The sequence below is a fragment of the Ammodytes marinus genome (assembly GCF_949987685.1).
Source record: "Ammodytes marinus genome assembly, chromosome: 21".
NCBI lineage: Eukaryota > Metazoa > Chordata > Actinopteri > Uranoscopiformes > Ammodytidae > Ammodytes > Ammodytes marinus.
Window position 1 is genome coordinate 21,643,524 of NC_137225.1, and position 72,089 is coordinate 21,715,612.

The window sequence follows — 72,089 nt, forward strand, 5'->3', positions numbered from 1 at the left end:
TGACAACAGGCTCCACCTATCCATTGGTGTTAGTGTGAAGTCAACCCCTCAAATCACGCATGTGGTAAAAGTGTCAGGTAAATAGCAACTGTTTGAAGCTATTGTCACTCCAGTTACAGTAGACCACCACGACAAGCACAGCCTGGAGATAGACAATAGTGGAAGAGAGCCACACATCAGTAACGTATACTGTAGCTATACAGCAACATGGTGTGTTCCGTAAAATGGTTTCAAAATGCTTCGTAATTGGCACTCAAAAAGGCAAGCAGTTTTTGAAGGTGTGAAGATAAAATGCTTGTCCACTTCAAGAGATGCTTAGAGATATTAATAAAATATATTTGTGTGAAACATTCATTTAATCCTGCAGCCAGTGTTGACAGGTACGGTTAATAGCTAGTTTTAAAGGGACACTATAGGAATCATGAAATAATCTGTTTTATAAGAGAAAGTTTATCAAACGATTAGTTAAAATGCCAGCCTTAAAACTTTGAAAGTTTTTCAGACTCCCGTACTTGGATGCAGCAGGCCTATTTTGAAGTGTTGTCAATGCTACAATAAGTAAATGATTCGTCGACAACCACCGTCAACTCAACAGCACATAACGCCACAATAACTCAATTCGGGAATACATTGCTGTTACATTTTTGGAGATGTACTCCTTCGAACAAGAACAAATCACCTTGTAATTTTCCTACATAACCAAGACTGAGATTAACCACCTACACACACAACTGATCCACTCGAGCACAACTTGTGAACATGTACAACCCATAAACACAGTTACATGTCTTCCTATTTCAGCAAACCCACATTTACTTTCATCAAAAGGGAACTATAGCACACACTACATTGTGCAATTGAATTTTATGCCCAGTGTATTTTTCTAACTGATTGCAGATTATGTCGTATTGTGTCTAGGATTTACAGAGAACATGCTCATTGTATTGTCTGCATTGTGGAGCACAGTCTGCCGTATTGTTCCTGTCAAGCCTGTGACTACTGACTACTTATTTTTTTTCTTTTTTCTATTTTCTGCATTATGTTGTGCTGCTGTCATCATGTGTCCATAATCTTCATAGAATGGAGGAGGAAAAAACAACAACAATACAAATAACATACAGTCTCATTCTCTCTCTCTCTCTCTCTCTCTCTCTCTCTCTCTCTCTCTCTCTCTCTCTGCCTGCTTCATGTCCTGCGTATTGTTTGAAAATACAGTGTGGAAAACTGAAGATGCCACCAAAACATGCACATATATATTCATATGCAACTGCAGAGAGGAAACAGGGGATGAAAAAGGAGTAGGAAGCACCTTTTTGTTTGTTATAAAACCAAAAGCAGTGTGCCGTACACAGAGCTCAGATCATTCTGTTTTTCACTTGAGCGGAACCGAAATAATGTGGTTATATGAGGTTGGAATAATGAGTTCATGTTTATGAATAAATTGTGCGGTATATTTGTGTATTTTAGTCAGATTTTGCAGATCCTGCTTCCAAAACAAGGTATTATGAAAAAAGTGCTGCCTATATGTTGACATTGATGACACCTCAAAGGGATAATGTTTCATGAGTGAGACATGTTTTTTTTGTTTTGGTGACATCTTTAAATTCAAGCTTTTAGTTGCTGTTTTGTTCATGTATCACACTTGTCACTCAAAACTCTCTTGTTATTTGCCATTATTCTCTGTTGTTGAATTTTTTTTGTGTCATGTGCTTCAATAGAGGTAGCAATCGCTACTCCTTCTCACATGTCGTATTGCTTTCATTTTTTTTTTGGCATTTATTAAAAGATATCTTCTGATGTTTGTGTATGTGAGAAAAATGCACAATTTTTTCGTGTGCCAGAATAATTGTTCCCCACCAAAAGCCTACCAGATGGGAAACGGGTAATGCTTTCATCAAACGAGTATAGAGGTTTGAATCGCTATTGTGTTGTATCCATTGGCAGTTAGGAGATCGGGAATGTTAATTTATAAAAAAATAAACTGTCATGGACGCTATTATATATCGCTGTGTGTCTTTTCAAAAGATATACATTGTGTTGGTTGTTGGACAGAGAAGCAGGCTGCATCATCAGTTGCTTGTCTGTTGCAGTTTTTTTTCTTTCTTTTTTTTCATGAAACCGAAGAGGGAATGCTTGGCCTATCATTCTGTTCTGCTGTCACACACTCTCTATCCCTTCTCCAAGGACTGCAAGCACACACACACACACACACACACACACACACACACACACACACACACACACACACACACACACACACACACACACACACAGACACAGACACATACACACACACACACACACACACACACACACACACACACACACACACACACACACACACACACACACACACACACACAAAGACACATACACATTGACATACACAGACACAGACACAGACACACACACACACACACACACACACACACACACACACACACACACACACACACACACTCACAAACAAAGATACATACACATTGACATACACAGACACGCACACACACACACACACACACACACACACACACACACACACACACACACACACACACACACACACACACACACACACACACACACACACACACACACACACACACACACACACACACACACACACACACACACACACACACACACACACACAGAAAGAAAGAAAGAAAGAAAGAGTGAGACGTGGAACCACAACGCCCCTCCATACGCAGACACAAAGAGCCAACAGAGGATAGACATCACATCAGCACTGAGGTGTTAAATCGTCCTTCAGAAGTCTTCCTCCAGGGAGTCAGCAGTTGTGCATTTATCGAACCGCTATCTGATTACTAAAGGGCTCTGTCCGTGGTTATAAATGAAGCCACAACATGTGTGTGGTGTTGGTAATACACATGGGCCCTGGGAGTAGAAAGCCATTATGGGCTCTTGTGTGGATCCGTTTAGGGACCATAGAGGAGTGGTCAGAGTGCGGGCTGCCACTTGCCAGTCAGTTCATTACTGTTGTTATTGTAGTCGGAAGGATGTGATACCTGTGTGTGAGACGAGTTGACTGGAAGCCACAGCAAAGTACAAGCTGCGGGTTGAAGTGGCTCTCAAGCACAGCCTAGGAGTAAAGGGCTGTTAACAGAGCTATGTTTGTGTTTAGAGTTAGGCCCTCTTAGCTCATTTTAAGGGAAATATTAATGATACGGCATTCATTCAATTATAGTTCAGACAATGGTATGCTTCCAGGGTTTTTTGCATGAATACATATTTTCCTTTTTTGGTGTGGAAAAACTTGACTGGCCTGAACACTTGACCATGAAGTGTATACAATTCCAAGGTTCTACATAAATAACAGGGAATCAAACAAATCCATTTAATTTTCTAGATTGGTCTGCTTTTTTGGATGTTGGAGTTGGATTGTGCTTGCTAAAATGTCTTATATGTCTTTCTCTAAGGGAAAAGGCAAACCAAAAGTTCAATACTTTATCAAGATTTAAACAAAAAATGTCATGTGATAGTAATACAAGCACAACAGAGGAGTCCATCAGTCTTAATGCCATTTAAACTAGAAGTATATGTCAGTGCACAGATTACACCCGATTTACTTTACACACCTGTCACCTGAAACGGTATAGTGGCCCTGGTTTTTGTCCCATTCCATGTACTAAAACCCATTATAAGTCCTTCCAGATAGACAATGCGTGGACTAATGAAATACTGTGGCTGCTGTTGATCGATCTCTGAGATTTGCTTACCAATCTATGCTGGGCCAAGCCCCGTCGTGACCCCTTACACCGGCACTGAGCTCCACAATGCGCCATTATCAATCTGATTAATTAAAGCCTTCCGCGATTCATCATTTGGAACACTGGCCTGTAATTGTTGTTTTGCGGAGAGATGGAAATAAGTGAGCCGGACAAAAGACGAATGTTTGCTTATTACAAGCTGTTGTTGAGAGCATAGGAGAAATCAATGCTTGAGGGGGGAATGCTTTTCTTCTGTTCTTGTCAGGGCATTTAAACACAGCCCACTTTAATACAACACTGTGGAATGAGCCCCCCCCCCCCCCCCGACTACACACACACACGGCTATGCGGCAATAAAAGCAACGCTGCTGGAGCACAATGGGTAACCCAAACAAAACTAATTACAGTGACAAGTGAGGCGGGCGCCATGGTCTGTCAACAGAGCAGGGGGGGAGGACGTTACATCTCCCAAAGGCAGCATCCTTTGGGACGGCTAGTGACGGATACTCTAATTTTCTTTTCTCTGTTGAAGAGCTCGGAGGTGGCCAGAAGGGAACTAGGCGCGGCACGGACAAATTGTCTGCGACGTCTTGATTGAACAAATCACGGACATTGCGCGAGTCAGCTAAAATTGGATCCAGTTGACAGATACAGTCACCTGCAAACCGCGGCCAGTCGACTGATGTCAGGCCATGGACTCACATGTGTAATTAATGGACAGCGCTGCTAATGACTCTTTAGCAGACACACACACACACACACACACACACACACACACACACACACACACACACACACACACACACACACACAGATAAAGAAAAGCACTGAGGGAGAGGGAGTGTGGTGGTCTAATAAGTCTGATTTTGAAAAGCAGCTGTGCCGTGAATCGTAAAGAAATCGAGATGCCTCCTGAGTATTCCATGCAGAGATGTTCCCTCATCCACCCCCCCCCTCCCTAAATTAAATGCAGGAATAGCTGAAGTGATTAATTATTTGGGTAATTGTGCGTGAAACCAACATTCTCGCCTTGTGTTACACTTACAATTGCAGATGTCCTTAAAGTATTAACTGTAGACGCTCTGAGCTAAGGGCGCCCCTGTGTCTCACAATCATGATGTATCAAATATATGTGCTATGATATAGGCAAATGTAGCAACAGGTTGAAAAAATGTGAACCTTACTTAAAAACAAAATACATTTGCGTGTGAGAGTGTAATTTTCAAGTCCTCTGCCTACAGAGCAGTAAGGCTGTTGGGGATCGACTTTTCCTACCTTCTGAAATATTGACTGGTAAATTTTGGGGGAAGCAACATTTCTCTCAAACAGATATATTGCGTTTTTTTTTTATGGGAGAAGTCCTCAATTATTTAGTCACCCAGTGGCAGAAAGTTTAGAGAGTCTGAAGTGATGGAAATTTAATATCTTCATCGTGTCCATCAAGCCTTGAGGGAAGTACTTCAAAACGTGGACACACACACACACACACACACACACACACACGCACACACGCACGCACACGCACACACACACACACACACACACACACACACACACACGCACACACACGCACACACACACACACACACACACACACACACACACACACACACACACACACACACACACACACACACACACACACACACACACACGCACACACGCGCACACACACACACACACTCTTGTCTCACCGTGAACAGAACAATTTAATTTGAAAATGTGCAGAAGGATTATTCCCATTATCCTGCTCCCAGACACTCATTTTTTAAATGACAGACATATGCAAGTGGCTGTAATTATAGTGGGAGAACAGAGAGGTTTTTCTTCCATCCTTTGATTGTTCCGGTGCTGCTTTTTAGATAGTGCTATTGGTCACTGCATTGGAGTTTAATCAACCGTCCATTCATTTTCATATTACCACCTCAGAATAACCCAAAGAGGATTCTGACTACAGGTTGATCACTGGTGTTATTAACAGTTTTTACACCAAACCGTGAACCAACAGTGACAGTGTAAATGTGTCACAAGTGTGGTGGTTCAAGATTTAAAAAGGTGCTACGAGGAACTTTTGAAGTATTTCTGAAACAGTCTCATTTCTCCTCTGATGATCTTAAATGACATGTAACATCAAACGAGACCATCAGTGCAAAGAATGCTATTTTGATACAGTTTTTCTTAATGCCTTTGTCATGGGGTACGCTCACCCAGGAACAACAGCTGGCATTGTTAAAATACTGCTTTTGTCCAAATGGGGGTTAACACAGGAATGAACAAAAACTGAAAGTTCCTCGGGGCACCTATATGCTAATGGATGTTTATTGAGACCTGGTTTTACTTTTAGACCAATACCTAATGTTCACTGTTTGATTTAAATTCCATTTCTTTACATCTGACTTCATTTTAAATGTGTTGCTTGCCTGCACTCTTACCACATGAGCAAAGTGAGAAGCAGTGAGAATGATCGGCAGTTTAGGAAATTACTATCTTCGTGAAATATTAAATGTTCCTCCGGAGGGTTTTCATGTCTCCCGTAAAAAAAATAAAAAATAAAAAATCTTGAAATGTTGAAAGGCATGTGAGCAGTCTGGGAATCTTTCCTCTAAGTAATAAAAGAGAATAAAACTTAAAGTGGAAACAATTACTAAGTGGCGCCACAGTTGGCGTCGGCATGGCAACAACAAAGCACAGCTTTCATGTGCTCCACACAGGAATTATGAGCACAGCTGGGGGGTACAGCTTGATCAAACTGACACTGAGAGGAACTACGCATTAAAAGGGAATATTCTGTCATGGGTCTGTGGGAAAAAACGTTAGCTCTGTAAGCTGTGGTTTAAAAAACTCAGATCTAAGCTTTTCTGATTAAAGGTGCAGTCAGTGTTTCTGTAGAATGCTTGTTGTCAAAATCACTTATTGTCGAAAAATCTGTGAATATCTTCTCATGATCACAACCTGTCCAAACATAAAAATCCAGTGTTTATACAAAGCATAAGCGTAAATCGGTATATACACAAAAGGGGGCCAATCGTAGCTAACAACATGCCATTTGCAGGGCCTAGGTTGTGTGTTAATACTGTATTTTTTTTTCAGTGCACATAGCAGTCTTCACCTTTGAATGTCCCCAGATGAAAAACAAAACAGCTTTTAAAATATATTGTCATAACTGACTTCTGAACTGACTCAAACTATGAAAATGCTGCCAAGGTCTCCAAAAAGCATTTCGCTTAAAAGTTCACATCTGTTGAGTGATCATAATCAAGGGCAGGCCAACATATCTCTTCAGCTGCTACAGTGCTTTTTTGACTTGTATTATATATTCCAGGGTGCATCACATTCTCAAGGTGATGCACCAGAAATAAATGGGACAGAAACACCATTGGGATTCAAAGAATGCAGCCGCAGGAGTTTGCAGCGAGTGAGGCCTGAACTTGACACTCGGTAAAAGTTGTTCTAAAAATCGGATCTTCGGTGGACTCTATTTGACACCTCATCTGTTTAAAATGGAGAAAACAAAAACTACTTTTGCAGGCTGCACATATGAGTATTCCTTTGCTATCTCTTTCTTTCAAGTTAAAGGTGGAGTCAGTGATTCTGGAGAATGTGCGCTAATACACAGCCTAGGCTCTGTAAACAGGCATGTTGCTAGCTACGGTGGCCCACCTTTGTTTACATACCAGTTTACAGAGCCTAGGCTGTATATTAACATTAGATTATTTTATGGACAGGTAGCGGATCGTGAGGAGATATTAACTACTTTCGTTTTTTCAAAAAGTGATTTGACAACAAGCATTTCTAAAGAAGGCATGAACATTGTGCTGTGTATGTGTAATGGGTAAATGACGTGATCATTTAGCTGAAGCTCGTGGAAACCTTAACTGCAATAATGGGACTTCTGGTATAATGCTGACAATGCCTGGGTGTCCGTCTCACCTCTCAGCATTGCTGTCAAACCCATAATCAAGGTAACAAACACCCCATAGCCAAAGCTGTTATCTCTCCATGGTCTCATTATCTCCTACCAGCTCTAGCGTGGAATATATGCCTCTGGGGGGGGGGGGTATTTTTTATTTATTCTTTATGCAGTTAGATAACTTATTATCAAGTGAAATCAATGCAACCTATACCCGCTTAGCATGAGTAAAAACATATGTATCTATGGGTGACACTGTGTGTGTGAGCTGCTTTAGTTTCTGAGTTATTGCATGTGTCTAATTTAAAGCTATAGTGCGTAAATTCTGTTGCCCCCATAAGGGATTCTGATTAATTACAAAAACACTGTCGGTGCATCTACATGAGGTAATGCTTTAGGTGATCTCGCATGGATTCTACACCTCCTGCTTGTACGTCCAGCTTTTTTCTTAGTAGTACAATCAACAACTGAAACATTTCACAGATGCTTCTTGAGCTCCTGCACTAGTGTTTGGGGGGGGGGGGGGGGGGGGGGGCTGGTTTGTGATCGCTGCCATTCAGTGAAATACAAAGATAGTGTTTTGTGGAGCTGATAGGCTTAATCAACTTCCTTTCAACTCATTTGGCGATGGCTTGAATGTAACCGACATTCATTTATATGAAAAGGTTGCGCACTATAGCTTTAAGGTAACGCAAGTGTACAATTAATCATTTTATGTAAAAGCACTATAGTGGTAATGGATACAGCCACTTGGAATGAGATTCTTTGCAGAAGCCACAGGCGAGGATCAGGTAATCAAGGCACGTTCATTTGTCTGGTGTGCAGTGCAGGAGTGTACTGTGGGGGCTGAGGAGAGCAGAGGATGCATCTTTTACTGTAGCACTGTGTTAGCCCTGCTGCTGATAGCGCACAGGCATAGTGACCTAGACAATAATTGATCCCTCCAAGCAAAGTATTGATTCAGTGATCGATTGGCGAGAAAATGTGTAGACTACTGGGACCCTATTTACACACCTATGCGTCTTAAGTGGACAGCCATCCAACAGCAAGAAAATGTAGATGGACCCAAAAAGCATCTAAGGACGGATATAAATCTGATACGATAAGTATTCTAGCAATAAAAACTGGTGTGTTTTTTTTATGCATAGGCCTACATGAAAATAATCATTCTCCTTCCATGTGTAACAGCAGTAAGCGATCCGTGGACATTGATATAAATTAGTCACAACAGGGTCTTTACCCCTGTGATTATGGCGGGCTGAAATGACACCCGAAAGGCATTAGCCATTCCTCCCTGTCTCATAAAAAGCAACAGGATGAAAATGGCCACAGCAATTTTAACACCCATGCAGTCATACAGAATCCTTAATGTGTTAGTGTAGCGTTCATCTGATCCCTGAACAGATCTTAATTGGTAATAATCATATAGCATATCGACAGTGTTTGCCCTGTTGCTATGCTACCAGACAATAATTGATCCCTCCCAGCAAGCATTGGATTGGTAATTGTTTGGACGTAAAAGGGCCCATTTAGATTGTATCTGTCTTGAGTGGGTAGCTTATACAATAGCAACAAAAATAGGTTGGAATCATAGCCCATACATAATAACCTTTGCTCCTCCCAAGCGTAACTATGGCAATAAGCAATCAGCAGACATTGATATAAATTAGCCTCAACGGGGTCCTTACCGGGCCAGTGATTACCGAGGCTGAAATTACACAGAACTGGCAATAACATTAGCCCTTTCTCCCTGTCTTGTGATGAAAATGGTCATAGCAATTTTTAACACACACACAATCTTACAGAATGCTAAATGTGTTGGTGCATTTATCTGATCACGATAATATCAGCAACATTTTGTCTGGCTTATAGTCCATCTTGCAAAGTCATTCATGCACATTTATGCAAATGCACACTTGTGTCATATTGTCAGCTACCAGGCTAAATCATGAAGTCATATTGTAGTGACCCTGCAGGAGTAATGGGAAAACATAATGGAGAGTTCATGGAAGGAGGGAATTACGCCTACTTTGTGATTAGGGGAGGGGACAGGAATACGAATTGGAGGAAAGAATACGGTCAGTTTTGGAAAAGCCCTGTGAAGATACACTGCTACACCCCATAGCTAGCTAGCTATAGCTACTGTCCGGGTATAGGCCTTTGTTGTTTTGGGCCCTCTGTACTGTACCTGTGTATCCTTTTAAACAAGGGAAATGAAACTAGGTTATCCGGTTTGACGTCAGCCATGGTTTTGGCCCCCAAGCGCCACAATATTGAATCCCACCTGGGTCGTATCTGATATGAGACACTATTATTTCAGCGTATATAGATTATAGATAGACCTAATGTGTGTAAATGTTATAAGCTAAATGCTGTTGAAAGAGTGCCTTCATGCAAACAATATCCTCATGACACTAGAGACACCTCTATACTTTGCCCACAATTCAGCTTTCAGATCCTTCCAAAAAACACAGCTGTCACATCCGTCAGTGTCAGTGTCCTCCATCAGGCAGATTCAGTTGTCAAAAATCCCGCCAATTTGAATGTGGTTTAGACATAACTGCGTCGCATTGATTGATAATTGCTTTGATTGACATGCAGGGAGACACTAATTGGAGCTTCTGGAGTTATCAGAGGAATTAGGAGGTTTGTCTTTGTCCCTTCTGATCCGTCAGACTTGGGTCATTGTGATGTGTGGTCGGGTTGATTGACAGGCGGCCGGGTGAATGCAGCCTGTCAGTTTGAGTGGAGGGTGTGAAGATGTGGGGACACTCACACATACAGTCGATTGCATGGTTCCTCAAAAGTAAAAAAAAAGGCATCCTACAAATAATATAATACAAGTAATATAAATGTAACAAAATAAGGATAATTAATTTTTTTTGTATAATTTACTTTTTACTATATAGGACACAATCCCAAACTCCTAGTCCTGAAGTCAGTACTTATTTTAGAGTAAGTAACTTTTATTGTCAAGCAATTGTACACTAGAGTAAGACATACTCCATATATTGCACATATTCCATTTCAAACCAAGTTTGTTGAAAAAAAAGTGGCAAAAAAATTATACACCTTGAAAATCAATTAGTATGACCACAAACAGCACACTCTCAGGTTTTTGCTGAACCCTCAAAGACAAAGACAAATACACACACACACACACACACACACACACACACACACACACACACACACACACACACACACACACACACACCATCCACAACCACTCAGCTGCAGCCTAGGCCACAACCTTTCCAAAGCCACCGCTGCACAATTCATTTGATCCATGGTTCCACCAGTTAAAAGGCCGAGCACTAACCTTTCCCAATGACAGGACCGTGGGGGGAATCATGACATAGACGGAAGATCATCTCCCTTGCTACAGCTCCGGGTTAAAGACACAAAAACAACGCTAGAACAATTCTCACTCTATCTCTCTCCGGCCGACAGAGCAGTCTTATTTCTCTTTTCCAAAGGGAGTGAGAAAATGTCCAGATCGCGGAGATAACCGAGGTGTTGTTTTGACTATGATATTAAGCTTGTTTCAGAAAAATTATTTCACTAAGATATTCAGATCACTCATTCGGGCTCATTCAAAGAAGATATGCTCACTTAGGAGATGGTTAAAGCATGCAAAAGATAATTGAAAACAATTGAAATGGTCTCCACCCAAGGGTAGATCTTCCCATATAATTTTAATTAAAATAAGAGAACCTTTTTTTTATTGCTGTGGGACCTATAGTGTAATAATTCCTGTCAGAATAAATCAAAAGGAGGATTGTAGCGTCTACATCTTATCAGAGCAGTTTTTTCTCATTTTCTCCCTGAAACAACTGTATTCATTTAGTAAAGTTCAGCTCACATCACAGAACAGCTGATAAGAGGATTAGCATATGTCTCAGTCAGTGTGTTTCCATGGGACAGCTAGATAGGATTAAGACATAGACTGATGTTGCCACTCAAACGGACCCCGTCACTTGTCTGAGGATACATGGCCTTTCAGAGAATCGAATAAATGGCCGGAGCATGGCTGACCCCGCTAAGTGGTTACAGAGCCACTTCCGTTTCCTTTCCGGCAACAACACTACTATTTATTACGTCGTCTCCTTCCACTTTCCTTGTGAAATCCCCGGCGGGAATTCTCGAGCATGTGCAGAACGCAAACTCCGATATTCCATAATGTGATCCTGTATACATGCAGGTAAATGCAGACTATGAATGAGTTAAAAACTTAACAACTTTATGAAAATAACATTCTTTGCACTGACAGTCTTGTTTGCTATTACATGTCATTTATGATCACCAGAGGAAAAAATTTGACTGTTTCAGAAATATTTAAAAGTTCCTCGTAGCACATTTAATCTGATGAAAATTTGGATTTTTCTTATAGATGGCAATGTTGATAACAGGTCAATACTTAAAGGCACACAGATAACACCATACAAAATTTGATAGAAAATATATGTTTTATCCCCCATAAATCTTGCTTATAATGTTTGGACTTGTCTGGGACTGACAATGCCACAGTAACAAAACAGTAGAAGATGGAGTGCTATAAAATATTTGAGATAAATTGATATTCTAGACTGCGAAGGTCATGGTCCCTGGGGATTAAATGCACACCACATTGTGTGTTTGTTGATTGATTCTTGGTCGTGGCTATTTTTCTTTTCTGCGGACACTGCCTTTTCTGTGCATTAATAACACACACACACACACACACACACACACACACACACACACACACACACACACACACACACACACACACACACACACACACACACACACACACACACACACACACACACACACACACACAGAGCTAAAGGAAATGGTAGTTTGAACAGTGTTGAAGAGGAATAAATGGTTTTCAGATGCAGTTGTTTTCTGGACTGCCCATGTAGCTGCGGGAACAAGTATATATGACAAAGTTAATGTTGAATTAGTTGAGTATGTATATTGAAATCAGTCTGTCTGTCCATCTATCTATCTATCTATCTATCTATCTATCTATCTATCTATCTATCTATCTATCTATCTATCTATCTATCTATCTATCTATCTATCTATCTATCTATCTATCTATCTATCTGTCTATCTATCTATCTGTCTATCTATCTATCTATCTATCTATCTATCTATCTATCTATCTATCTATCTATCTATCTATCTATCTATCTATCTATCTATCTATCTATCTATCTATCTATCTATCTATCTATCTATCTATCTATCTATCTATCTATCCTTTTAACTTTGGATTGAGAACTTTGGATTTTTAATATTTACGTTATATTTTGCCTTTGGCGCAGACAGATTAACGTGATTAATGAAGGTGCACACTTAAATAAGTCACGGAGATAATTCCCATGAACTGCTTTATTAATTTCCACGTGAACTCTGGTATTCAAGATGAGAGAGTTAGCACATCCCTGTTCACTTATCCAGCATGTAAAATTACAGTTTGGAGCTGGAGAGAAAACACTGAATCCTGATGAATAAAATAAATATATAATAATAAAAAAAAAACAAATGCTATCCACCATGTTTGCTCCACCTTAGCGAATCAGTCATGCATTTTCCAATTACAGCTCTACAGTCACCAACCCATACACAATCACTGGAGCGGACACAAACAAGAAGATTAGGAATAAATGATATGACACACAATGACATCTCTAACCAGACCATGACAAAACTTACCAACACAGCCTATTTATTCAGTAGTAAGGGGGTAAAAGGATTTTAGAAATGGTTGTGAGTAAGAGGCGACAAAAAGAGTTGCGGGGGACGGTAGAAGTTTTTGTGATTGATTGCATGTGATGTAGAGCAATTAGACGAAATTAACAATTTGCATTTTAATAACATTATTATCATCACTTAAATGAATTCATTAGTCTTGATTAGTTTGGTATCAGTATGACAAGTGCAGCTCAATAGAGCGTGATCACGCTAATAGAAGGCTGAGGGGTGCAACAGATAGAAGCAGCGATAGGAGGTGTATTGATGGGGGGGGGGCCATGTATTTACCGGGAGATGTATTTTTATCAGTAAAGCATTGTGTAAAGATTGTAAAAAATCTAATCGTATTAAACACAATACAAAACACAATATAGTGTTTGACATAATATGTTTCAGTTTTCAAACCTGAAACGTGGCGGTTGATTTGGAATTTTTTATAAGAAATGGGCCATTCAGATGCCTAATCACGCACATTTTTATCCACTCATACAATGCCCACTCCCACGCTTCCATGGTGATGTGTCCATCTCTGCACACTCTTATAATACTTTTACTTCTAATATATACTTTTTACTTCTAATTCTAGACCTTGTAATGTCAATGAAACTGAAGTGTTTTGGTCCATGTGTCTTGCCTTCCATAGCAGACATACTGTAGTACTTCAGTTCTCCTTCAACACATAGGTCATGTGATACTAACACAACTATCTCCATGACATCATCCGCTCAATAAGGAAGTGTGATTGACAGCTTTTGCAACACCAAATAAGTGGACCCATACTGGCTGCAAAACAAAAAACAACTTTCTTTGTTGAATAAATGCTCAATTGTTGGCCCATGAGAGAGAGCGCCTCTCCTCTATAATATCAGATATTTATTCTCTCTCAAAATCTCATTCCCAGCGCAGCGTCTGGCTTCAGTTTTTCAATACTGTCAAACTGTTCCTATGCAGCAGCCTTGACTAGTGACGGATGGCTTTAAGAACTGTCAGGTGAAGACAGTTTAACTTATTTCCCGTGGATATCGGCCCGTTTTGAGACCTTTATGAAAAACAAAAATAAATGGCAACCGGCGTGGATGTGACAGTGTTGAGATGAATGTTATTGCAGCCGTAGAACAATATTGAAAACGAACAAAATAAAAGACGTATGTTCAAGATTTGTTGTTCTAAGACAAAACTGTTCTTTTTTTTTGGGACTCCCTATAGACAACCCACACATTTTAACCTTCCCCACTGCAATGTGTACACCATCTGTTGAGGAAGTAAGCCAGGAAGTAAGCAAGGAAGATGTGGCTTCAGATAAACTCAAGTAATTCATATACATTAATTTTGGTTACATTGTAATAACTCAGAGTACCTCATAGGGCCAAGAGAAGTTACGCACTATAACTTTAATTCTTATCCTGCATTCCTCAACTTGGTCTCCGTCTTCAACCCTAACATCTAACACTGTTTTGTCACCTAGCCACTGCTTTGACAGCTTCACTCAAGCTGAGAACAAACATTTATATTGTAAAGCTTTGAGCGTTGTCTGGGTGTATCCCCAGTGCCCGGGCTTAGGTAATTAATTAAGTTGAAGCGGAAAGGCTACTCTAATTCGCTTGACTGATTATCATCAATTAATTAATGGTTACAGAATGAGATAAGACAACAGTTGCCTCTGTACGGTGGCAATAACCCAATGATTACTCAGCCAAATCCCAGAAAAGGTGAAAGCAACTGTTCCTACTCCTGGGAGGTGCAGCATGGTGTACAAGTGTGGGTCTGTTGTAGGTGCTTGATTAAATAATCTGATAAATAACAGTCACATGTATTGTCGATTTTCATGAGCTAAAATTATAATGACTCTGTATACTCTGGATTTGTATTATGTCACGAACATGTCTGTATTTGTATATGTGTCTATATGTATATGAAATACTGTATGTTTTCCTTACATATGAATGTTAAGTTATCTCAACAAAAGATATTGAGTTTGTCAAAATGTAGGCATTTTCCTACTAAACGAATGACTAATAAAAGCAAAAATGCCAAAAGAAATATAAAAAAAAAATGGTTTTGCCCCAAATCTTAAAAATCCAGTGAAAATAGTTGCCTTGAACATTTGAGTTTTCCTCACTTTTTTATTTTTTACAGTGTAACTCCAGCTCATCAGCTCCCATCTCATAAATGATTTGTATTCATTGCCGGTGTGCAGCTGGTTTGATGCTCTTTCCAATAGAGGAAACCTTAATGATCAGGCCGTGGTACAATAGCTTGGAATAAAGATATCGCTTACAGTTTGGCTACGCTCTGTGTATCTACAAGGCACCATTCATTGTGTTTGAAAATGTCCCTGTATGGATTTATGCATCTATCTTTGTCTGACATTTCTATTCTGCTGTGGAACGTTTGCTGATCAGACACTGAGGCTATGGAGCTGAAAAGTCACTGCACAGGGGCGATTGCGTGCATTGGACATTGTATAGGTTATCGGGTGTTGTAACAGCCATGGATCCATTTTCCTCTTTGCACTCCATATCCACATTTACATTATAGCGTATGGCCGCATGTCCTTTATTTCCTTTGAGAGAGAGAGTGTGTGTGTGTTTTAGAGTGTGTGTCCGTATGTGCGTGTTAGTGTGTGTTAAACATGTGAACGTGTGTGTGTATATGTGTATGTATGTATGTATGTGTGAGTGTGTGCGTGTGAGAGTGAATATGTGTGTGTGCACATGTGTGTGTGTGGGTGGGTGTGTATTAATGTGAATGTGTGCGTGTGTTTGTGTGTGTGTGTGTGTGTGTGTGCGTGTGTTTGTGTGCGAGTTCCTCATTCTATGTATCTTCACTTGACCGTGTGGGTGGATGAATATGTGATGTGTATCGGTAGTGACAGTCGGTGCGCAGAGGTCTTCCTCTAAAAGGCTCCGAGAGGCACAAGCCCAGGGAATACCTCTCCACCCAGATCAATAAACAGCTTACCAAGTATTTCACAGCATTCTCCCCCTGAAGAGCTCCCTGTCCGTCGCGTGCCCAAACAGCCATCAAGAAAAGGTGACAGAAACCGTTCCTGTAACTTTTGCGCGCATTTTTTTCTCTCTCTATCTTTCCACATTATGTCATTTTAAAGAATCCAGTACATGACCATCACATTCACTTCCTGGTTTTCCTTCCAGTATGTCCGTCGTTTTTTGAATTGTGTAAATTACTGTGATGAATAAACAAGTCCCAACGAACACACAGTGATGGGGGGGCGCCCTTAGCTCAGTTGGTAGGGCGTCCCCCCCCCATGGGCCTCGGCCAGCAGCGGACCCGGGTTCGATTCCAGCCCGCGGTCGTTCTCTGCATGTCACTCCCCTCTCTGCCCCATTTCAACTCTGTCTCTACACTATCAATAAAGCATAAAACATGCCAAAGAAAAAAAAAGAACACACAGTGATGACGTACAGTTTATATTTTGACCTGCTCCCCTTGACTACCAGTGTTTGAGCTAAGCTAACCTGGATGAGCAACCTTTGCCCATTTCTATATAAAAAAATGCACGTACAGTTACAGGTTTCTGCCACCTTTTCTGGAGCCAGAGAGAGAGGCAAACAGCCTCTAAAGAATCTAAATGTTGAACTATTCCTTTAAGGAGCAGAATGGATCAATAATACAGAAGTGGGATCTGCGTTCATTCATGGGTTCATTTATATCATAATTGCGATTCTGGTGCTTGGGGTTAGGTGAGGCAGTAAGTACTGAGTTACATTGTGATGTGTTCAAGCGCCCTTTAGTGAAAAATAGTAGTAGGCAAGTAAGTAGTAGTGAAGAAAGTACTTGGCAAAGGTAACTTCGTCATGATAAGTTCAATGTCATCTTGTAAAATGCAGTGTTCGGAAACTAAATCAAATAGACTATACTGTCAAAAATAGGTATCACCCTTTGGTAATACCTTGTACACGGGGTTGAATTTGGGGAAGGTCTAAAAGGATCAGAAATGACCACCCCAACCTTACTGCTCAATAGAGGGTGAGTTCAGGTACACAAAAATTAATCTCCCTTTGAGATTTATAGTGCAGCAGTTTATCCAAAATGTAGCCAGGAAAAGACTGAGATTCCCCAATTACTGTTTGTGAGCTCTACACAAAGAGAAATGGAGGCTGAAAAAGGGCAAGAAAGAAAAATAAGTATTCACCCCATGCAGCAGGCAGGTCTAACATGTCTTAGATTGACTAGCACACTTCCCCTGTAGTGTACAATAGGCCTATCTTATCTTTCTTAGAAATGGTTTGGCTCCAATTTTACATCTCGAAGGAGAGCAATTTCACTTAACCAAAGAAAATATTCATTTTTTTTAAGGTCATTCCTGCATTTGAGGAACCTGATATGTTCAAAAGGATACCTTGCGGACACCCCTAGTGTGTGATGTATAGCTCCATTTCCTCTCTTTTGAGCAGAGCTAGCGAACAGATAACTGATAGAGTGTGTGTGTGAGTGAAGCCCAGCCCATTCTATCTGCCGGGGTCACATTGTCTCATTAATTGCTCATGAGTTATCGCCGTACATATGTGAAACAGCTGGTGCCCATTATGATTTGGTTGGTAATAATACCCTAAAGAGCTCCGCGGCGGCATTGCATATGTGCGTACGGGCGCTTGTCTATCTAGCCGTGTTGGATGTAGTATTCCCACCCAAATCAAGACGTCCATCCTCTTCTCTGCATCTCTGTCTCTCTCTCTCTTTGTCTCTGTCTCTCTCTACCTCTTTCTCTCTCTCTACCTCTTTCTCTATCTCCCTCTCTTTCTCTCTCTCTCCTTCTCTGTCTCTGTCTCTCTCCCTCTCTCTCTTATCAGTGAGCCCAACAAGGCAGGTGACTCATTAACATTCCCCAGTCGCAGCGGGATTAAGAGCTTTGCAGGTTAGAAAAAAAAAAAAAAAAAAAAACTTGCCGTAATCAAATTATTCAAATGACCCCTTTACTCGTCCCCGACCTTGATAGCACCATTTTGGAGACAATTACACCAGCCAGAGCGAAGTTGTGCCCGAAACCATTTCATATCAGAGAGAAAGAGAGAGAGAGAGAGAGAGAGAGCAAAGAAAGAAAGAAGAGGAAAAACGGCCAGGGGAGCAAGGGAAGTGGAAGATATCGAACAAAAAAGAAAAACGTCCAAATGGGTAGCTAATTAAAAAGTATTCTTTCAAAGATGGATTATTTTTTCTTTTTTTTGTCAGCAGTGGATAAGGCGAGTTGTCCCGCTGTTAAAAAGGATATCTATCGTTTTGGTTTATTGACCTAGCAGCAGGCTCACTCTGACCCTGCAGACTTGAAGCAGAGTAAGATGAAAGCGTCCTTCAAAAGATGCTTATTCTTTTATCCCCCCCCCGCCCCCCCAGGTAATTGTATTTTTTTTTTCTTTTCTATTAAGTCTGCATTGCAACCTGCCTACGATTTTGCATTGTACTGTACAATGGGCATCATGAGAGTGCACATGCAGCAGTTTGTAAGACAGAAAAAGAACGATACAACAGATTTTCAAAAAATAAATAAAAATGTTGACTGACAATTAAAGGAGTTAATCCCAATCAAGTGAGCAAAGACAGGAAGCTGTCCAGTCGCACCACGCCAAGCCTCTTTGTGTGTGTGTGTTTGTTTGTGTTTGTGTATGTGCATGTGTGTGTGTGTGTGTGTGTGTTTGTGTTTGTGTTTGTTTTGCTGATGTGATTGCATTGCGTTACCCCCTGGCATTTAGGGGGTACATTCAAGAAAGTATTTGCCTTACATCTCCACATTTCTGTGCAGTGCTCCCGTTGCCCTCTGGGTAATTAGCGCCGGGCCTAGCGGGTGAAGCCAGCGTGGGCCTCCCATCGCCAGACGTGATATGTATTGACTTAGTCATACTCCTTCTTCTGCTAAGTTAATTAAAGTGTGGACTGTTTTTTTTTTTTTTTTCGGGGGCTGCCAACTTGAATTTGATGCCCTGTTTGAATCAGCACCCACTATGCTCTGTGTGTGTGTGTGTGTGTGTGTGTGTGTGTGTGTGTCGTGTGTGTGTAGGAGAGCCATCCCTTGCTGTCAACAATGGCAAATGCCTGGAACAATCGGAGTGTGTTTTTCTAAGTAGGCCTAGTGGAAATGCACTGCAACAGACTGAAATGCATTTCGTAATGGAGCTAAACATGCCAAGCCCATCTCAAATACTCAAGGGAGATGCAAGCTCTGATATTATAAAGTCACATCAATATTTAAAACTGTTAATGGAGAATTTTAAGGGATCCAGGCGTTTTATCCCAGGAAGTTCCCAGGTCAGATACACTCATTCAATGGGCTTTTACTACACAGGTCTTTGGTTCTCTTAAAAAGGTGGAGTCAGTGATTCTGGAGAATGCTTGTTGTCAAAAAATCCAGTGTTAATACACAGCCTATAGGCTCTTTCAAACGGGCATGTTTCTAGCTACGATGGCCCCACTTTGCTGACCCACCGTTTGCAGATCCTAGGCCTTGTATGAACAGCAGATTTTTACTTACGGACAGGTAGCGGATCGTGAGGAGATGATTTAAACGACAAGCATTCTCAAGAATCCCTGACTCCACCTTTAAGTCAAGATATTTCAAATGTTGCCACAGCCACAGCTTCAATCTATTTGTTTTTAATTTGAAGGCTGAACGTTGTTTTAGGATGCAACACGGTAAACATTCTGTGTATAAAAAAATGTACCTGTTGACTGTAGAAGTTGAATTGCGATCCCTTTCTGTGCTGGGGTGGAGGCTATGAACGAATAAAGAATAAAAACAATGACAAACAAAACAAAACAAAACAAAACAAACCAACCATTGGGCAACCCTGTACTTGACCCTCTGAATTATAAATGCAAAGGAGAGGGGGAAGATATTATTCTGTTTTTGATGAATATCTTAGCCTCGCATGAGTGCATCATTTATGACTATCGGAGTGGCTGTCAGTGTCTTACTAATAATACAGGGGGCCGGAGATGTTTTTATTTCCCTGTGTACGAGTGTGGAGGTATGCGCTGCTTTCTATTCTAATGACTATACACACAAACATGGCTGCTCTTGTTGTTGTCTCCTCTCTCCTTTGGTAGCAGCTGGAATAATGAGCGGCTGATGAGTCACACCGTGTGACAGCGTAGCAACTCAATTACCCCGGCAACAACAAAACACGGACGTGAAGAAAAAAAAAATAAAAGCTTGTCTTGTTCGGGGCTGTCAAAGCTCCGTTTGAACACCCCTTACCTCGTCAATTCCAGTGGGTTTTATTTTTTTTCTATTGTATAGCAACATGATTCATAATATATTAATGCAAATGTTGTAAGGGTTAAATGACTCACTCGTGTCAGGCTTTCACCCTCCCTTGTTTAGACAGGAGTGAAGAACTAAGAGGTTTGCATTTAGGAGGGGTCTACAAGGTGTCAACAACATCTGAGGAAATCTGACTTCTAATCATCTACACAAAATACTAAAACGGAATGTCACTTTTATGAATAAACAAACACACACATATGAAATGCATGAATCCTAGTTTCTGTATCTGCTCTTTGTGTACTTTGGTGTACGTTTTCCAGAGCCTCAACAGTATGTCATGGTCTACTGCGGCTTCATGAAAACAGACAATTTGTAGTGTTATTATATTTTCTTTAGTCCTTAAATACACAGCCTAGGCTCTGTAAATGGGTATGCAAACGAAGGGTATGTAAAAACAAAAGTGATCCACACTTTAGCTAGTGTCGTGCCTGTTTGCACAGCCTATAGGCCTGTGTATGAACATTGGATTTTCTCAATACAGACACAGGGCGGAAAGGTATAGCCGCGGATCGTGAGGAGATATTCACTGATATTGATGGAAATGTTGAGGATTTAGTCAGCAAGCGTTCTCCAGAATCGCTGACTCCACCTTTAAATGTAGCTGCCTTCACTATACAGTACCATGTGCTGTCTCTTCTCCAAGCCTCCAACAGTTACAGTCTACACATTACAGAATCTCCCCTGCCTGCCTGCCCTAGCTCTCTCATCCCCTTTAGTCATGCGTCATATTCTCCCCCTCTGTAGAAATGATTTATTTTTCATTTGATCTGGACACTGGAAGCTAGAGTTAAATCCCACCGGGGCAGATTGTGTGTGTGTGGCTGTACCCTCAGTAAAGAAGAAGAAAAAAAAAAAAACTCCATCTCACTGGCGAAGGCTCTTTCTAAAGGGGCTGGGGCCATTTTCTAAACATGGATAATTTATACGACGGACCACAACTGCATGGGGACTAAGTGCAGGATGAGTGATGCCTCCCATCTGATTCTTTGTCAGCAGCCATCAGTAGTAGCTTTATTTTATGTGAAGTTATCTCATTTTAAAGTTAGGGGCGTGGGGGGGGTGATTTGGGGAGTTAGTTTTGGTGTTTACGAAAGATTCTTACCCCTGGAGTCCACGGTTATAAAGCTAGATTAAAAAATAATGGAAGGCAACAACTAAACAGATACACATTTAAAAAGTGTGAAATCCTAAAACTTCAGAAATTAGGACTTTCGGAGAAGTTGGTTTCCTTTGTCTGAAACTTAAAAGGAAAACTTCACCCACACGGAACCGGCATTCTATCATTATAAAATCGCTATAATGAATGAGGTTTTTCTTTTCTCAGTCTTTCCTCAGTCTTAACTTGGCCCAGCTGTCCTGTTAATCCTGACCCTACATTTTACATCACACATGGGAATATGTAGGGTTAGACAGTGAGCCCATAAACACTCTTTCTGCCTTTTCTCAGGCTAGGATGAACTGATTTCTAAAATGTTTGCACATTTATACTACATAGGATCTTAGAGGTCAATACACCTTCATATTCCCACCGGTGAAGTAGGTCTTTAATTTGTATAGTGATGTGTTCAACCTCTATTCGGTAAAAATGTGTGTTTGGAGAAGGTATAACTTCATTATATTAAATGAAATGCAATCTTGTATAAAATACAGTGTTAAGCAAGACACTATAACAAAACAGGCCTCAGTTAAAGTAGAAACTATACTGGATACTGGCCAACCCTTGTAAACAACTGAGTTTATTGTGAGACTGCTGGACAAGACTTGGTGATTCACACTATACACTCCGACTCATGTCTCACGCCTTTCGTATTGCCAACAGTAATATGACACACTATTCAAATTGCCTTGTTTGTTAGGGTACAGCAGCAATGAAACATGTCCCAGAGTAGCAACTGTTGGCAGGGGCGACATCTCATGTTTGCCTTGTACAAAATGCACCAAAATTGATATTCCGCCGGCAGACACTTGAGATCAGTCTTAGAATAACACCATCAAACATTCAATCATCGCTTTGAATGTATTTTTAATATTGGATGTCAGAGTTATGATAAAGAGCGACAGGGATCCCTCTCTGTTTGTGGCGGTGACTGCCGGGCACTTCAGGTAATGGGTTTGCAGAAGTCTACACTGGGGAGCATTTCCTCACATCCGGAGCCCAAAGGAATAGTCTCTCTTTCTTTCTCTCTCTCTCTCTCTTTTATCTTATTCTCTTTATTCTCTCTATCAGCCACCATGCATTAATAATAGCATTACTCACACAGAACCAGAAAAGAAATCCACATAATGTTCAAGACTCCACCCAGTAATGATGGCCGTCTCACCCCTACCTGTGTGTGTGGATCCCTTTGCCTCTGGCCGGGTTACTCCTCCAGAGACAGGGGAGACAGCCACCTGCAGGATTTCTCCCTTGATCAACTGTAGGACAGGTGCCTTTGATACCCCCCCCTTACTCACCTAACACACACGCACACACACACACACACACACACACACACACACACACACACACACACACACACACATCCTTGTACTTCTATCTTTGTGAGGACATTCATTGACTTCATTGACATAATGCATTCCTTAGCCCTGCCCCCTAAACCTTAACCATCAGAGCTAAATGCTTAATCCAAACCCTCACACTAACCCTTACCTGAACTTAATTCTAACCTGAACCTTAAAACCTAGTCGTAACCCTGAAAGGCCTTTGAAGAAGTAAGGACCAGGCAAAATGTCCTAATTTTGATAGTAAAACGATAAAACTGGTCCTCACAAAGAGGCCTATACAAGTAAACACACACACACACACACACACACACACACACACACAGAGACACACACACACACACACACACACACAGACAAAACAAATGGCATACCAATCTTTAAAGAAACCTAAAGAGGGCTAGAGAGGTGCAAGAAAAAAACTGTCACGGTTAATCCGGCCCTGGCAAAAAAGCAAGGATGGTGTTACATGGCTTTGACCCGGCAGCTAAATAAGATAATGAGCATGATCACTCCGGTGGCAGCCCAGGAAGCCCTGGACCCTGGCCAGTCTGCGGCTATGCTCATTTGCCTGGCATGCATCGCATCGGCCTATTAGAGGAAAAGAAAGGGAGCGCGACTATTCATTCGGCAGGGTTTTCTTTGAGCATATCCTGCCAACCCCATTAGTGGAGAAAAGACCTGCGCGAGTCTTGTTGTTTAGCTCCCGCCACCTTTGTACACGGGGGAATGCCTCCACCGTCGGTACTGATCAAGAGGTGTTTATAAGAGTGACAAACAACAGAGAGATGGGGCGGAAGAAAAACACAGAAGGGAAGGCCAGGGAGGAGAGAAGAGAGAGAGAGAGAGAGAGAGAGAGAGAGAGAGAGAGAGAGAGAGAGAGAGAGAGAGAGAGAGAGAGAGAGAGAGAGAGAGAGAGAGAGTCAAATTATGTTCCACTCTCAATAGCTCGGTTCAAACCAAGTGCAAAGATGAAGCGGAGATGAGGTCGCTTCTAGCTAAACTTCGGTAAGCCTCAGGGAGCACAAGGACCTACTTCACCATACGAAATAAGAGCTTTAGCCATGGATTGCACTGCTGGGGAGACACTGTGAAGGATTATAAAGGGGTTTTACTAGTACTTAGAATGTAGTTTTTGCCTGATTTCTGTTGTTGCGAAAGGTCGGCTCATGCCAAGAGTTAGGTCATACTAATTCACTTTTGTATGTACGATGGTTTCAAAGCATTTTGTGTGTCTTTGAATTTAAAATGATAGGTTTAAAAGGAATAGTTTCCAGCATTTTGGAAAACATAATCCAATCCTTTTTCAGTCTTTATGTAAATGAAGCCAACACTTCTCCTGGGTCCAACTCAATATCTGTGAGTGTGGTATGAGTCAGTTTGTCTATCTCTTGGCAAGAAAGCATATCAGTTTATTCCCCATGTCTTCCTGACACATTCCTTAAACCTGGCAGATACAATTCCCATATCTGGGAGTACCTGTGCAGAAAAACATGGACTTTTTTTTGGCAAATATGTTTGTCTTATGTCCTGGGGATTTGACCAGGGTTGACATGGTCTGGCCATTTTATCAACCACAGTGTTTCTGGTTCAATTCGCCTTGTTTTCTTTTTTCCAATCAGATCTATCCTTTGTATAGCTATTTTTATCTGAACTCTGTGGACATATATGGCCGATCCTACTTAGCAGTAGCCTGGCATTCCCAGACCTGCCACTAGGCGCTGGCAAATTAAATTTGCTGCGCCTGTTGGTCTGGACACTCTCCATTGAAGCTTTTTCAAAAAGTTGAGAAATCCCGACTCACGTTTCAATTGGTTCTATCTAATATGGGCGCGCCAGAGCCCTTTGTATGGTGCTCTGGGGCGGACGTAACCGGATGACGACAGTGACGTGCATGCGACGTCGAAGCCATGATAGTAAACATCAAAGATGGCTGCGGATATGTTGTGTGAGTTTAAGACTGCTTTGGCCTCGACCCTTTACGATTTGGAAGACGGCACTCAAATCTTTCATTAGCAAGTAAGTGGAATGTTCTGTTTTGCCGACCGACCACGCCACAAGTTTAATTTAACAGTTTAACAGCTGTAACAGCTAAACGAACGGGGCTTAACACGTCACCTTGTGCATCGCTCTGATTGGTTGTAGTGCTATCCAACTGCGTGCAGTGGCATTTGAAATGCACGAGTAGGAGCCGCCCCTTGAGTTGGAAATTACTATTGATCGTGGCCAGACCCTCCATCGTTCAAGATATCAGGGTCTGGATTTCCAGGCTAACTTAGCAGTGATCTGTCGCCTGAATCTCTTAAACAGCTAGCTGGCGGCATGGGGGAAGTGTGATATAAAGGCAAGAGAGCTTTCTAGTTGGATCGGTGGCTTCTTACTCTACTGCCATCAAAGTATAGGACAAGCCTGCGATGTGGAAACGCCGGAGACAGAGTGTGGGATCAAATTAAACAGACAAGAGAGGAGGGGAGAGAGAGAGAGAGAGACCGACCTAGAAGAGAGAAATAGAGAGACGGATGGAGAGACATGGAATACGCAGCCGTGTGATAGCGAGTCATAGGCCAGCGCATGTAGGTCATCTGCTATAGCTCTTTTGGCTTTGCTTTAAAAAGCACGCCTAGGAGAGGAATGAGAGGAAGACAGATATCGCGAGGAAGTGATGGGATATGGGGTGCATGGAGGTGACAAGCTGCCAACAGGGGAAAGAGAGAGAGCGAGCACCATAGGGCTCCTGCAATGCTCGGCTGCCTGAGAGAGCTGGTCTGACACACACACACACACACACACACACACACACACACACACACACACACACACACACACACACACACACACACACACACACACACACACACACACACACACACACACACACACACACACACACACACACACCCCGTTGTAGTGATATGAGAGCTGACAGGTAGAGGGGGAATAAAGTAGAGGAAGGATTCCTTGCTGAGGATGAGTCCAACAACTCCGACATGACACTTCCAAAAAGCTAATTTAGCGCATCTCACAGAGCTGCTGCCTCTTGGTAAAGAGACACTGATGTAATTACACTTCGGTACAGGACAGCATGAAGCCTGCAGTCTTTTTTTTTTCTCTTTCCCGCTCTCTCTTGTTTTGGGAATTGTGTCGAAAGACCTGTCAACACGAGAATGTTACACTGTTATACGGCGTGGTACAGACATACAGAAGATTTTGGATATTTTTCATCCGCAATTGCCACTCAGATGATAGATACTGTAGAAGTGTTGCTCCTCTAAGGTTCCTCACGGTCAGTACATCTTTACATGAAAAAAAATCGATGTACTGTGTTGAATCAGACTGAAGTTGTACTTAATTTGAATAAAGTAATTGAAAGCCCTTCTTACCTTGAAATGTACAGAGCAGTGAAGTCATCCATCCATACTGTAGTGCTTTTCATAAACTTTTTTTTTATCCTATGTATTTATATCATTGTATCTTGTTGTCCTTGTAATGTTTAATCCCATGTCTAGATATTGTTGTGTCTTGTTTAGTTTAGTACTGTTATTGTTACCTGCCCAGGGACTACAGGTGGAAAATAGCAGTTTGCTAAAACCTGGTACAATGCATCTCTCCTTGTTCTAAACAAGGTTAATGTTCCTTTTGTACATTGTCCCTGTTCAAATAAAGTTACATTACATTACATTACATACCACCGCTCAACATCGTACCAATTTAACGCTCGCTAACCGTTAGCCACCTGCTAACCTTTGAGATGTGATAGGTCAACCGGAAATGGGTCAGATACAAACAAGCTAAAACAATACATACAGTACATAATGGACATACTTGGGTCAATACATCGATTCCACCCCATGCTTGTAAACTGGGACAAGGTCAGTAGTCCAATTAAATGGCCTAGTCTAGCTATAACTGAAACTGGACTTAACTGTGCATGTAAACGTACTGAACGATGTTCTCAAACAATTTAGCCAGGCGTTTATGTCTTCCCCCCCAGACAATATTTCATGAATGGATCACAAACTAAGGGCATTTGTTAATCAGACCCTTCTCTAAAGTGTCTCTAGTCCCCATAGACAATCTGTTTCCTCATTTCTATCTCTCTCTCTCTCTCCTTCTCCCCCTCATTTCATCACTCTCACTCTCCTCCTTTTCAATCTCTCTCCATCACCTTGAATCTGTGGCGAGTGGCGTGTTCCCGGGGGGGAGGCAGGGTGCACCATGGGTAATGAATCTGGCCACACACTGACCACCGTCACCTCTCCTCGTGTGCCGTAATGAGCCGAGGTCAACACACAGGAGGCGCCAGGCCAAACAAACGGAAAAGAACATTACGTTGTAGCACAGCCCTATACCCAGTAAAACCTCATTAACTGTGCTTTAACCCCAGCTTCAACCCTGGGCCTGTACACACCACCCCTAACCAGAGGTGAGGGAGGGAGGGAGGAGAGGGGGTTGGGGGGGGATTGGGACCATTTTAATTAGTGGAGCTATTAGTGCTCTGCGCCAAGCTTCGCCTGCCTCTGTCATTCACTGGCGACGTACATGAGCATCTTTGGCTATACCATCAGAATCATCTACCAAGCTTTTTATTTTTGGATTGGTATTGTTTCTGTTATTAGTTTCTTTTTCATTCATTTGCGTCAAGGAGCAAAAATGATATCACTAATCACGATCACTCTATAAACACTACCGCTTTTGTCCAAAGGGGGGAGCAATAATTAACACAAACTGAAAGTTCCTCGGAGCACCTTTTATCTCTCTACTCTTACAGTCAAACAGTTATCATTTTATTTAAATGTCAGACAAGGAGCCAACAGTGTCCATATAAAAATATTGAATAAACCTTGTCTGGGTGAAAGATGTATTTTGTAGTAAGGCCTTTGTGCGGCAGGGAAACTCTTTCAATACAGGTGGTGGTTTGAGTGCTTAACATTCAGAGCAATTCTCTGCTTTCTTTGGCATGAGTTCATTGTACTGTCTGCTACTATCCAGTCCTCATTTCTAGAATATCTGCTAAATATTACTGTTACAGCCGCTTAGAATGTGAAGCAGACATTCTGTTAATGATTTCTCTTGGGAAAATATACCTGACACACCACGTGTTTGGAGACAGCAAATAGCATGCAGAAAACTTCAGCATCAAAAACGGCAAACGTATTTTCAAAAAAAACCTTCCCTTTACCTTTAAAAAAGTCTCTGCCTGCCTGTCATTGATGGATAATGTTATTTTGCCACCCGGCCTCGGTATATGAAAAGTGGCACCGGGAACACAGGAGACCATATTCTTCACGCCTTTCTTCTCCTTATAGCTCCTGCATTCCTTCACAGATGGAGTTAAATTATGCAGCGCAAACTGTCTGGATATAATGTTCACAGAGTGAGGGGGTGTATACAGCCCTCTCTCCCTCTCTCTCTCTCTCTCTCTCTCTCCCTCTCTCTCTCTCTCTCTCTCTCTCTCTCTCTCTCTCTCTCTCTCTCTCTCTCATTCTGTGATGGCAGTGCGAGTCACACACGTTTGCAGCAGGGGCCTAGAAAAATCATCTCGGAAATATATTTGACACAGTAATAAACTACATTTACCACGCCATCTAGCGCAAAAAAAACCCCCACATGAGCCGAGATGTGTGGGTCGTTTGCCAACTAACCTCTGCCTGCCCATCTCCGCCTCCTCTTGCGTATAGTGAGTGTTTTTACCCGATTAGCTGATTGTCATTGATACAATAGGCTACAGTTTCTATTTCAAAAATAGTGACACCATCTGTGAATCCACCCTCCTCCTCCGTACATATGAAATCCGAACCACTTTGATGTGGATTTCTATCACATGCTCATATTGCACGGTTTTGTTTTTTCCTCCCTTCCTATCAGCAAAAGCCTTTGCCAGAGGACAGGCCCTGCTCTGTTGCTCCGATAGCCTCCGAATGAATGAACGAGAGAGAGAGAGAGAGAGAGAGAGAGAGAGAGAGAGAGAGGCTACAGATTGAGAAGTCGAGAAACAACTGCAGGAAAAAAAAGACTGCAGCGATTATCTCCTAAATGTCATGTCTCTCGGAATGAGTCGCAGTCAGCGGGTGACTTCTCTCTCCCCACGCGATGGGCTACCACTGATAACTGCCTGTTTTCGAAAATCTCAGCCGCGTGGCACAATTTGCATTCTAATAAGCCACAAACCAACTTCCTTGTTAAGCCATTCTGCTCTCTTCTTCTACTGACGTGTTTCAGGCAGAGAGAAAAACAAATTGCATTTTGGGTTCGTGACAGAGATGTGATAATTTCAGCTGTTTCGGTAAAAAACATAACAAGCCGTTCGCTAGATGAGGAGTTGACGTTTTTATGTTCGCCCTACACCAGTGGCTTACAACAGCTGCACACCGTATGACTGAACTACACATGGGCCAGTAATGAGCTGTCTTGTCGTGCTTAACTTGCGAATCTTGCAAAAATAAATAAGTATAAAAAAGGCCTTATTACGCATGGTTAAGTCACTGCATGATTTGGCATATTCTAGTAGGCGGGCCTCATTGTGCCCAATAACGTGATGTGTCCTCAGCTGGAAGTCAAACAGGTGGAAAATATAATGATAACTCATGCCCGGGATCTGTCACGTCTAACCAGTTAAAAGTGTGGACGATGTCTTATTAAGAGTTTGGTTCTACCAGAAAGAAGTACAAATCTCCACAGAAACACCACATTATCCTGCAATGTAAACAGTCCGGTGTTTTACATCCATTATGATCATAGACGAGGATATGATGCTGATATTAAAAGTTATCTAAATACCTTGAGAAAGGTCAAAGATCTAAGGAAGACAATTGATTAGCAATTCGACATGTTTTGGGGATATATTAAAACTGTTGGCATCATTATATTAAATTCAATGCTGGGGCAAGCAGTTAAGGAATTTATTGTATGTCAGAAAGCCTATATAATATATTGATTGCGCTCAACCAGGCCATCGTTTGTCTGTTCAAAATGTTTAAAATTGTAGATGCACGGTCCCCAGAAGCAGCAGACCATGGGTTCGATTCCGGCCCGTGGTCGTTCTCTGCATGTCATACCCATCTATGCCCCATTCCATATATGTCTCTACAACCTGTCTAATAAAGCATTGAAACAATGCCAAAACATCATCTTCAAAAAGCTTTAAATGTTTTGGTATTTTGGCAAAATGTTTGACTAAATGGAGCTGTGATTTATAGGACACTCCAGACACTTTGTAGATGCCTGCAAAGTTCAAATCTGATACATGGGCGGCAGTGGCGAAGTGTTTAGGGAGTTCGCCTCTGGTGTGCAGGGTCGGAGGTTCGATCCCCCGCCTACCTGCTACGTGTCGAAGTGTCCCTGGGCAAGACATTGAACCCCAAATTGCCCCCGATAGTTAGCTTGCACCCTGCGTGGTAGCTGCTGCTATCGGTGTATGAATGTGTGTGTGATTGGGTGAATGTGTACAAAACGATGTAAAGCGCTTTGAGTCTGTGAAAAACCAGGGAAAAGCGCTATATAAGTGGAGTCCATTTACATTTGGAATAGAAACAAAGCCTTTTTGAGAAATTCAGAGAAACAACCAGAGAGGTCCTTTATCACTATCTAAAGATGCCCTCCCAGCTTCCCAACAGTCCGGGGCAGGCCAGCTTATGCTTACCTGTTCACTGGGCTGCAGCTGTTTTATTGCTGCCAAGGCCGCTGCTGAATTGCTGCCCTGCACACACATTCCTCTGTTCCCCCACCACCCAGGCACCCACCTGCGGACTCTCTTCCCTCTTCCTCGGGTAATTTGCATTGATCACTCCCTGTGCTCTCATTTGCCGCCCGGTGCACCTTACAAAGCAGTGATGAGGAGCAGAGCCTTGATGGCAAAATAAAGCTCATATCATTCTGTCAGAGGTGAGTCTTCCTGTGATGATTATATGGCCTATCCCTAGTCATGTAAAGGCGGTATCAGCGATTCTTGAGAATGCTTGTTGTCCAAATCACTTTCGTCAAAATCTGTGAACGTCTCCTCATGATCCGCTAGCTCTTTGTTTCCTGGGTTTGTGATGAAAAAAAAATCCAGTGTTAATACACAGCCTAGGCTCTGTAAAAGGGTATGTTTCTAGCTACGGTGGGCTCCCAATGGTTTACATACCCTTTGTATACATACCAGTTTACAGAGTCTATGCTATGTATTAACACACAATTTTCTTTTCATCGCACACACAGTACAGACTGGTAGCGGATCGTGAGGGGACATTCCATGATTTTGACAAAAAGTGATTTTGACAACAAGCATTCTCCAGAATCACAGACTACACCTTTACATGCAATGCATACATTGAGTGGAACACAGCACACTCTCTACTCCTGGATTCCATCTCATTAACAGTCAATGAGCTGCTGACAGAACACATGGGCTTTCTCGCACTGATTGAAATTTAGCTCTTGTTTTGAAGTAATTTATCCCTGTGAGCATTGATGAAACCTACCAGCTCCACTCCCATCTATTCCTTCTGTTAGCAATTAAGCATTGTGTAAATGGCTGAGTAATTACTGCACAAAATGATTATTGATGATCCATTCATCAGGCTCGTTGTGTGTAGGAAGAGGGTGTGTGTAAGTACAGCGCAGATTGCGATGTAAATTGCGATGTGAATCTATTGATGAACTGCTGCTCAATTTGTGCGGGTGTGTGTGTGTGTGTGTGTGTGTGTGTGTGTGTGTGGTGTCTATAGCAGTGGTCTATGGAGCGATTCACAGCAGGGGATTTCCACAAAAAAAGCTTTTTTTCCCTCGTATACATCATATTAGGTGAACGACGGTTTGTAATTGCAACAACAAAGTATTGTGTGATGACTCCAGCTGTTTCCTGAGCCGCTGTGAGGCAATTCATTACAAATTCCCGTTTGTTATAGTGATTTCAGACCAAAAATAGGAAGAGCCCGTTCATTAATATTTAATCATGCCAACAGGAAAATGTGGGGACAGTAATTACTGATGGACGGCAAAGCGCTGTATCAGAGTATATGAGCCAGCCGCTAAAAACACTTTGTGTGTTACCATCTGCTAGGACTATTACTGAAACTATGTGTGGTAATAAAAGGTTATACGTTATTAATAATTACCCACATGCTCTCTCTCTCACACACACACACACACACACACACACAGACACAGACACACACACACACACACGCTCAAACATTGCATTCGTCAAAAACACATCTGGCATAATTCCTTCCCAATTCCCATGTCACTATTCAAATTTCGCACGAAAACTCTAATTCAAATGAAGGTAAACAAATCGATAATTGTTTGCATTAGCAAAGAGGCACAAACAAGCTTGATTGATGGGGTTGTTGAATGTACGTGTTATTCATTTATGAATAGGAATTTCTATTCATGTAGATAGTCATTTGTGCATTCTATGGTTATATTAATGTTGTTTTTTTATGTAAAGATTGATTATTCCATATAGTAATATAGTCTGGTCCATCTAAGCTGCAGTAGGGAGGTTGTGTAAGGCAGCTAGCAGTAGTTGTTGGTATCAGTATGGAAGAATACTGTAGAAATGCTTTGCACTTTACCTCTTTGTGACAGACAGAGCCACTCGCTTCACAAGGGGCGGAGGTCATTGCCTCACCTTGACCGAGCTGTTCTTAGTGTAACCTTGACCAAAAGTCACCATACATTAATGAAGTGGTAGAAGTAGTATGTAGTACCTAACCAAGGGTTTAAGAAGGAGTCAGGGATTCTGTAGAACGCTTGTTGTCAAAATCAATTTGTCAAAATCAGTGAATAGCTCCTCACGATCCGCTAACTGGCTGTCTGTACTGTGTGTGCACTGAAAATGCTGTTAATAAAACACAGCCTAGGCTCTGTAAACGGGCATGTTGCTATAGCTTTTTAAGCACAAGGAGATATTCACTGATTTTTATCGAAAAGTACATTTTGAGCCTGAAGTCTTTTTAATGATCCCATCCAGCTCGACCTTCCAACCAGCTGAAAGGCGGAAACAGAAAATTGTCGGTTTGGAAACTTGTCCCTTGATTGCTTGTTCCAAACCCCTCAGTGAATAGCTTTGCCTTCGAAATCACTCACTGAACTCTTACTGCTATTTGCACAGCCCAATATTTAAAGTCTCCTCTAGTCTGCTGAGTGTGTCCCTGTGTGTCCCCTTTGGAGCAACTGTCAGACTATTACACCCAGTGTGTGTCGCACACAGACAGACAACCATTTAAATAAATATATAAGATATAACGATCACAGAGTCACTGTAGCATTGGTTCTATATCCAGGTATGTGTCCATTGGACTGTAGCAGCGACTGTCAGTTCCTTTGTATAAGTGTGGGCGATAAATGTCTTAAAATGTAGAAAGAAAAAAGAAATGTACCGGCTGCATGGATAATCTGATAATATTCTGCTCTGAGGAAGATACTCTCAACCGACCAAAGCCTCTCTTTTCATGGATTCTATAAAGCATACAGCGCGGTACACCGGATAAATAAATAATAAAACAAAGCCCTAAAATCAATGAGCCACATCTATAGGCCGACACGAGCTATTTTCGCTGAGATTGTTATTCTCCGCTGGTATTTACAAAACTTTCCAAAGACCACAGCGAGGGTCTAGACTATATGAGCCCAATTATGGTTAGCCTGTTAAAGCCTTTGCCATTGATTTTTCTCCTTTTCAAGCTCCGTGTGCCAGTACTGATGTGGGTGGGTGGGTGCTGAGCTGGAATCAGTTCCCCCCCGAAATGGAAAGCCTTGTTTCAGCCCCCTCTGCACCAAATTACATTGCGTCCTTGTGACAAGGGGAGTTTTTTTTTTGTTCTTATTTTGTCGAGTTTTCTGTTTGTTTGAAAGGTCAAATGAGGAGTGTCCCTCCTCGAGCAGGCTTTTGTCTCACATTATTTATAGGTATTCCACAGCAGATAGATGCAGCAAAGGGCTATAGCTACCGTAGATATCAGGATGCAAGGCATATCTCTCTCTCTCTCTCTCTCTCTCTCTCTCTCTCTCTCTCTGACTAACTCACTCTCTCTCTGCAAAATATCATTTTGGTTTGGGGTCAAAAAGGAGCAAGTTTACTAGACCATAAGACTGTAAGAAGAGGAAATGCATGACAAAGTAAGGCAGGGCAAGTGTATTTATATAGCACAATTCAGACACAAGGCCATTCAAAATGCTTTACGGGGGCACACAATACATCAAGATTAGACATTAGAAATTGCATTTAGGAGATAGTAAAAACAAAGAAAATACATCGAGATTCAAGATTAGACAGCGATTTAGACAACGATGTAGGAATGGATGGCTGCAATGAAAATGAAGTGACTGTCAATATAGTTATTAAGAGTAAATCCTATTTAACCTCATACATCTTTCATAGTTTCAAACTCATTTGGAAATATTGTGGAATCAGTATTCACGAAACCAAATGCAATGTATTTTCGAAGCAATCTTGGCCTATTATTAGACATCATGTAGGCCGACCACATCCGTGTCTGTAATGGACTGAGGTCTCTTTCCCCCAAATAACATCCCATTCTTATCTAAATGGATCTAGAGGAAGAGCTGTGAAGTTTGTGAGATCTGAAATCCAATATTGGCAAAAGGACAGTTTGGCACAACAGATGCTGAGTTGTTGTTTTGTTGTTGTTTTTTTTTTACTCTCCTTCTTCTGCGGCTGAGAGGGTGTGGGAATAAATCAGTGTCATCCGCGGCTCTAATGTGAAACACGTGATGGTCGGTGACAGCATGAGTGATGACTGCATTATTGAGCTATAAACTGCAGTCCCGTTTTGACAATAGTAATGGTATGCTTCCTGGACAGATTTTTGTCAGGCGTGAAAGGGAAGCTATACGTCAAACTATATACTCTATCTACAGGCAGGGAAGCTAGACAGAAAGAAAGCAACAAGGGGGATATCAGGCAGTTGTTTGTCATTTTATAGTTTGGAAACAAATACATAATCTGTCAGGTAATGGTCAGTGAATGTAGGACCATTATCAAGAAAGATAAAGGCAAGGCAAGGCAAGATTATTTGTGTAGCACAATTCAGACAGGATGCCATTCAAAGTGCTTTACATGGGCATAATACACATCAATATTAAACAATATGAATTGCATTTGAGAGTTAATAAAAACAACGTAAATAAAAAATGAGAGGGCTATGAGGAACTTTCATTTTTTGTTGATTCTAACGGCACATTCTAGTGCAGAAGTGGTAATGTTTTTATGAAGAATCATGCTAGCCCGTTCCAGTGTGGCACATGCATTTGTTTAGGAAACGACTGATAGAGTGACTGATGCATCGCAATGAGGTAATTTATTTATATAGGTGAAGAAAAGTCAACTTTGATTAAGTAGAGTTGGGGAAACGAAAGGCTTTGCTGTAACTGTAAACTGCAGGGTTTTGGACATTAACTCAACTGTCAGCGCCCTGTTCTTTTAATACCAACCGTTTCCCTAAAACTTGGCAGTCTAGCACCAGTGTTGAATGTTGAACATATGCAACAGACCAACGTGCCCGTAGGTTTCATCCAACATTCAGTAGCATAGAAAAACGTAAGAGACAAGGTTAATTTGTACATCGCCGACATGAACATGAATCAAAAGGAAGCGTTTTTTAGTTTATTCATGAGGTTTTTATAAAATGTTCCCAGTGTTCACACTCACACAAGGCCCTGCCTGCGTCCTTCAACTCATGCATTAAATTGACCAAAACTAAATGACTTTTTCCACATGGCAGCTGTTGCCGTTTTTAATGGTAATGGTTGTAATCAGAAAGAATTTATCATGCAAATCCAGCGCTTCATCACGGATCTGACAGAAGCATCGTTTTCACTGGGTTAGGGCTGTGTCTAGTCGTGAACATATATTATTGGTTTACTGCTGTGGTATCATTGCTGCATCTGTGCTTAAAGGTGCTACGAGGAACTTTTAAACATTTCTGAAACAGTGTAATTTTTCCTCTGATGATCATAGTTCACAGCAGTAACAGTAACAGCAAACGAGACCATCAGTGCAAAGAATGCTATTTTTATAGTTTTTCTTAATGCCTTTGTCACGGGTACGCTCACCCAGGAACTACAGCTGGCGTAGTGAAAACACTACCGCTTTTGTCGAAAGGGGCCGCAAGAATGAACACAAACGGAAAGTTCCTCTGAGCACCTTTAAGTCAATACACCTGGTACAAATACTACACTAGCATGTAGGCAAGCACGAGTATGGACAGTACGTGTGGTGTGGAGGGAAAAAGTAAAGGTGGAGTCAGCGATACTGGAGAATGCTTGTTGTCAAAATCACTTTTTGTCAAAATCTGTGAATATCTCGTGCCGATATGCTACCTGTGCATACAAAAAATCCAGTGTAGCTATGGTGGGCCCATTTGCTAACATACTCTGTATTTACATATCATTTTATAGAGCCTGTAGGCTGTTTCTTAACTCTAGATGTACTTCCAGCGCACACACAGTACAGACAGGTTGCGTGTCCTTAGGAAAAAATTCACTGATTTTCACCAATTTGATTTTGACAAGCATTCTCCAGAATCACCGACTCCACCTTTAAAACCCTATTAAATGCTTTTCAGAATGACCTGCTTCATTCTAACAGAGGTGTTTCCATGGTATCCCTGCCATTCTCACTCTGATCATTAGTGCTAATAAGAAAGTTCCACGTAGAAGCTCAGGTGCCGATATGCTCATATGTCAAAGGTGAGAAAAAAAAAACTAGTTATAAATTGTACATGTTGTGACATTAAATCGCCCTTTTCCTTACAGACGTGTTACTTAGAATTAGAAAAGGCCAGGTTGTGGCCCTTTCATCCTACAAGAAGTGGGTTGGAGAGTATAGTGACTCGCGTTTCTCTGTAGCCTGCGGTATCTTTGGAGGCCAGGGCCAGAGGTGTCTCGATAACAGTGGGGCTTGGGACCACGAGGGTGTGGAGAGATTGAGAAATAAAGCATATTGGAGGTTGCGTCTGAGGATAGGCGATAAATGACATAAATCCTGCACGCCAGCTGACACACGATAACGGGTTACAGTGGAGAAATATAGGAAGGGGCGTGAGGGGGCCCCGGGAGTGAAGATAATTATTTTTGATAAGGTGGGGAATGGGGAAAAGGGTAAGTTGATAAGCACAGGCCTGGGTGACTGAGCACTGTTGACACCCCATATTCCACATGCTGCATAGTCAAAAGGCTTTTCCCACCTGCCTGCCTGTAGAGTACAAAGGTTGAGCCGATGTGGGGAAAAAAAACAGCACTATGAATAACCTTACTGTAATTGGGCTTTTGTGTGGTGCATCTTTTCTCAATAGTTTCACATGAATCTGAAAAGACTAGGCCATTTTTTCCATTAATATGTTTTTTGTGTGGCTGTTTTGACATACAAAATTGGAAAAATACAAGAGAATGAAAGATTTTAATTTTGAGGGAGTGCAATAAACCACAAGGCGTTCTTTTGAAAGGAGAAACATAATGTGGATATGACCCTGGAATCATTATTAATCTCCAAAAGGAAATGGAAGGAAAAGGAGGAACAAGAGCAACAGAGGAAGGTTAAATTATACAGAGCAAATAGAACGATATAGTTTGAGTTTAAAAAAAACTGTTTTACTTTTTCGTGCAATTTTTCAACAATTATCAGTGCAATGGTTGAAGGTCACCTATTATGAAAAAAAACATTTTCATTAATTTTTTAAATATCAATATGGGTCCTAGTCCTAGTATAAACAAAATAGCTCACTCTCTTTCTCTACACCTCCACCTTTATGAAAACTAGTTCAAAAACCCCAGTCAGATTTCTCTCCCGTTATGACCTATGAAGCCATGCACCCTCCCTTACCAACCTAACTTGACACTTCACCTTTAAAAGAATACTGGAACATTTTGGAAAATGCACTTATATGCTGAGTGTTTGGCAAGATAGGACTCTTGTATATTTGCCTGAAGCATAGTAGTGCCATAATGAGTTTAGCTTAGCTTAGCAAAGTGCAACTAGCCACTGTTACAAATAGATACAGCACATTTTCAAAAGGCAACTTTTTTTTTTTTTTTTACTTTTCTATTTGTGGACACATAAACAGAAAAAAAACAACTTGATACGTGCTAAGCTAAGAGGTGCTGACAGTGGTTGTATTTTTGAATGTTGGTTGGAAGGCTGGCTGCTTGCAGTCTCTGTGCTAGCTAAGCAAATTGCTACCTGGTTCTTCTAGCTCCATACTTGACACACAGACGTGAAAGCGCCATCAATCTTCCCATCCAACACCAAAAAAAAAAATATATATATCATTAATTTAAAACGCAGAGAAAGACCCAAGAACTCAGAATTCTGAATAATTTTAATTGGATAATCCCATCCGACTTCTGATGAATACAATACGCTTCAGCATCAACACAGACTTTGCAAACCAAGACAGTGAGGGCATATTATTTGCCAGACATAAAGCCGCCGGGGCTGCCACAAAAGTGAAAAATGTGCTCACCCGCGAATGTGATAGGTGCCTAATGTTTGTGTCTACACATATTTTAAATAAATGATAGCCAACCTTCTGCTTTGAAAGATATAAAGTAATTTATTCCAACCTCTCCCGGTTTCCCTATTTCCTCTCCTCTGTGCTTGTCAAACATTTCCTGGTACTGTGGGATAAAGTGGAAATTATCGAAAAACCCTATACAAGCCTTCTGGATTTTGTTAGATTTAAAACAAAATTCTCAATCTATACATACACCACGTGGTTGGAGCAGACTTTTTTTCTTGCGACATACAGCAGTTCTGGACTCCCACGTCCCCCAAGAAAACAATGAAGAATGCTCCAAATACTCCTACCTGCTTGACACCAGAAAACAAATGCCTCCATGAAAGCACAGACAGTCATTAATATCCCGCCTACGCAAGTAAATAAAAAACCTCCCCAAGTTAAATGTACTGTGTAACAAGGTCATGTTCCAGTCATCTGCATGATCGGTCAAACCCTCTTGGCATTTTGGTCAAGATCAATTTGTTGTACATTCGTCTTACCTTCAGTTGACCGCATCATGCACTTGCTCAATCTGGCAATAGGTTAAAGACAAAGTTATGCCAATTATTAACATTAGCAGAGGCACCCAGAAAAACCTGTTTATTTTAATTTATTTTTTATATAATTGGTACCTTATTTATGCTGTAGGTCTCCGGGGACTGGGCTCTCATGTAAAGGTGCTCTGAGGGAATTTCAGTTTCTGTTCATTCTTGCACCCCCTTTGGACAAAAGCGGTAGTGTTTTTACTACGCCAGCTGTTGTTCCTGGGTAAACGTACCTATGACAAAGGCATTAAGAAAAACTAGATGAAAACATTTATTATTTGCAAAGATGGTTTCGTTTGCTGTTACATGTCATTTATGATCATCAGAGGAAACATGAGACTCTTTCAGAAATATTTAAAAGTTCCTTGTAGCACCTTTAAAGGAGAGACATGCTTCCAAGTAGAGACGTAAATAAATTGATATCTTAAATACAACACACTATGCAAAATAAATAGATAACTTTAAAAGTGCAGAGTACATAGTTCCAAACCAAATTTATATTTGATAACTAGTTTAGGATAACACACAATAAAGGCAATAAAAAATTGCTAAGATTTGTTTTAAACAGATTAAGTCAATATTGTCATTCACCTTATAGTAGCTCCTAGAGTGAGTTCTTGGGATCTTCCCCCCACTAACTTCCTCATGTCAACCTGCCGTACCACCCCTATAACCCCAGCCTGATGCGTTACAGTCCAACCAGTGGGCTTCATCCATCACCACGCAGTTTGTAATCAAACGGCGGAATTATGAAAAATGGAGGCTGTCATAACAACGTGCCTCGGTGTGCGGGATGCTGCTGCAGAGTGTCAGAGTGAGTCCACTTTATCACAAAGGCAGTCCTCTCTCTCCACTATAAGATCGGAGGATTCAATGCATTGCTGGTTAAAATGCAAATGTGCCCAAATACATCCCTCCCTGATCATGAATAGAACTGTACGTTGAGTGACAGAGAAATTAGATCGGGAAAGGATGCAGCATGGTAAACAACTTTAGCTCAAGCACCGGCCTTGTTGAGACCACAACTATAAATCACTGACACTCTTCCCATACATAGCATCAGCCCTGATCTGCCTACTTGTCTGTCTGCTGACTTCAGCTTATTTGTGTTAAAGGCGAAGAGACTAGGATAGGATATTAGCAAGGCATAATCTCATAAATGGATTGATTTTCTTTTTCTTTTCTCAAACTGATTTTTCACACGTTCAGGGATGGGCAATTACGCTTTATAAAATACTGAGTATTTATTTTAATGTGATGCCAGCATTTGTTTGATGTATGTATGCAGTTTCAAGCAAAATGCAGTTATTTTGAACTGTTCTATCATAAACTAGCTTACGCTTTGATATGCTCTGATTTTGATTTTTAAATAAAGCTGCCCATTTGATTGTTTTTTTTTGTTGCTGTTGGACAACATATGGTGGATCTGTTGCTGTTCTGTAACTTAAGCTTTTGCAGCTTTATTTAATACAACACACTTGGCTACGATGCATCAGAACATGTCTGAATATGAGCAGACTTCTGATTTCCTCATTTACTGTGATGTATTCAGATTTGGGCAATTGATGTTATCCCATCTGGACCGGAGACATGACGGTGGTACAGTTTGGTTATTTGTTAGCCAAATTAACCCAGTTTAACATCTTCATTTTCACACACCATTTTCAACCAGTGTGTGTGTGTGTGTGTGTGTGTGTGTGTGTGTGTTGAGAGTAAAGTTTATGTTATTGCGATGACACGCTTCAATCCTTTAAAACAGGGAATGTTGCATTGTACAAACTCACAGGAGATGAGTTGGAAAAACAAAGTGTATCTATAAAGCAGCATTAATAAAGTTTTCTTTTTCACTAGGATTTAACAAAAAAAAACACAAAAAAAAACTTTTTCTTTGACCTCCAAAACATTGCTCTTTTCAGTCAGAGCAATCATTACATTTATATTCATGGGGGCAGCCGTATGAAGATCTATATATTCTATTACTAATAATGATAAAAGGTGAAAACAGAAAAACAGACGAGGCGGGGAGATAGATGTCAAGAAAATCCCAGGCTGTGCACCTCCACACAGACACACTAACGAGGCTGTGAGTTAAAACATCTGTGTGGGTCTATCATTTACATCAGAAAGCCGAAGCCCAACCACCAACATCTTTTAAAGCAGCTGGAGATCAGTGCATTTATTTTTTTTAATATAACTATATATCTTTTTTTATTCAAAGCAACACTCAGAACTCTAGACAATGGCCAGACTACAATGCTCAGCTAGATCTATCCTCATGGTGAATATTTTAGTGGGCATCTCTAGACCTAGAGTGACAGGCTCTCAACAGAATAAAAACAACTAAAAAACTTCATGCTGATCCAAGCTCCGGTCCAATTAACCACATATCTACTGTGTATATTTCATTTCAGTGTTATGTAGTGTTACTATGTCTAATGTATTGCATTGAGCTATTTCCCCAGAAACTTCTTTAGAAATATCAGGAGGCAGTTGGAAAATGATTTATTCTGCCAGTTACACTTTGCAGCATTTGATGTGTGACTACAAAACTCTCGCCTCATCTCCTACTTCTTTAAAACATCGTAAAAGGTACAGTGGGTGTGCGTGTTCGCAAGGTTACCCTTAAATTCATATTGTTTTTTCCCCCATGTTACTGGGAGCCCCGTTGATCTGGATTGAACAGACGAACATTTTGAGAGAGAGAGAGAGAGAGAGAGAGAGAGAGAGAGAGAGAGAGAGAGAGAGAGAGAGAGAGAGAGAGAGAGAGAGAGAGAGAGAGAGAGAGAGAGAGAGAGAGAGAGAGAGAGAGAGAGAGAGAGAGAGAGAGAGAATTTTTTTTAAATCATTTTTATTTATATCTGAATCCAAGTGTTAGTCAGCCAGGCTTCAAAGAGTTCTCTATCCCCCCCTTTTATCCAAACTATTTCTCCCAGTAAAACATGCTTTGCCCAAATCAGTACAGATTATAGTGTGCTTTCACAGAGTCGACTTCAAAGGCAGTATGGTGGGATGGAGTGGGTAGGGGAGCCTTACTGTAATAATGGAAATACACTTCTAAGCTGTTATTAGTTTACAAGTAGTAAGGCAGAAAGTATATTTAGGACTTATTCAATTCCTTGCATTATTTTTCCAAGAACAAAATCAGACTATTATTTTGTTTCACTGAGGCACTTAAATTAATAATAAAAGAAAATATATATATAAACTACTTCTAGAAATGTGAAATGGCTTCGGGACTCCCACTGAGAACAGCGTGGCAGAGTCCTGACTTTGAAAAGCAGAACCAATCCAGGTCAAGTGTAGTAGATATGGAGTCAGTACAAAGACCTATAAGAAGCCCTATTAACTCCTATTCAAGCAGAATTAAGTATAATTGCTAGCTGCAGCCTGTCTTCTTTTTTTCTTTTTTTATATACTTTATTGTAAGAGCAAAAATAGGTTACCATCTTACTGTTATTGTTCGCATTTACAGCATCCTATACACTATCCATTTTTCATTTTCTATTGCACTAACTTTAGCTTAAAATCCACTGATGCCGAAGACGTCAGAAACAAAGATGTGAGGGCTGTGGTGAAGTTTTTAATATTGAGTCTTCGGATGAATGAAGTTTCCTACACAGTGGAGACTTCCATCCATTTTTTTTTTGTATATAACCCCCATTGGGCGTGGAATGATTGACAGTTAACAGAGTGGATGTAAAATGTGTGCACTGTTATAAAAAACACTCAACTGAATGGCTCGGTGAAAGAACAATACAACGGAAACTGTGACAATTATGGTCATTAGACAGATTGGATCATGAAAGTCAAGCAAGTCACCTGACACAAATGAAACAGAATGTGACAGAAGTTTAAGTAGCGACAGTGGCCCTGCTATCTTTAGATGTATGTTCACTTTGTGCAAACAGGAGCAACCCCATTGATCGAAATACACTTTAATCTATTCTCTCCTTCATCATGCACCTCTGAACATCTTACAATTCAATGTGCAGTATTCCACTCATCCAAAGATAATCACATGTTTCTTAAAGCCTTTGTCATGGGTCCCTCACCCTGGAAATATAGCTGGCATAGTAAAAACACTACCGCTTTTGTCCAAAGGGGGCGCAAGAATTTACACAAACTGAAAGTTCCTTGGAGCACCTTTAACATAGCCAGAGACCTGGACTTAGTATGAAAGCAATAACAAGTATTACATTTTGACTGAGCAGCCTCTTCATGGCCAAGCATTTTGGATATTTAATTTGTAGCCCAGTGTATTTCAAAGGATAAATGTTAAAACACGTGTCATGAATTTGAGATAAGACTTAAGGTGAGGCTCCTTTTAAACCCAGGAGCTCCAACATATCAGTGGGGGCACAGACATCCCTAGATCCACTGATGCCACTAACTTAAACTTTAATACCTTATGTATCTAATGTAGAATCTTCTATTCCCCTACATTTACATAGGCCTATGCCATTTTGCCCACACTGTCGATTAACTGGTTAACATCATTATGGAACCTACAATGGATGTGAAACAGCTGCTTGAGACTTGATCGAAATTGGTAAAAGGTGTTTTTGTGTTGATGAGAAGCCGTAGGTGCAAACGCCCCGACACCTGCCCCGGTCTAAGAGGCTGGGAGACGGGCCAGGGGACATGGCAGCTTCACGGGACACCAGCTGGTCACACACACACACACACACACACACACACACACACACACACACACACACACACACACACACACACACACACACACACACACACACACACACACACACACACACACACACACACACACACACACACACACACACACACACACACACACACACACACACACACACACACACACACACTGTAAATTAAAAGGTGTGATTTCACCTGGACACTTCACACATGCGTTTCGTAAGCCAAGGCTGGCGCAGTGTGGCTTCCCCCTTCTCATTAGGAGGGTCCTGCTTCAACGTTCTGGCAATAGCAGACTGTACTGGCTAGAGAGACCAGAGTAGATGCATTAGTTATGTGGCAATCCTGTTCTGAATTTGTTAACTTGATTGTATGTAGCCTATTAAGATTAGACTGCGCAGGTGAACAGGGTAACATGTTGAACTTCTATAATTACACTTTGCCAGTAGATTACTTTACATTAAGGCAATTATGTTTTGTATTAAATAAAAAAATAAAAATTAATGTTGAGATAATGGCTACGGAAATTGGCCAATGCTTGAAGAAAATGTTTTTGCCTGCCATGTGTCACCTTTCGAGTCTGCATTTCAAGTATACTATTTAATCATTTGTGTTTTGTAAATAGATGAGTTTTAACCTTAACGTTTCTGCTACAAACACACGCTCTGTCCTCATCTGTACTTTCCTATTTATGAATATATATATAATTTTTCTTTTTATATTTTTTCCTCCATGTACAGACCATCTGGCCAGATTCCCCGACCACTAAGCCACCAGCTCAGTCGGGAGCTTGAATGTGTTTGAGTGGATGATATGCTCTTGTTTCACGATGTTCCTTTCTGTTGTTTTATGATTGCAATGTCCCTCTCTGCCGGATTGTGATTATGAATATGTTTTTATTCCTATATGTATTGCCGTCATGCACAGTATATATATACATAACTCAAGGCTAGTTGAGCCCTGTTTAATTTCTACCTACATTTCAATGTATTTGAACACTAGGGACCCAGAAAACTGGTTGTACTGATTAACCCTGAGAGGAGAAACTCTTTTTTGGTTCCACAGCAACTGATCAGTTACTGTAGTCCAATCAGCTGTGAGTCAGTTCACGCTGAGCTGAGAGAAAATATGATTCATTCATTGTGTCAGCATGGTGTTAACTGCATGATCCTTCCACTTCTCCCCAGTGGAGTTAGAAATATACTAATGAGAAGCAGAATATGAAAATTGCAGAGTCAATGATTTAGTAGGCCATTAATTGATAAAAAAAAAAATCTCTCTTTGGATTTGTAACTGGGTATGTTAAAATTTGACCTTCAAAATACGCATCATTGAAACATTATTGAAAAACAGAATTCCAATTAGGTGAGGCACTTTTATGGGTAAAGTTGTACATGTATCTGTCTAATATTTTTCCTCTTCTTCCAGTAAAAAAAATATGAAAACAAGTGTAATTTCAACTTTTTTAAAATGTGTTTTACTCTTAAATATAACATCTGTACAATACGGACTGTAAATATGCTTCACGTACAGAACACAATATTGAATGTCCGGGACATATGTGTTCATGTGGGTACAAGCACCTTTCTTTATTAAACAAGATTCAGAACAAAGCAGAGCATGTAATCCTCAGCTCCTGGGCCGTGCACACCTCCACACAGACACAGCCAAGAGGCAACCAGGGATGAGTGTGAAAAATTAATTCAGGCAGTTTGTGTGTGTGTGTGTGTCCTTGTGTGTATGTGTGTGTGCTTGCATACATCAGGCTTCATACGTCCATCTCCACTGGCACTACTTGTGTGGCACAGGGGAACACCAGCTGTGGCCCCCCATCTGCTGCTTCCGAGATAGGCCCAAGCGTTTAGGCCCCCCCACCGAAACAAAAACTAGGCGAAAAACAACAGCAGGCTAAAGGGGGGGTTACACACCAACACACCAACTGAGTACCGAACGTTGTCAGAAAATGGAGTCTGACGATTCAGTCAGCTCCAGTCTCCCCAACATGGTCCAAAATGTGCGAAGAACACACCGATTTGTTTAAAAGTTGTGTGCAGGTCTTTGAAAGGTGTAAGTGTGTGTGTCTGTGTGTGTGTGTGTGTAAGTCTACTTCATTCTCTCGCTTTACTATGAGTTTGGACACAGTTGCCGGGGGCGTCCTATAGTACGTACATGCGGTTGGTTCACACTCTTTGTGTAGCCATCGGTAGCACGTAGCCGTAGCATCACACTTTGATCGCAGACATTTTAAATGAAGAGAGCACACGAGCAGCCTGGAGGCCCATGTTCTGTGTGTACATGTTTGTTCGCTATGTCACAACACTGAATCGTTATCTTCAGCAGACTTGAAGACTTGATATCTCCCCCCTTCGCATCGAATTAACCCCCCCTCCTCCCCAAGAAAATTCACAAAGTTATCACCCCTGGATATGCACGTGGTGGAACGAAAATGATAATAACTTCTGACAAACGAGTGGGCCCGCGATGACGGGGAGACTAAATGTTACGGCACCAATTTTGAGGAATAAAAATCATTCTGGAGCTGTCAGCGGCTCAGCCCCTTTCACCTCCAGACAACAACAACACACACACAGACAGACACAGACAGACAGACACACACACACACACACACACACACAGAAAGAAAGCCCTCAGTCTCACCACTGGCCGTGAGAGATGTTCAAGGTGTTGTTTGATCATGAATAATTCAAGCACAGTAATTTTCAACTTGCTTTTTCTCCCGTTTTTTTTTCTTCCATAGACGTATACTGTATTTACTTGGCCCGTAAGAGTTCTGCCTTTGTTGTGCAGACGCAGGCATATTCCGTCTGATTACATTTAAATCAACAGGGCATGTGGAAATTTAAATTTTCTTCAAAGAGACTCCGGAGAAATGATTTCAAAGGCTTTGAACTTTGACAGCTGACACGGAAGAATAACAGAAGGGAAAATGCAAGAACATTTATGACTATGGATGAGATGCATGAGCTTGCAAGAACAAGAATCACAATACTGGGAGATTTGGGGTTTATGAGAAACGCCTTGAAAAGCTTCACTATAGACTCGCTGTCATCATAACACTTTTTGACATTAGTAGCCTATAAAGCTTTTTTATTCCAATGAAGTTCTCATAGCGAGGCGACTTCAGCCTGACCCACACATGCCCATACGTGGGAATTTGAATGTATGGTAAGTTGTAATCTATTGAAGTAGAAATAGATCATCATGTGAACTTTTCTGTTTTTTTTTTCAAACTACAATAAGACCTGCGAGGCCCTGCCGTTTTGATTGACAGCTCTTATCTGTAGCGCACGTGTGTGTGTGTGTGTGTGTGTGTGTGTGTACCTTGATTAAACAGATCATGCATTTTACATTTCTTATACCTTCGCCTCTATCTGTCCACGGCTGCAGCCCGAGCAAGACATTTTCCAGGCAGCTCGGGTATATCATAAGTCAAACATGCATGAGCATCTGTTTGCCACATCATGAAGGGCATATACCAGATAGGATTTTTTTTGAGAGCTCACTTGATACCCCCCCCCCCCCCCGATTCCACGGAAAAAGACGATGGTTTGGACACGGCCCCGAGTGTGTTAGCATTCAGAGAGCTTTGCCTGTCTGTTGGCTTTAGACAATGGAAACTGTGTTGATGAATATCAAACCTGACTAATCTTTTTCCCAACTGAAACAGCAAACCGGCGCACCCATTATCAGTCTGTGGGAGATTACACTAAACCAAATACAACACTACAGCAGCATGCTTAATAACGCCTGTTTGGGGGGACCAGATTCTCAAAACACTTTAAATCTTGGGTTCCCGATTAGTATTTTTTCTTGTCTTGCATGCGCTGTACAGATGGTGATTTTGCATGATTCACTAATCAGACAGATGTTGGTGGTTAGAAATGCACCAGTAGGTCAGAATGGTCCAAATAGCATGCTGATTTCAACACTTAAAATCTCGGCCAGATGTAGTAGACATCCAGGTATTTTTTAAGCATACTAAATTTGACCACAAGAATTGGGACATCCTAAATCTTTTTTTTTACCACACCAAATAGCAGAAAGTATGGGGATTGGAACGCAGGATATAGCCTATGCTGGCAAACAAACTTGGATGTAAAAAAAATACAAGACACACCTGCAAATGCTTTGAAGTGAATGGAAATGCATTTAACATGTTAATTACAGAAGGATACAACCAATTTATTCTGCTAAGAATCACTGAATAGAAACAGAAACTTTGTTCACAGAAGACACTCCACAGGATACGTCTGTGTGGTTGGCTGATGTACTGTAGACTGCTGGCAGTGAGAGATAGGCTCGAAAATGAATAATTATTGAGATTTTCACTTGGTAAAATATGCTGCTTTTTCAATAGCAGCAATTTGGTTGTTGTAGTGTAGTGACAGAGTCCAGCAACCTCTATGTACTGTTTTCTTTCAAACCTAATTACTTTTTTCTCCATCAAATGGATTCAGACTGCATGTGCTCAAATCAATTTTATATATTAGGTCTCTGTTTTTGGAAATAATTATTTGCCTGTTGAGTTCGGGGAGGTTTTTCCAATAATTAGATTCGAATGTGGTCCAAACCTGTTGACCCATGTCAACCATTAGCCATGTCTACAAACAGCTTGTAATGTTATTGGGTCCATAGTGCCTTGATTGAAACAAGGACAAACAAGCGTTCCGTTCCAGAAGTTGGAACACGAACACACACACACACACACACACACACACACACACACACACACACACACACACACACACACACACACACACACACACACACACACACACACACACACACACACACACACACACACACACACACACACACACACACACACACACACACACACACACACACACACACACACAGAAGTCATACATGAATTCACTATTTCGACTGTTACATGCTTAAGTCCCATCCATTTGAATGGCTTGTGTACTCAGTGAATTCTCAGGACAATGCATCGTATAGATATCTGTCCATACAGGATGCTTACTAACGAGAATTATTTAACGCTGAAGTCAATTTAACAAACTTATTATCGAAAATGACTACCATACTACTATCATAAACTACAGCTGGCGATGAGGTTTTTACAACATGCCAATGACTCTCCTGGGAGAGCTTTGTTGTTAAATACTCATATCTATCATTGGTTACGTTGACAAGGTGCTAACATTTTTACTACCCCCAGTGTTTGCAGTGAGACACAATGGGGCGACTTCTGCTAACAGCTAACAGCCATGTAAAGACGCTCCGATCCCTTAGCTGGCTTGTTTTGACGGGTTTCGCCTCATAAACCGTGCGGTCGATGCTGCTACATGGAAACACTGTGTGACAGGCTGTGTGAGCGGGAGATATTCCTTGTTTGTCTGTCGATATGAATGGTGCTGGAATGGTTTTCCAGTTTTTCAAAAGGACCGCAGAAGACGTTATAGGAAGAAAGTGGATTTTTGCATAATCATCGGAAGCTTTTGCCGTCTATCAATACACAGAAAAACACACTGGAAAACCCTAATGAGGGAAAAAAATATATTAGTTTTCAATAGTTTTGTTTTGGTATTGCGAAGATGAAATACTGTAGTTTGTCAATAGATGTTCTCTCACACACAAGGACTGACTCGTTATCACTGCAAAGTGAATAGGAATCTCCCCCACCTCCAAAAAAAGGAGAAATCTTGGATGTCTTGCATGCACTTCACTAGATGGACAGTCAAAAAACATACATACACATTGTTGAATAAATGCCTCTAGTTAATCCTGCTGTATATGTATTTGTGTGTGGGCATGAGAATGTTCTACTCTCCAAACAGCAGATACTATAGTGTAAAGAAAAACTCAAAGTGTGGATACATTTCAAGAGAGACCGCTGTAGTTTGTGGCAGATAATTTCAATAGATTTCCTTTTATATACTTGAGTGACTTTGTGAAAGAAGAACACAACTAATTCTGACTGAAATGCACTAGACCAACAGTCAAAAACATATCACATGTCACATCATGAAAAACCATTGTTGGAGCAAATGGCTTAAAACTTAAAAAAAACTCTATAGCAAGTCCTGCTGTTTATGTATTTTTTGTCTGGACATGAGCAATTTGTTTCCCCCTTAACGATAAGATAACATGTTGTTCAGAAAAAAAACTCCACATATGGATCCAGTTTTCCTCTCTATAATTGAAATCCGCCACGCAATCAAATCGCTTAATTAGCATGTTAAATCCATGTTTACACAAGCGCTTCTGCAGTGGCCCTTTAAGCTTCAAAACGTCAGCATATTGTACACAGCACCTCTCGCCATGACCAATTAACGGCGGCAGTAACCGTGGCGTCGGTGGGAAACTCCCGCGCGGTAAGCACATCTACGGGGTTAATTAGGTTGACCCTTTGTTTTTCACTGTTGTTGTCATCTCCATCCGCTAACCACTGATGCCCCTGTGTGAGCAGTCACCATGGTTATAGCAACCTCTCTCGGGAGGATACAAAACTTGATTTAACGATAGCCTTTCATCAGCATTGTGAAGGCTGCCTGCACAACAAGCAACGTTCTCATTGTAGACAGCTCATTATTTTTTCAGATCGTCTTTTACTGCATATAGATAGGATGTATGGATGGGTTTATATAGGATGTGAACAAGTTGGTAATCCTTGGAATGTGTACGAGCCTGGCTTTGCATATGTACAGTGCATATAGACAGTCTTCATACCCTTTTGCAATAGTCACTTCTTATAGCCTGAAATGAAAATGCATAAAATATATCAAGAGAAAATCCCCCCCCCCCCAAAAAAAATAAAAAATAAAATAAAAATCGGAAAATTAATATAACATTTAAAACTAGAATCACTGGGTTGTAAAAAAAGCGATGGGTCCCTTTTAGAATAACTATTATAAAACAGAAGTCCAATGTGGATGTATTTCTGTAATTAAAGTAAGTAATTGTGTGGAAGCCGGAGAGTGAATTTCCACTTTCGACGCCAGTGAACACAGCTAGGAAAATCCTAGTTTTGATTGGATTATAATTAATTATAAAATTGCAGGTGGTAAAAATGTGGCTACTTTTAAATTACTCTAGAAGCTGCTGGGTAGTTTATGATCCCCCCACGGCTATCAACAAAGTCTGATCTGAACCTTTAATAACATCTCATATTTTATTTGTTGATTATATTTTGGATTGTTAATCTGAATCTGTGAATATAACAATCAAGAGGAGAGATATTGAATAGTGGAGTACAAGCCTAATGTAGCAGATAATGAGCATATCATATTCAAGCAGGGAACAGTTACTTTTACACATTTACTAATTTACTTTTCACCAATGCAAGACAGAACATTTATTTTTTTTCCAATAAGTTTACCACTTTTAATATTTGGGAATATTGCATTTTTCCTTGTAAATTCACGATTAAGTTTGAATACTATTGTCAGACCTAAACATCGCCCTAATACGCCATCATAACAGCGTGTTCCTTTAACAGCAACAGCTAATAATATTGTGGTCTCTAGAAAACGGCCTTTTGTTTCCTCCAGATAACTTGTTAATTAACCTGTTACCATGAGATAATGCATTTAAAACATAATTGCAATATCTTTTTTTTTTGTCTGGTAAGCTCAATTATACAGCAAAAAACAAACAAAGCTCAAGCATTTGTGTTAGTGACCGCACGCTCGGCTCATAAAATGATATCGTCATGGGTCTTTTTTATTATCGCTCATGGCAATGTTAATAAAAGATCTGTGATTATATATTTTATGGGCTCAGTAGCAGCTACACACTGGGGTTCAGAGCTGAATTTTATTAGTTTGGTAGCTTATTTTTCTGTGTTGCAAAGACGAATAAACCTAGAAAGTGAAGTCACATTAGAAGAAAAAAATAAGTTGTTATCTTTATCAGTCAATTTACACAGGGCACATTGAAATTTGTCTTTCCACATATCCCCCCTCAAGTTACCACATTCCAGAGGGGGTCAGAGCACAGGGTCAGCCATTGTACAGCGCCCCTGGAGCAGTTTTGGGGTTAAGTGCCTTGCTCAAGGACACAATTGTAGAGATGGTGGGCACCGTACATGTAATACCAGCCAACACTAGTTTTACATATAACACCGTTCTGTCAGGTTCCGGGGATTGAACGAGCAACCTCATGGTTAGTGGTCGGCCCCTCTTCCTTTAAGCCATCCTACCACCCACCTACAAACATACATGGCAAGATGCAACCGAAAGCTAACTGCAACTTATGATATGCCACTGTGTCCTTACCTGCTCTTGCTGTGCGTGCATGTTTCAAGAAAAAAGGTGTAAATTGCAGAACATGAGAAATAGCTTCAGACAAAATGCTGTATTTTGAAATAGGATTTTTTTGAAGGGGAGCTTTCAGTGTCTCTGTGGGTATATCGTACTCCCCACATCCATTCTCCAAAATCATACACTTTTACTGCAGACAAGAAGAAAAACGCTTGAGGGAAATAACGATTCTAGACATGATTATGGTCTGTAAACATCAGTTAATTGGTGGTGATTATCATTTTATGTATCGCGTTTCAGATGTAAATTGAAGAGGACATTTACTGTAGGATCTCAGACTCGGCCTCATTCTCATTTAAATAGTGATAAACTCCCGTCCGGAACTGAGACATATTGTGCCCCACCTGTCAATTGCACCTTTCGAAAAAAAGAAAAAAAAAACCTGCTGGTCCATCATGCAGCCGTGGGAAATGGGAGAGCATATTAAAAAGGTCATATTATTTGAAATTCAAGGCACTTTGAATGAAATGAAAACCCATTTATTCTCACACTGCCAGCTTCCTGACAGTGAAGAAAGAAAGAGAGAGAGAGAGAGAGAGAGAGAGAGAGAGAGAGAGAGAGAGAGAGAGAGAGAGAGAGAGAGAGAGAGAGAGAGAGAGAGAGAGAGAGAGAGAGAGAGAGAGAGAGAGAGAGAGAGAGAGAGAGAGAGAGAGAGAGATTCATAATCATCTATAATTTTGCTGGGAGAAAAGAATCAATTTTTGACAGAAATATTATAGCATTGAAATATATTCCTACGCGCCGCTACGAATAACAAAAATGCGGGGCTGGGGGGCAGTGTGTAAGTGGTTTGGGGCGTGTGTGCGGTTTTGAGGGGTGGTTTCATACTAAGTGGATAGCCAGCTTTGCAGATGTGTCATCCCATAGTGCAAACATCATTAAACTTATTATTCATTGCTGGAGCTTTGCACTAGGCCCCTGATGGCACATTAACAACAGTCTACTGAGAGAACGCATCACTCTTCAGTGGCCCTAAAGAGGCTGAACCAAGAGCAGTTCCCATTGACTTGGAGCCCCCCCCCCCCCCCCCCTCAAGCCTATTAAATGATAATGACTATTTCGCCTTTTGTTCATTTGGAGCCACACTCCACCATTAAGAAGGGCTCTAATATGGCTATTCTAAGTAGCCTTAAAGTGCTTCTCTCTTTCCTTCGCTCTGTATAACTCGTGACTATTCGCAGCAGGAGGCAAGATGAGTGACAAATGTACACTCACTTAGGATACATCGGCCCCATTTCTGCTGTCATTATCGCTTTTCATATTACCGCCTCAAAACCCACTTCCACTCTCGCCTCAGATCCCAGTCAATCGCACGGCTCAGAAACACCACAGGGGGGGTTAAGGACACGCTAGTGCAACCGTTATGCAACAGGCCATCTTATTTTCCCCTCCATTCTATGTGGCTCTCAATGTTACGGGCAACAAGTGGCACTCGCATCTATTCTGTTTGACTTTTTCAAAACAGATGTCAACATTTCTTACGAGAAGCTTTTCAATGTTGACGACACAGTCAACATTTTTCCTCTGATGATTGTAAATGACCTGTAACAGCAAACAAGACCATCAGCAAAACGTACTCACATTTTATATAGTTATTTACATTAATGCCTTTGCTCGGGTCCGATATCCCGGGCAAACTTTGACAAAGCGATTTACGGCAGGCAGACTGGTGTCGTAAACACACTACTGCTTATGTCCAAAGGGGGCGCTACAATCAAGAAAAACTCCCCCGAAGCCACATCAACATTTTTAGTTTTGTTTCAGCCTATAAATCGGGTTTGTCCATACAACATTTAAAAAAAATCTTCTCTATAAACCACCACCTTTTACCTGTTATGACACTCTGGAAGTGTCCCTGTCTTTTGAATGTTCTCTTGCGTATGATACCAGGTGTTGATTCCAGTCAAAAACCAGCTTCAGTATAGAGACAATGCACAGGCCGCTCTAGATATTAATATATAGAAGATGCCAATCTCTTCTTGCCGCGTCAGTGCCTTCTAGTTTGACCATGGAACCCTATCTGGACTCTGATGAAGCGCCTGTCAATGCCAAGGGGCCCAGACAAAGACGTGTCTGTTTGCCTCTTTATAAATCACTCCCCTCCTTTTAGCTGCTACTGGGGAGTTAGTGAATCTGGGGGCTTTTACCTCTGGGTGAACCTTCTAGCTAAAAAGCAATTTGTCAACCAGGCTCATCTGCATTCAAGCCCATATCAAGTGTGATGTGCCGGAGACTGACAACTCCTTTAGCTAATTTCTCGGGGAGTCCGTAGAGTCTGCCAGGGGTCGATGGGAAGGTAGCTATCCTTGTTTTTTTTTATGCAACAGCGAGGTCTACCAAGGGGGAAATAGCAGTTTAAGGAGGCAAGTCGAGTTAACAGCACACTGTTGTTTCACACGCTTTGCAAAGCAGTGCTGGGAATATTCATCACCGCGCTGCTTTTGTAATTGACACTCAGAGCCAACTGCTAATGCTCCGTGTGACACCTTCCAACACACCAGCTACCAGCCCTCCATTATTTATTGTTTCCCATCGGTGTGTGTGTGTGTGTGTGTCCTTGAAACGAGTGCATGTTCAAAGCTGCACCATTGAGACCTGTATTGTTTCTCTGATAAGCAAGAACAAATTGGGGCATTTTTGGGGGGTTTGGAAGTGTGGTGAAAGTCCTAATTTATAACTAACACACCCTCATTGCCCAGTTATGGTCATTCTAAAGTTTTGGAAGCTAGTTGGCCCTTTTCATTTAAATAGGCAAAGGAACTAAATGTAGGGACTATATGATTATCCCTGAGTGTTGGAGTTTTCCCTTTTTGGCCGTTGCTCTTTCAAAACCTAGCGCCAGTGTTAGGTATGCACCGTAATGCCGTTAGTACAGGCGCAGACCCAACGTTGCTAGTGGGCTTGTCCCTCATTCATGCAACACTGAATAATTTAAATCCACCGTCTTTCTTTATGGACTCCAGCTCCAAACCAATGGTTTTGTGAAGCTGATTGGCATAATCAACTTTGTGTCAACTGTCAACTCTTTTGGCAATGGCTTGAATGTAATCGACATTCTAAAGTTACACACTATAGCTTTAAAAGGAAGCAGTGGGGCTGTGCCTTCGATCATAGAATCTCAAATTAAGGAATGTAATTAATGCTCAATACCGTATAGACTTTGCCCTGTCAAGCTATCGCTAGTGGGGCTAAGACAGATTTGGTCCATACCCCACTGTGTCCCTCTAGTAACACACACACACACACACACACACACACACACACACACACACACACACACACACACACACACACACACACACACACACACACACACACACACACACACACACACACACACACACACACACACACACACACACACACACACACACACACACACACACACACACACACACACACACACACACACACACACACACCTTTACCTGATCATGACTAAGATGGAATGAAACTGGAAAACAGCTTGAAACCTGCGTGGATGGTTCTGCACTGTATCAGTGGAGGGCAGACAACAGCTCTTCACGCACCGAGGGCCACGGCGAGGGAGCGCGCCCAGCTGAAGCACATCAAATAAATATCACTTTGACAAAACACTCCACACAGTGTGAGCCAGATAGGAACTAGAGACATCCCAGGGATAGAGACCAATGCAAGATAAGGGGGCAGTCGATCGATACTTAAAAGGTTAAAATATTTCTGTAACAGTCTAATTTTGCCTCTGATGATCATACATTACATGTAACAGGAAACCAGACCATCAGTGCAACAGATTTGATAGGTTTTCATAATGCCTTTGCCATGGGTTCGCTCACCCAGGAACAACAGCTAGGGTAGTAAATACACTACCGCTTAGGGGGTGCAAAAATGAACAAAAACTGAAAGTTCCTTGGAGCACTTTTAGAGGCCCAAACCCAATCCAATCCTTTGTCTTAACCCTTAGCTCTACCCATCCGAATTTCACGCTCAAGCGTGGGTATAGGGCGTCTCGATACCCAAGAATTCACATTGACTATCAGTGTAACAATTGAGCCACAATATATTATAATGACCTTATCTTTTTCACATGTCATATTAAATGTGTCTCCTAAAACATAAAATAATATGTTAAGCACAACAATAATAAACCTTCCTCATAAATGCAATTAATGACGTTTGCTTCCCTGTAGCCACAGGACTGCACCACTGCTCTGAAAAAAACAATTAACAACATAATTAGCAGACTGCATTTGAACGCAGCGCCAAACATTTCCCCTGTTTCACTCGAGTCAGCTTTGTGTGAAGTTTGATTAAATGAAGTGCAACTCTGGATAATGCCTTGTAATGACTGCTGTGGGCATTGTATCAACAAAAAAAAAATCAACTGGTTTGAATATCAAAAAGGTTGCTGAAGCTAGATATTGCCGCAGCGCTACAAGGTGGTTTTGTGCCTATAACGTTTTTGCCTTCAAACGCCAGGACATGTGAGCCTTTCCCCTGTGCCAGAGGGGTGTCAACCAACAACTAATGTCAGAGCAGACACGTCGCGGGTTGGCAAGCTGTTTTACTGGCACTTCATTATGTCCGGGGATAACATCTCATTTTGCATTAGAACCGGAGGGTCAAAGCAGAAAACAAAACAACAAAACAATACACACACACACACACACACACACACACACACAGGAATAAAAAAAAATCCATTACAGAAAGGTTTATAAATCAATTTCAGAGTAAAAACAACAAGGCCATTACATAACAGCAGACTGTGGAGTGGCGATATGGCAATACAATTGATAGTGACTGTCATAAGACAAAACAAAAAAAAAAAACTCCCTGAGGAAACATGACATTCATCACGGTCTGCATATATGAGATGCCAAATTCCCAACGTCTCAACACTATACTATTGCAGTGAAAAGACTTTTGAAAAAATTAAAAGAAATTAAGAAAACATTCCCCCCAAAAGAGGTGCTTGTAAAAAAAAACCCTGCCAGTGCTGAGAACAGGGGACCCATTAGGGCATTTGGAAAGAAGAGAATCATGTCTGTTTTGTGCAAAGGGACATGACTCCCAGGGACTGTGACACAAATGGTATTGGGGAAATCAGTGTCTCAGCGGGCCTCGGCTCAACACCGTGTGAGAGAAAACAGTTGTGACTGGAGGAAGGCCGCTGAATGGAAAACACAATCGCAAACAGAGTCGGGTAAATATCCCAGACAGCCGGGGATTTCATAAGGCATGTTTTTAGAGCAAATACACTCAAATGTAGCTGAATGACGCCTGTTGTTGTGTCTCTTGCCGGGATGTTGTTCAAATAGAATTGTTTCACCATAGTGAGTTTATTTGATACAACTGTCCTCTGTTGGATATTTGGTTTCAATTGCTTAACAAAAACAGTGTTGGATCCTACATTATGTGAGACTACCTGAATCGCTCACATAAGCCTGTAAAGAAAGCCAATAGTGACTACCTCTGAAGCTCATAGAAGGACTGTAACAGCCTTTTCTCGGGTCTGAATCCCTGCCAATTCAAAGTCATCTAATTGTATTCACGAAATTTTTTATTTTTTTTATTTAGCGATGCAAAGTCCTTTAGCCAAGCAGTTGCCTCTTGATCTGGTGTATGAAGGGGTGACAAGTCCTCCTTTCAGTTTTTTTAGAGGGCATGCTTCAATGATTAAATGCTTCACAAAATAAAAAAAAATTATTATTCATGAAGAGTGGAGTGATGCGTGGATTTAAAGTGTTATTTTCACAAGCCGTTTCGTTTTTTTTTTTTTTTTTTTTTTTAGATTTTTTTTTGCATTTTTATGCTTTATTGATAGTGTAGAGACAGAGTTGAAATGGGGCAGAGAGGGGAGTGACATGCAGAGAACGACCGCAGGCTAGAATCGAACCCAGGTCCGCTGCTGGCCGAGGCCCATGGGGGGACGCCCTACCAACTGAGCTAAGGGCGCCCCTACAAGCCGTTTCTGTTTGCCATTTTTCTCAGCTATCTAAACCAAGGGAGGTGACATCCACCATTCCTAATCACACTAATCACTGCCGGCTGAAGTGTTTCTCCAACTGCCAGAAATCACCGTTGATGGGCCACAACACCAGCTCCATGTGAATTGCTGAACAAGTTGGGGGGTGTATGGGCAACGTTTCAGAGGTCAGGAACCAGGGCTTTGTACACATATTGTTACTATGGTTACCTACCGGCGGTTTTAAAGGTCACATATTATGCTAAATGCACTTTTTAAATGTGTTCTAACATATCCATGGGTCCACGGTGTGCCTAGAGACTGCCAAAATATTTAAAAAAATAACAATCTCTCCTTTTCTCACTCTTCCCCTTTCTGAAACCCCCACCCCTCCCCCCCCAATATACTCCAGTCAGAATTCTCCTTGTTTCTGACCTCACAAACTGGAAAGCCAGAAGCTTCCACTGTGCAGCCCACACCCCTATTTCTTATTGGTCCACGGCCCTGACAGACAGAGGGCGAGGCGTATCTGGCTTCGCTTCCGGACAGGGGGCGGGGGGGAGCTCAAAGATTGTATATTTACGAGGGGAGCTGCAGCTCTTTTAAAAAAAATAGGCCATTGTGAGATTAGCTGAACATCAGCATAGTACAATAAATTATCTGAAAGTTTTTTTCAGCAAACAATTAAAGAAAAACGTATTAGGGACCACTAAGACCATATAATATGGTGTAGAATAGTACCGAAAAGTGTATAATATGGGAGCTTTAACATTACCTGCACATGGTGATTCAGATTGATGGTAACAAGTATCATATTTGGTTCTACGGATATATGATTTCAATCCAGTCAATTGCAAATATAAGTTGTTAGGATGAGTTGTTTTATTATACAAATGTTAAACGTATGAAATAATACATGTTTACATTATTGCAAGGGACTTCTCTCTAGGGAAGAGTTTATCCGGTTTGTTACACTGGGTAAATAAACACAATAAATCAACATGGAGCATGAAGACCCGCAGTGTAAAAGTAGTTGAAAAAGACATAGCAAATTCTTCTTCACATTACTTATTTATAATGACCACCTTTTTAGAGCATGTGTTTGTTTGTTACATAAGCCTGTGATGCCATATTTCATAAACCTTACAGCATGCTCCACCAGTGCATTGGAGGTGCTTCAGTGCTAACGTTGTGCTAGTAAACACAAATTAAATAGGTGCTATGTTTAGCTATTTGTGTTTCATGTCACAAATAGGGTGTCGGTGCTTCCCAGATCCAGCTGCTGCTTTGTGTGTATTTTTTTTCTTTTGAAGAGCAGAGGAAGATGAATACAAGCTGAACAGCCAAGCGTATTTTTTTGACAGAATACAGCTGGAGTTATAGCAGTATAGAATAAGTGTGGGACTGGGGCAAAGTTTTGCAATTATAAAGTGAAAGTGATATCCCTGAAGGAATTTCCCTTTTGAGCCGTAAAGCAATCCAAACTGACTGCCAGTCAGAATCAATGCTAAATTGTTCCATGTTACACTGATCCCAGGTCGGAGAGCAGATCTACTTATATTGAATATGATTTTAAAGTAACTTTCCTTTACTTGAGTATTTGTATTTTACTTCTTCTACAATACATTATTGTTTTTATCTGACCATGTTCATCTGACAGCTATAGTTACTGTACAGATACCATTTTACCAAGCATATAATCAGCATTGTTAATGTAATTGCTCAACAGTATTTATACAGTCATGAAAAGTAAACACATTTTTACTCAGAAGTTTGGGACGATATGTCAATGTAAGAAGATTGCTAAGACATTTTAGAACATGATTTGAACACCTTCCACCACTGATTGATTGGGGATATATTTTATTATTGTAATGTATTGTATTGTGTTCTTTTCAAATACCAGAGATAGCCGAGATGTTTAGTGTTAAAATCACCATGCTATTTTCGCGATTCTGACCCATAATCCAATGCGCACCGGAAGTGACGTCACATTTAAGGAGCCTCCGTATGAAAACACCCGGGGATGCGACGGATATAAAAGCACGAGGCAAGATTAATGCGTAATGTTATGATTAAATAAATAAGTGAAAGTATGTCCCGAAAGTATGCATACTGCATCCTAACTGTATTGTTTTTTATGGTCAGATGTAGTATGTAGAATAGAAAAAAAGGAAAGAGTATGGGATTTGCAACGCTTGTAAGGGTTAGCAGACCACTGGTGAGGATATATAGTGCATGCATCGCACTCTCTCACTTACAAACAGCAGCAAACCTGTCTGAACAGCAGCCTGCCTCCTCTTATTTCTCCTTCACCTATACTCCAGCTGTACTTCTCTCATCACTCTTTCACCACACACGCACACACACACACACACACACACACACACACACACACACACACACAGTGTCAGAGTCTCGTTTGCTCCCCCCCCTCAGGTTTTCTGACATACCGCATCCATCCACACACACACACACACACACACACACACACACACACACACACACACACACACACACACACACACACACACACACACACACACACACACACACACACACACACACACACACACACACACACACACACACACACACACACACACACACACACACGGCTGAAGGGAGGCTATAGTGGGGAGCTGATGAAGCACACAGCTCAGTGAGACACACACACCTCTCCTTTTTCTCTGCAGTCAGCTAACATCTGTGCTCACGAATCACTGAATTATTACAGTGTGTGGGAATGTATGTGAAGCCTCTTTCAGTATGTATCCACAAGCAGCGAGGCGTGCCTTTATATCCCCCGTTTGGTATTAATCATTTGGACACTATGTTGAGGGGTTTTCCGGAGCTTGAGCTTGACTATTCTTGCCGTGCAGATCACAGTCTCCATCAACCATCTACAGCTAGATGAGTTCAAATGTGGAGTCAGGGATTCTATAGGCTCTGAATTATCACTGGATTTTTTTTTTTCAGTGCACACATAGTAACGAGATATTCACTTATTGTGAAAAGGGTGATTTTGACAACACACATTCTCCAGAATCTCTGACTCCACATTTTAAACGACAAACCTTAAACGTATTGAAAACAAACATTTGATTAATACTTACTAGATACAGTCACATTGGATGGGTCAGCATAGGGTGAGCATTTGGCCGTGTGGACCACTTGAATCGATTAGTTTAAACAGTACATTTAATTTTGATTTTGAATTTTCTTTGACTGGATGTCACTTTCTCCGGATGCCTGCTAGAAAATGTGGGTAAAGAGAGATTGAGTGAGAACCAAAACAGTCAAGTTTTCGAATGACATTTTTTCCTCTAGAGCGATGGGTAATAATACCTTTGGATTGATCACAAAGCGGAAGCCTCATAATAAAGGTGCAATGAGGAAAATTGCAATATTTCTGTAACAGTCAAATTTTTCCTCTGATGACCATAAATAACCTGTAACAACATGCGAGACATCAATGAAAAGAAAGCATTATTATATAGTCTTCATGACTTTGTCATGGGTACGCTCACCCAGGAACTTGTACTCACCCAGTAAAAAACACTACCACTTTTGTCTAAAGGGGGTGCAAGAATTTGTCGTGATCAGCTGGCTGCTGTGCGTTCCTCCTCCTCCATCTGCCACTCCCACTCCCCCTGTCTGCCTCACACCTGGTCTGCATCACCAATCAACCCACCTACTTCACCTCTGGCTTCCCTGCTGTCGTCGCCAGATCGTACCATGCACTACAGTGGTAACTATACACGCCTGGCTCCAGTTTTTACTACCTCGCTCCCTATCTCGTTTCTCGTGTTGTTTTTTTGTGATCCATCCTAATGTTGTTTTCCTCTGCCTGCAGTTACCCGGACTACTACCTCCAGCCTGCCTACCTGCCTCACTACACCCCGGCTTCCCCACTCACTACCTGCTTACCCTTCTCATTTAAATAAACCTTAATTTATCATATCCTACAACTGTCTCTGCCTGCTCTTGGGTCCGGTATCAAACCATAACAGAATTGACATTTACAGAAAGTTATTCGGAGCACCTTTAAATTATAGTAATTCAATCTGTCATTGATACAAATATTGATTGCTTACAGCGTGAAGTGAAATATTAGGTTCACTTCTGGTTATTGTAATATGCTTTTTTTACACTGTTAAAATAGGGCAGTGATACGTCACCCTCAAGTACTTTCACCACCGTGGCAGAAGTTTCCATTGTCGACCATTCATCGTAAATCAAAGCATTTGCTTGAAAAAGGTGACTGATCCTTTTTCCTCACTCGCATATCGATTTTTCTGAATGTCCCCGAAAGCACAATCGATGTCCCCACAACAATGTCCAGCAAAAATCTGCACGCCACGGCAATACGGAAAATAAACTCATATTATGCTTTTTCACCTGCAGCGGTTTTCATTAACGAAGCCTGAAAGCCAAAGGAAATCTCACCCTATTCAAATGACTTTTGAAGGATGACTGTTGTCCTTGGCATACTAATGGCCATTTTCCTGAATGTGCAAACCCACGGAGGGGTGAAATCAGTAAGTTGCTCACTCCTCCGAAGGATCTCCTCAGGGCACAATATGTCTTAGTGCTGTCAGCCCATGACCTTTGTGTATCCCTCCCTGATTTCTGAGTTTGTAGAGCCAGTGCCATGTGTCACAACTCTGCTGAAAAAAGGGCAGGAGTCTCCATGCTAAGGAGACACTTGTGACACATGGGGATTGGGCGCTTTGTATTTTTATGGCGTGTGAAGGACTTGAAAGGCTTGATTTAGAAGGAACATGTCCTTGTGTGTGTGTGTGTGTGTGTGTGTGTGTGTGTGTGTGTGTGTGTGTGTGTGTGTGTGTGTGTGTGTGTGTGTGTTCATGGATTTCACAAGATTCTTAGCATGCTCCGCTCAACTAACCCCAGAGCGTTTTGATGAACAGAGTGAGGGCAAATCTTTGCAAAAGGATGCGTGTTAACCTCTGCCATTCATGAAACTGTATGTCATCGACGCTAACAGCGAGACTGTGACTGGTTTATTAAGGAGCATTAATCTCTCACTCTGGCACATTCATAGCGGAAGGTCAGATATCATGATTCCTGACCTTGGTCCACCGGCCCTCATCAATCACTATCCAAACGAGACAGCGATCAAGTGACACGGACCTCGCTCGTCCATCTGCATATCAGTCACAAAGTGTACAAGGCTGAAGTGACCCCCATACCCAAATGACCTCACACTAAAAGGTGCTGTAACACTCATAGGGATTAAGGATGCTTTCATATCTACCTTTTTTGATCCAGACCTCAAATATATTTTTAAGGTATTTTAACCTTTTATTGACAGTTGAGAGTGCAAAGTGGAAATGGGAGGAAGGTAATGACATATATTAAAAGGTCCACAAGTCGGAATTGAACCCACGACCACTGCGACAAGGGCTCCATCCACTATGCCACGGAGCGCCACAACTTTTCCAAATTTCCAAACCAAAATGACAAGGTGTGTAGCCTTTCCCGGTCCGACCAAACAGTACGCTCACAGAACTGACATGTGAAACCAAAGCTAACCAGATCAAATCCATACAATCCAACAAACACATCACAGTGGCTTCGTCCTTTAGGTGTGCAAAGGCCCTATAGCTGAATGTGGACATGGAAAGTTTTGCAGTTTTGCTATATTTATGCCCAGGAATTTCAGAAGACAAGTTGTCACATTCTTTGGGGGGGGGGGGGGGGGGGGGTGTGTCTGCTGAGCGTGGTGTGTGGAGATACTGTATGTCTTGCAAGCTGGTGCCAAAAAAACTGTCATGCGCATATTAAGACAACAGGACATATTCTGCCAGAGCCCCGTAAAAAAAAACAAAAAAAAAAAAACATGATCAGTCCACCAGACTTGTCAGTTTCCAGCTCCGGCGAAGTTGTGCTTTTGCCTTCTGTTTTTTTTCCAGCAGACTTTCTCTCTATGAAATCAATAGTTTCATGGCCAGTGGAGTGTAACTTCTCTCTTCTCTCCGCTCTCTCTTTCTTCTTTGTGGGATTGAGATCACTATTGTATGAAATGGTGGGAGAGCTCTCCTGTGACTTTGCCTGACATTCACAGCCTTGTTTTTTCTTCAGTTTTTTTTCAGCTGTTTTGTTCTTTTCTTCTCCCCCCCCCCCCTCCTCCATCTGGCTTCATTTCATCATTCATTTAAGCCCGGGGACAGGCGCCTATCCACTCAGGCAGAGGCATGTCACACATTTTGCAGACCTGCGCCCATAGGGGGATGATGCGATGTGATAGGAATGATCAGTTGCAGCATTTTCCACACACACACACACATCGGCCCTTTTCATTCCGTCACTAGTCTTGTCTTCGGGCATTTAAATAGACATAAAGTGGAGTGCTTTGATGCAAGAGCACATCCCCTTTTGTGCGGATATCTGCATGAGCAAATGACAAACTATGACAAGTGGTCACAGGCATACACACCCGGGAGATATATCCACACTCACACAGGTAGCGAGAACGAGCATATATAGGGGTGTACATATCTCTGGACAAACAGATATCCACCTAAAGCTACACGCACACCATCCCATGCCTATAACATAACAATGTATCTCTCTCGCTCTTCTGTTATCAGCCATTTCGCCTGGAGTCTGAACAAAAAAATTATATATTTGCACGGATAGTTATCTTAATAAGGTCCTGTGGCTTTATGAAGTTGTAAACCGTGGACTTCATTGAGCGAGGACAGAATGGAAGTCAAGATAAGGGGCAAAATGTCTCATGCTGTTTTATTAAAAGCACACAAAAAGGCAGGAGAAAAAGCAGGAGGAAATTGATTCCTATTCAGCAGAGGACACACTTCTGAAAGAGGATGTTATCGTTGTGCGCTGCTGCGTTTTAAGTCAGTGATTCTGGAAGACGTTTGTTGTCAAAATCAGCTACCTGTCAAACATCTTCAGTATTTTTTACATAGCCTAGTATAGGCTCTGTAAAACTGGCATGTTGCTAGCTATGCTGGGCCCCGTTTGTCTACGTACCCTTTGTCAACATACCAGTTTACAGAGCCTATGTTGTGTATTAACACTGCATAGGCTGGTATCAACTTGTTAGAAGATATTCACTGATTTTGACAACAAACATCTCTGACTCCACCTTAAATGTTTCTGATACAAAGCTCTTTAGATCTACATGTACAGTATGAATTGTTATCATATTCACCTTTTCAAATCCAACAAATTCCTATTATATCCACCTTAAACGATCGTATTATGTCTGCCTATTGTGTTGAAAAAAACGACTCCTATATCGGGACATCTGGTTTGACAGGTCAATGTCGGTCTGGTTTGAAAATGACAGAGCTGCCTGGCTTCGTCTGTTCAGAAGATATTACATTTCCTATTCATGCTTCCTGGTAAGTTGATGACATTGTTCTGCTGCAGACCAACAACAATAGGGTTGAAAGAAAACTCAAAACATCGATGTTTTCGATCTGCCGACTTTGCTGTGGTTAGAATCGGAGAAAAGTTGCAGACACAAGCACACTTTCACTTTAGAGATGTCATTACGATTGGATTTTGTTTGTCTTAAGTGGGCTCCAAGCATAATTGACTACACACAAAAAATAATGATTTGAAATAAGGTAAAATACATGATGGGTTAAGGCAGTCTGGGCCTCTCTCTCTCTCTCTCTCTCCTCCCTCTCCCTCTCTCTCTTTATATATTTCCCTCCCTCTCTCCCCTCTCTCTCTTTATATATTCTCTCTCTCTCTCTCTCTCTCTCTCTCTCTCTCTCTCTCTCTCTCTCTCTCTCTCTCTCTCTCTCTCTCTCTCATATATATAACCTTAATGCATGCCATGAGTGAGTAAGGGACCACAATGGAAATAAGCCTTCAAACTTGTTTGTGTTTTTATCCCTGTCTTTTTATGTATTTTAATTGTAACAGAGTGCTGTTCTTGTTTTTATACAGTACTGTATATGATATGGTCAAATAAAAATCAATCAGTATTGGAAGACTTTGCCAAACTTGATTGTGAACGATTGCCTTCAACTTCTTAAAAACACAAGGAATAGTAAACATGATTTGCTCAGCGGAGACTATTGCATGCAGTCCTTCGTTTTTTTTTTAATTTAGCAGGTCTGGCAAAAGCAGTCCGTCTTTATCAGTGAAGTTTCAATTCGAAGGTTAATGAGAAACAACATTTCTCCAAATCTGATTTCTTCTCTCTCCCCCCCCACCCTGCTTGCAGTTGGAGAGGATTCGGTTGGCTGCAGAAAGATAATGGGATAAACCATTTCATCTGCGGAGGAAGATGATGTGCTGATAAGGATCGCTTTAAAACAGGAACTGTGGCAGCTGCTCTCTCCATGACCCTGTGAGCACATCTGTCTGTCGGTCTACTTTTGAATCTTTCAGGAGACTTTTAAAGTTTTATTCTCTTGAGTCTCTATGTGTCGTCCCAAATTAGACTTCCCGGCTTCATTTAAAGCTATAGTGCGTAACTTCTGTTGCCCCATGAGAAATTCTGAGTAATTACAACAACACAGTTTCAGCGCAACATGAAGGTAAGCCTTCCGGGCTTCTGTATACGTCCAGGTGTTGTTTCTTAGCAGTAGGATCAACAACTAATACATTTGTATGGCTACGGTTGCCTCTTGAGCTGTGCTTTTTTTTCTCCGTGGCAACACCATTCTAGGAGATTGCATCTTCCGCATTTTAATACCCCCGAGTTACTAGACTTGCAACTATAATCCGAAATGTGTACGAACCAATTTGACATGGGAGCTGCTATAAGGTCACTCATGTTTACCGTTACATTATCAACACTACATTTGATATGATATGGGATATGTCATAACACAGGAGTCTTATTACATCAATGCAGAGTCTGTGGTAAGTGGGTTGGGTAAGTGTTGTGTGCATTTCCAATAAAGCCTTGTTAACCTTTACAGTGCACTCATAATCACGCGGATGGAACATTTGTTATTGTCTTGTTTCTTGTATGGCATTTTACTAGACATTTGTTTTAAAATGAAAACAACATGATACAGATGAGTAGATTTAGTGTTCAGGAATAGTAAAGCAGCACTGCGTGTTCTCCCTTCCTCTCTCTTGAATACAAATGGACATTAGCTGGATAACTGTGTGTTTATAGGCATGGCAAGTTTTTTTAAATAGCACAATTCAGACAGTGTCATTCAAAGTGCTTTACAGGGGCATACAATACATCAAGATTAGAGATAGGAAATTGAGATTAGACTTTAAACATTAAGACGATGTGAAATGGCTGCAATGAAAATGACGTGACTGAAAATACTGTTATTTTCAGTACAGCCTATCTAACTTAATTACTCTTTTCATAGTTTGATAATAATTTAACACTATGGGGAAATCTATATTCACAAGACTAGATACAATGTATTTTGAGGTAATCTTCACCTACAATAATAGAGATTTTTGTCTTACTAAACCCCCACAGTCAGTTATACCAATATACCATGTAGCTCCAAGACACAGATGCCCCAAGAACAGAATGGGGAGTATGAAGCATTGTTTTGAAATGTCAGGCACCGGTCGATTTTTTTGGCTATGTCCATTCCCAAAGCAAAAAAAAAGCTGTCCCCATAGCCTGTCACAATCTATTTTTCTTTTTCGATTTAGAACATATAGTTTGACAGCCTCCAACGATGAAACAATGTTATGTGTCGTGACCCAGAACAACCCCAACAAGAACTTTGGACAGATGTTTCTTTGTTGAGTTCTGCCAGTCACTGCGGGAGAGACATTATGGAACACATTTGGTGTTTTTGTAAATGTATTGATTATTATTATTATTCAATAGTGCTGTGTAAAAGGTTTATAATGAAACACTGCAACACATTTAAATAAAGGGGTTACCGGGACAAAATATATTTACAGGAATGTAATCGTAAAAAATAATGACAGGAATCCTTATATGTGTACGATGCAACTTAACTCAAAAAACATGTTCTCTTAAAAAACGTACAAATAAGAAGATTTTTTACCAGCTGAGTCTTTTTGTCTGTAAAATAGATGTTTTATTTAGCTGTCTTACATAAAACATCTGCCGATTTTCTCAGCTGAGAAGAACACAATATGTTCTATACACAAGTCCCTCAATAAATGCTTTACAAGTTGAAAACCTTGCACTGCACCTTTAACTGCACTCGCTTGTTGGCTCTGGCTTGGCCCTGTCATGGGCTTATCTCTGCTGTGCTGAGTAATAGATGGCCTATACCTGACTATCTAATTCTCCACAGGCTGACAGGTTTAACTCTACTCCCAATATTCTTATCTTTTACACAGTCTCAAGACTGTTTGTGGGCCGCAGTAAAAAAAAAAAAAAGGCCATAAAATATCATGAACTGCTGTGGTTGTTCTACATTAACTTGACATTTTGAAATGACCACTTAAGGCATTTTTTACTAGCCTGTGCATTGCTAATGACAATCATCTAAGCTAATGGCCACCGCCGAACACTTATCAAAAGCCATCAGGTCCTGCTATTCCTGTCAGCCTGCAAACCTCCGCTACATCATAAGCCCCGTGTTTTATCTCTACGTCTGTAATTAATAAGCTACACGGACCATTGTGGGTGAACCAGTTCATCACTGTTGTCTATGTTATAAAACAGTCAGAGGGTTGTAGTGCAGGACAGATGGCTTTTAAAGGGCAGCTGTGATCTGATGTGGCTGTGTTCCATGTTTTGAGCTGTGTGTTCAGTAGCTCACATGGTTCTTCTGGAAGGCAAGACATGGACAATTACGGCAGTTTATCAAATGTAGATCGTTAACATTTGCGGGGAAGATGGAGTAGCAGGTTTTAAGTCCTCTGTAATACACAATTTCATAAGCAGTGCCCTATCAAAGTGGGCTCATCCCCAAAACTGGACACATCGTTAGGTGCACCTAATGTAAGAACTTCTTAACCATTCAGTTGCACACTCTTGATACAGGATAAAGATTCATAATAAAGTCTTGATTAAAACGTTTCTAGTTTGCCCTTGTAGCTATGCAAGAAGTGGTTATTAAAAAAATGCCTACCAAATTCTTCTGTTTGTAAAAGTCCCAACCATTTTTAACCTTCCTCTCGTGTTAGGGTCGCCAGCGACCCGTTTTGGATTTCAAATGCATAAAAGAACCACTTACATTTTGTTTATTGCATCAGGATTTCTTGACTTTGTCAGGAACCTCTATTTCAACAAAATAAAAAAAATAAAAAATGTTTTACTTAATTACAAAATGCTCTGATGGAAATTATAACACTGGTGGTGTTAGGGTCGTTTTCGACCCGGTTATAGAATAAGATGTAAAAAACAATAACTAGAGCCAAAACTGAAATCATAAGTGCACTGTCAGCCAACACAATGACAGTCAGCTCCTCTCCCAATCATGTGAGCTCTGGGGGGGTTCTCATTTTGACTTGTTTTGCCCTTATACCTGCATGAAAGCGAAACAAACAGACGGGCTTATCCAGACATGTGAGGTCAATTCAGTATAGAGTTGGTGACTTGCGGAGTGCACATCTCCTATTTGCAGTATTCAGAAATAAGGAGATATACAGTGAGCCAAGTTCTGGATCATGTTTTTGGTGAAAATGGCCACCTGATTCTAAAAATAAGAGGTGTCAGGTCTGCCGAAGCACTAAGGACAGAAAGATAAAAGTATTGAGCTTTACCTGCAAGAAATATCTCTGCAAAGAACACTGAAAGTGTTGCTCTTTGCCACACATCTGAACACACAACCAAACATAGGCACACAGAGACTTTTACTCTGGTTTTTTTACTAGTTTTGGAACTAGTAATTGATTTCGATTGGTTTGACTTGTTGATTGGTTGTTGTTTATTTGACCTTACAAATCTATATTTTGTGTCGTGACTTGTTCTGGTTTTCATTGTGTGTTTGTATAAAGCTGAAATAAAAGTTTTTTTGCTCTTTTCTGAAATAAATATATATGGGTCGTAATTGACCAGTAACACCGTAAATGTTAAAAATATTATTATGAAAAAATAAATAAAACAAATGTAGTTAAGAAATGTGTTCTTATACCCCTCAGTAATAATCAGGTAACACAACAACCAATTATTTATTTATATGATTCTCTTGAGGTTCATTTTACCATTTTTTTTATTGAAATTGAGGCGCATACTGACAAAAAAAAGGCACAGCCGCCTACATCAAAAATATTAAAAACAATATTTTCATGGATAAGGAAGCCTAACAAGGTAACCAAGAGATGAGAAACAAACTGGATAATAAATAATTGTTTTTAGTGTTTTTTACAGCTGATTTCAGACACGGGTCGAAACCGACCCGCTAACACCATGGATGGTAGCAGGAAGTTAACACAGGAGGAAGGTTAATATAATTAGAACAAAATGTTATTTCTAAAAAACTGTTCTGTACAAGTAATTCACCCCCCAAGTGACTAAACAGTGATTTGATTGGTGTTTGTCCCACTGGTAAATACAGATAGAAGTATCCCTGTCATAATGGCTAATACTATAGGACTGGATTATGAGGTGATTTGTATAACACAGCACTGCAGCAAAACAATATATATCACCACTCATCACTCATTAGCAGTGACAGATCATTGTTGCCGCAGCGTACAAAACGTGTCCCTCGGTGCCAGGGGATGAAAGATGAGCCCTCTGCTGTGAACTTGACCTGTACTTGCCCCTTTTTCCTGCTCTTTCCGATCCTCGTTAGAGAATACTGCTAAATTGCAAACCGCTTTTTTTTCGAATTTAACTTGATGGATTTGAAGTGTGTTTGAGCAAGTCTGTGTGTGTGTGTGTGTGTGTGTGACCTTGTTCGCGGCGGTCATACAACAAATCAATCTGTCTCACAGGGCCCCACGCCATGTGTGTGTGATAAAGATTATCGATTGGTGGAGTCGCTCCTCGCATGCGTTATTGATATGTAACAACTTCATGTGCAGTATACATGGACCTGACGCCATGCCTCTCTCTCACCGCTCAGATGTGTGGAGACTATTGAGAGGCGTTCAATGCCAAGGACAAATGGAGGAAAAGCACCTTGACTGACTAACGCGTCCGTTCTTAGGCTGGGTTTTGCGGTCGATGAGGTATAGAGCTTTTAGCGGAAAAAGCACAGGTGTGACGTATAACGGCCCATGGTCGTTCTCTGCATGTAATTCCCCTCTTCAGCTGTCTCTCCAAACTGTCTAATACAAGGATAAAAATGCCCCCCCCCCCAAAAAAAAAAAAAAAAAGGATTGTATAGTATCGGCCCCATGATGGGATAAGTAATAAGTAGCTTATTATATGAATTTAATCTATAATGTACACATTTGTGCTATCTTGGAAGCCATCTTGTTTTGAACTCCTCTGTTTTAGACATATCTTCTTATGTGATAGCCCGCCCTGTCATGCATTGCTAAGGTAATAGCTAATCTTTGAGCCCAGCTACAAATACCAGTGACCTTCCGTGCTCGCATGAAATGAATGCCAAGGTGCATTAATCATTTCCATTTCCAGTCAGTAAAATGTCAATTGTCAGATGCAGAGCGATCAGAACGGGATGTTCCTGGAACAGATGGCTCCCCCACTGAAGAAAAATCATCTGACTTTTTGTGTGATTTTATGTCTTTATGTTGTGTGGGCCACAAACCGAAGGCAATTTTTCGGTCACTATGCGATTGACAAAAACGTCACCCCCCCTGACACTGGCGCAGGAGCTCAAGAAGCGCCCACGAAATGTTTCAGTTGTTGATTCTACTGCTACCTGGACGTACAGCAGAAGGAATACAATCCATATGTGATGACTGAAGGCTTTACCTCAGTGGTGTCAAACATACGGCCCGCGGGCCGGATGCGGCCCGCGAGATGATTTAATCCGGCCCGCGATTTGTAGAGCACACATTTATGAGCATTTCAAAAAAAAAAGTAAGTCTCTAGCCCATTCCTGTGAGGAG